We start from the raw sequence: 72089 nt of genomic DNA on the forward strand, positions 1-72089 counted from the left end.
TCTTATTTTTGCAAAATAAAGTTTGGTGTAGTTCCAGTAATTAGTTATACCACTACATGGCAAAAAAGTAATTAACTACTGAAAACACTATCAAAATTCCCATGTATTAAACTACCACCAAGCTACTGCAAAATGTAGTTAAATTACTAGTTGAACTACACTACTTCCCAACGCTGTATCATCTTCAGTTATCCTGTTTCATTAACCTTGCATGACACTTGGCACAGATGTCAAGTCAACGTCTTTTTTAAAAAAATAACATTTGTTGAGTTGTCAACTAAAGTTAATTAAATGGTGAAATCAACATAAAATGTTACCATGACATTGGATGTAGGTTAAAAGTTGTGTGAAACGCTGAAAATTGTCCCTGACGTTGATTACTTTTTTGCAAATCCAATTAGTTTTCCACGTTGATTCAATGTCATCACATTGTCATCACATTGAATTTCATCGTGATGGAAACTGTTAATTCAACCAGTTTTTTTTTGTCCGGTCGGTTGTTATCACTTGACAACTTTTAAAAACGTTGCATTATGTGTTTCCCGCCACTGCAATTCATCTTAGAGACATTTATGATTGAACAACAAGTTTATGCTTTGTTTCACCTCTCAATGGAGGATTCCAAGCTGGGTCTCCTGCTGTAACAACCCAAAGGTCACTAGTTCCCAACCCATGTATCTAAACTACTCACAATGGGTCATAGTTTAAAGAACAATTCAACTTTCCGAATATGTTATTTACTGTATATATAAATGTACAGTTGAGATTATAAATGCTACCCTTAGATAAGGCGGATGCAGTCAATATATTCTAAATGCTGAATCCAGTGAATTAAAGTGGGCTTTTTTCAGTGATAAGGGGGATATACTGCTGTGGAGGGGCGGACCATGGATATTTATGTGGGAGAAAAATGTACATGCTCAGCGGAACTGCTCCAAACCAATTATCTTCCCAGAAGCCCTCCTCTTCATAGCTTCGATGAGTTGTTCACAGTGTGTAATTTGCTGACATGGTCACATAATGGAGATTAAGAGGAGAGGCTTCTATAAACTGCATTCCTTTATGAAAGAAAAAATGGTTTTGGACAGTACTTAACATGGTGTCTTTGTCCAATCCGAGTTCATATACTTTTAAGTGAAGTGAAAGAGATAGACACAAGTAAACTGAAAGGTTATTAGCAGTTTTAGCGAAGCCTGTAACTCTATACCTATACAGAGCATGGTAAAATAAAAATACGGACCAAATAATGATAATAACAACCCATTAATTGAAATTGGGCATTGAACATGAGGAGACACTGTAACCCTTGAGGATTAGAGAGGTACACCAGTGCTCTATCCTCTGTCCAGGTCTCAGTGACAATGCTTTGGGAGGATGGGTCAGATGAAAGACAAGAGAGGGGAAGCAGGATCAAAAGCCACGTGCTTTCCTGGATGCCTGCTTGTTCTAAGGGCCATACATAGTGCATTGGATTCATATCACAAGGTCTTTGTACAGGCAGAGGCCGCCAACAATTATTCTTTACTTCAATAACAAACCCACGTCTGTCCTCCTCTCCATCAAAGACATATAGCTCTCCAGAAGTGAAAATACGCATCATATATGAGTCATTCCGTTTCTATGAAATTTAAATAACCTCTTTGAACATCATCTTTGGTACCATACTGCCCGGTATATGTCAGCATGTTTAAAGACATAGCAACACTTCCCCCTCACTTATTTTCATTTTAAACATAGTATAATAAATGTGGTTCTTTATCACACTGAGAGAAACTACAGCACATAACTTCTCATAGCTCTCACTCCCTCCATTCCCAATCAGTAAACACATCCACTCCCCCGCTCTGAGTGACAATAACTAAGTTTACCACATCCATCCAGAGCTGTTATCCGAGCGTAACCTATAAAACAGAAATAACACGGAGGTTTACTCACAGTGAGGGTGATCCGCAGACCGGACCTGAGCAGCCATTTGTAGTGACAGGACCGCCCATCATGCTACCCTAACGGGGTCAGGAGGCTGCATGGGGACTTGATCCAGAGCGAGGCCAGGGGAGAGGGACCACAGAGAGGATGGATGGAGGGAAGGACAGTCTGATTACATCATTTTTCAACACCTCAAAAAAGGCCTGTAATGACCGCTGGGCAGCTAGATTGACAGCTGGCCTCTTTGCTAATATATTTTGGAGTGATTTGTCAAAAATGAGGAAATTGTGCTTGCCGACCCATCTCGCTTAGGAATGAGTGACACAATTGGACACTTTTGACGACCAGTGGTGTAAAGTAACTAAGTAAAAATCATTTGAAGTAATACTTAAATATTTTTTTGGGTATCTGTAATTTACTTTACTATTTATATTTTTTTTACAACTTTTGCTCCACTACTTTCCTAAATAAAATATATATTTGATTACTTTCATACATTTTCCTTGGCACTCGTTACATTGACAAAGCTTAGCAGGACAGGAAAATTGTCCAATTCACGCACTTATCAAGAGAACATGTGGTCATTCCCTACTGCCGCTGAGCTGGCGGACTCACTGAACACAAATGCGTTGTTTGTAAATTTTGCCTGAGTGTTTGAGTGTGCTATACGTAAACATAAAAAATAAAAAAATGGTGCCATCTGGTTTGCTTAATATAAGGAATTTGAAAGGATGTATAAAATGTACTTTTACTTTTGATGCTTAAGTATATTTAAAACTAGATACTTTTAAACTTTTACTAGTAGTATTTTACTGGGTGACTTTCACTTGAGTCATTTTCTGTGAAGGTATCTTTACTTTTACTCAAGTATGACAATTGGATACTTTTTCCACCACTGTTGAGCGACATGCAGTACTAGTCAAAACTTGGGACACCTATAAATTAAAGGGATTTTCTTTATTTGTACTATTTTATACATTGTAGAATAATAGAGAAAACATCAAAACTATGAAATAACTCATGGAATCATGTAGTAACCAAAAAGGTGTTTTTTTTTTTTTAAGATCTTAGATTTGATAACAGCAGCTTTGAACACTCTTGGCATTTTCTCAACCAGCTTCATGCTTCATGAGGTAGTCACCTGGAATGCATTTCCATTAACAGGTGTGCTGTGATAAAAAATGTGTGAAATTTATTTCCTTCTTAATGCGTGTAAGCCAATCAGTTGTGTTGTGACAACGTAGCAAAGATAGCCCTATTTGGTAAAAGACCAAGTCCATATTATGTCAAGAACAGCTCAAATAAGCAAAGAGAAACGACGGTACATCATTACTTTAAGACATGAAGGTCAGTCAATGTCACGGCCGTCTTCCTGGAAGGAATAAGTGGACCAAAGCGCAGCCTGGTGAGCATACATTTTCATTTATTGCGTGTTGTCGGGTTAACAGTCTGTGGAATTGAAAGACTTAATGCCCGTCCAAGCTCGTTGTTCCACTCGGGCGTTGTTTTTCGCTCGTTTCGAGCACTTTGTGATTTCTTACGGACTGCGCGCAGAACACTCTCCTCCTGCCGGTCGTCTCAGATAGCCAATGTTGCCAACAAAACAAGAAAACATAGAAATGACCATGAAGCTTATTAACAGGGCATTAGTGCCACTAACAAAGTTAACTTCCCACAAACACAACAGGGGAAATGGCTGCCTAAGTATGATTTCCAGTCAGAGACAACAATAGACAGCTGTCCCTGATTGAGAACCATACCCGACCAAAACATAGAAATAACAAAACATAGAAAACGGAACACAGAATTCCCACCCAAATCACACCCTGACCAAACCAAAATAGAGACATAAAAAGGCTCTCTCAGGTCAGGGCGTGACAGTACCTCCCCCCCCCAAGGGTGCAGACTCCGGCCGCAAAACCTGAACCTATACGGGAGGGTCCGGGTGGGCTTCTATCCATGGTGGCGGCTCTGGTGCAGGACGTAGACCCTACTCCACCTCTGGCTCACCCCACTTCGGTGGAACCTCTGATGTGGGGACCCTCGCCGCCGACCCCGCACTGGGGACCCTCTCTGCGGGCCCCGGACTGGGCACTCTCGCTGCGAGCCCCGGACTGGGCACCCTCCCTGCGGGTCCCGGACTGGGCACCCTCGCTGCAGGCCCCGGACTGGGCACCCTCGTTGCGGGCCCTGGACTAGGAACCCCTCGTTGCCGGCCCCGGACTGGGAACACTCGCTGCGGGCCCCGGACTGGGAACACTCGCTGCGGGCCCCGGACTGGGGACCCTCGTTGCCAGCCCCGGACTGGGGACCCTCATTGCGGGCCCAGGACTGGGCACACTCGCTGTGGGCCCGGACTGGGGTCCGTTGCTGGAGGCCCTGGACTGGCCCGTGGAGCAGGCCACAGACTCCAGAGGCTGGGGAGACCTACTGGAGGCCTGGTCCGTGGTGGAGGCACATGATGAACCAGGCTTGGGAGACCTACTGGAGGCCTGGTCCTTGGAGGAGGCACAGGATGAACTGGGCTGTGGGGGAGCACTGGAGATCTGGTGCGTAGCCCACTTTAGCCCGACACGTGCTGGGAGCTGGAACAGGCCGCACTGGGTGCTCCTGGCGAACTGGGGATACTGTGCGTAGAGCCGGCTCAGGACTCCCCGCGCTGTGGAGGCGCACTGGAGGTCTGGAGCGCCGAGCTGGCACAAGACGTGCAGGGCTGGGGAGGCGCACAGGAGGCCTGGTGCGTGGGGCTGGCACAGTCTTCACCAGACGGATGGCATGCACCTCAGGACGAGTATGGAGAGCTGACTCAGGTGACATCAACCTAAGGACACGCTTAGTAGGGCGAATATCGTGCCTCATGCAGCAACACAGCAGCTCTCTCCTAAATCTCTCCTCTAATATCACCATCAACTCCTTCACTGTCTCTGCTTCACTCCCTTCGCTCCCCTCCAAGTTCACCCCGACTGGCTCTGGTTCCATCCTCGACCGTCCCGTGTGCCCCTAACTCCTCTCCTGGCCAACATGCTTGGTCCTTGGATGGTGGGAAGTTCTGTCACGGCCGTCTTCCTGGAAGGAATAAGTGGACCAAAGCGCAGTGTGGTGAGTGTACATTTTCTTTTATTATAGTCAATGTTGCCAACAAAACAAACAGGGGAAAAGGCTGCCTAAGTATGATTCCCAATCAGAGACAACGATAGACAGCTGTCCCAGATTGAGAACCATATCCGACTAAAACATAGAAATAACAAAACATAGAAAACAGAACATAGAATGCCAACCCAAATCACAACCCTGACCAAACAAAAATAGAGACAGAAAAATACTCTATCAGGACAGAGCGTGACAGTCAATGCGAAAAATGTCAAGAAATTTGAATTTTTCTCAAATTGCAGTCTCAAAAACCATCAAGTGCTACGATGAAACTGGCTCTCATGAGGACCATCACATTAAAGGAAGACCCAGAGTTACCTCTGCTGCAGAGGATATGTTCACTAGAGTTACCAGCCTCATAAATTGCAGCCCAAATCAATGCTTCACATAGTTCAAGTAACAGACATATCTCAACATCAACTGTTCAGCAGAGACTGCGTGAATCAGGCCTTCATGGTCTAATTGTTACAAAGAGACTTGCTTGGGCCAAGAAACACAAGCAATGAACATTAGACCGATGGAAATCTGTCCTTTGGTCTGATGAGTCCAAATTTTTGAAATTTTTGGTTCCAACCGCTGTGTCTTTTTGAGAGTAGGTGAACCGAGGATCTCCGCATGTGTGGTTCCCACCGTGAAGCATGGAGGAAGACGTGTAATGGTGTGTGGGTTCTATGCTGCTGACACTGTCAGTGATTTATTTAGAATTCAAGGCACACTTAACCAGCATGGCTGCCACAGCATTCTGCAGCAATACGCCATCCCATCTGGTTTGCGCTTAGTGGAAGTTTAATTAATTTTTCAACAGGACAATGACACAAAACATACCTACGGGCTGTCTAAGGTCTATTTGTTCAAGAAGGAGAGTGATGGAGCTGAATCAGATGACCTGGCCTCCACAATCACTTGACATCAACCCAATTGAGATGGTTTGGGATGAGTTGGACTGCACAGTGAAAGAAAAGCAGCCAACAAGTGCTCAGCATATGTGGGAACACCTTCAAGACTATTGGAAAAGCATTCCTCATGAAGCTGGTTGAGAGAATGCCAAGAGTGTGCAAAGCTGTCATCAAGGCAAAGGATGGTTACTTTGAAGAATCTCAAATATAAAACTTTTTTTTTACACTTTTGTCTTTACTACATGATTCCATGTGTGTTATTTCACTTCTTCACTATTAGTCTGCAATGTAGAAAATAGTAAAAATAAAGAAAAACACTTGAATGAGTAGGTGTGTCCAAACCTTCGACTGGTACCGTAGCTTCTTCAGCAACATTTTGAATGAACAACACGAAAGTCATAACTAAATAATAAAGAACATACCAGAGTATATATTTTCCAAACAGTAGGGCTGCAGATATGGTAAATGCTTTAAGTGAAATATTTCAGAGTGTGGGACAGATTTATTCCCATGCATTCTGTAATACTGCACTTTAGGCCTATAATTGGTTTTCGTTGGAGGGAAATGTTTTGTTTTTGTGTTTCTTGAGTATCTACAAATATTCCCTCCAGGCATGCTGTGGTACAGTATTGTACCACCTGTTTTCAAGGCAAATTTACTCCCCAGGGCCTCTCAACAAATCATCTTCTCTGTCTCTCCTGCGGGGAAAGAGACATAGTCACTCTAGGGTTTAGGGTGTCACATCAGGCTGAAAGATGCTATTTTCAACACTTTAATTTTTCCAACAGGTAAAGGAAGAATCTCTCTGGGCTATAATGGAAAATAAGCAATTATCAAATTAGTCAAGGGGACTGAAATCTAAAGGAAGATTCTTTGTCTTGTCATTAATTTAATCCATCTGTATATTGAAATAGTTATTATCTGGGGTGTTTTGCCTCCAGTATTGAAGATTAAATCCTGCTAATTCATTTTTGCTACCTGTCAAAACAGAACAGAACATCTGCTTCAGTGCAGTCAGATACATTTTGTCTCATGGTTTCAGGCTTTAAGGCGTAATGATTGATCTGGATTAATACTCCTGTTTTCAATCCTCACCTCTCTCTCCAAGGTTATTGGCCAAAATCCATAGGTTGTTCTGGGATTCTACATCATCAGCCGAGGTGGCAAAACATCATGAAAAGTTCATAATAATCTGGCCTGTGGTTTACAGATGTGGCACAATGAAAACAGTACAAACCCATATGACGCAAGGTCTTTAGAGGGTGTTAATGTAGACCCAGTTCTGTCTCTGAGTCACACTATGACAGACTAGTTCCAGCAAGATGACACAGAAGTTAATAGAATATACTCCCTAGGAGTTGAACACTGATACATGATACATCCACCATTGTGCTCTGGTGTCACAAAGGTGAATCATTTTCCACCAAGTTGCTCATCTTCATGTTGAAACCTTCACTTTATTTTTCAATAACAAAATGTACCATGCATTTAATGTGTTCTGCGGCGTGAAAGAAAGGACAGTTTGGTGTGTGGTGCCATGTCGAATTTACAGGTAACTGCCAAAATAATGGAAACACCCACATAAGGTGTCTTAATGGTACGTTGGGCCACCACGAGCCGCCAAAACAGCTTCAACACGCATTGGCATAGATTCTACAAATGTCAGGAACTCTTTCTCAGAGAATAAATTCCATAATTGGGTGTTTTGTTGATGGTGGTGGAAAATGCTGGCTTAAATGCTGCTCCAGAATCTCCCATAAGTGTTCAATTGGGTTGAGATCTAGCGACTGAGACACACACACACACCCTTTATACCTCCTATTTTCCTTTGAGACCACTCTTTCAAAGTCACCGAGATCTCTTCTACCTATGGTAGTCAAAATAATGGGCATTTTTATTCATGACCCTAAGCATTATGGGATGATAATTGCTTAAAAAACTCAGGAACCACACCTGTGTGGAAGCACCTGCTTTCAATGTACTTTGTATCCCTCATTTCCAAATCAAATCAAATGTTATTTACTCGTGTTTCCTTTATTTTGGGCAAAGCAACATCATGTCTGATGTTATGAGAATATAGGTTAGTTACACTGTGATAACTATGTTTCGAAAGCATAGCGAAACCTTGGATTTATCTAGCAAACAAACACGGTTAAAAATTGAAGGCAGAAGTGTTTTAACCACAGCCCTTTTCCTTCGAAAACTAAATCAGAGGAAACAAAGTTGACTTATTTACTGTCTGCCATACTTATCTACTAATGATGAAACTGACGTCTGTCAACAATTCCTTTTTTTCCAGGAATAATGAATATATTTACAAGTAATTCAGAGCTACAGTTCCCTCAAGACAATTGAGCTTTCCCACCTCTGTATATTATTCAAAACTGCAGTCTCACAAAAGGAAAATCTTCTATTATCCGCTCTAACATACGAGCCTGAGAAGAAAAACAGGGTAAAACAGTGACTTAATATTTCATATTGGTAAGATTATTCATCTGCACAAAGACACTTCATTTCACCCCCTTACATTGAAACGTCCTCATTAGAAAATGGGGCATGTACATTCAAACTTAAAAAACAACAACTTTGAACAGCTTATATCTAATGAACTATGATTTAATTTTGCATGGTTAAAAAAAATCTATTTGCATGGCTCATAATTACAAGCGCAGGCATGGTTATTAAAATGACGGGCTAGTTTCTGAAGTGATACACTATTAATTGGTTCCACCTTAAGAATTAATTGATTGTCTTTGCAAGAGAGTCGGTTTAATCACCTCTTAAAGGAGGAAGAATACACATAAATGCACCCACACACCTGCAGATGCACACACTCAGACACACACACACACACACACACACACACACACACACACACACACACACACACACACACACACACACACACACACACACACACACACACACACACACACACACACACACACACACACACACACACACACACACACACACACACACACACACACACAATGTCATTACCGTTCTTATTTCTCTTCAATTTGGAGCTGTTTCATTTGTCTGTCTTTCAGCCCCGAGGGAGAATCAACCTAGCTGCTAGCAGAGTTTAGCATTTGATCATGTGTGTCAATATCAAACTTTAAAGCACGACTATATACTATATACTAATGTCCGCAATAGGGGTAATAGTTTTACATGTGTTAAGGTTAATGCCAACCCTTTAATGTGTACAGTTCTGCTTTAGACAATCCCATGACAGAAGATACATCTGTAATTCACAGTTTTCCTGTGAATGATTACACAATGAGGGATTTATTTATATTTTTTATTGAATATCCAAAACATGCAATATACTTGCAGTGAAGCAGCTTAACAATTACACCACACCAGTTCATCCAACAGACTCCCATTCAGAGTGACACACAGAATCATCCAGGGTCAACGTCCTGCACAAGGGCACGTCGACAGAACTCCCACAAGGCCCCCCCAAAAAATGGGGATGCGAACCCTCCAAGATCCCCACCACAATATCCAAAGGGCTGTCCCTCAACCATCTGAGACTCCTCCCATAGTCACCCTCCACAAGAAAAAAAAAGAAAAAGAAAAGAAAATAATAAAAAAGAAAATGAATTCCATTTCGCACCCCCAAGAAACCCCCCAATGCACAAACAACTAAGAAAATGAACTCATGAGAAAAAGGAATAAGACGAAAGAAAACAGAAAACAACATTGCAAAAAATCAAAGGACATCAAGGACAACTAAAATCATAACAGCAAGGCCAACTGTATATGTTGGCACTATTTACATATGTGTGTGTCCATTTACAGTATGTGTGTATTTGAATGAGATTGTGTGTATATGCATGTGTACAAACACCTGCACGGCATCAGCCTCAGGCATACCGGCATTAGTAAAAACACTGCCCATCAGTGTCATTCAAACTTACTTTTTATTATGTTTCATTTTGACTTTATTTTGACTTATTTTTATACTTGAACTTTGACCATCATTCTATCTCCTGCCCAGCAACTCCACTCCCACTTCTCTCCAATTCCACATCCCAACCCTCAGCTTCCCTCAGGCCATCCCACCTATCTCTGCTGGCCACCCATTCCATATTTCTATGCAAAATACACTACCGTTCAAAAGTTTGAGGTCTGTTAGGCATTTCCTTGTTTTTGAAAGAAAAGCTATTTTTTTGCCCATTAAAATAACTTCAAATGGATCAGTGGAGACATTGTTAATGTTTTAAATGACTATTGTAGCTGGAAATGACAGACATTTTATGGAATATCGACATTGGCGTACAGAGGCCTATTATCAGCAACCATCACTCCTGTGTTCCAATGGCACGATGTGTTAGCTAATCCAAGTTTATCATTTTAATGGGCTAAGTGATCATTAGAAAACCCTTTCATAATTATGTTGCACAGCTGACAACTGGTGTGAGAAGCAAAAAAACTGGCCTTCTTTAGTCTAGTTGAGTATCTGGAGCATCAGCATTTGTGGGTTCGATTACAGGCTCAAAATGGCCAGAAACAAATAACTTTATTTATATAAATATAAATAATATTTATTTATATATATCTGCACAAAGGCAAAAGGGCCATTTTTAAACAGTGGATGAGCTTTTCTTAGTAACCTTCTTGGAACCATTTAGGGTTAAAGTAAAACTTTCGAATAAGTGAAGCTTTTAGAGAAGGGTTAGTGCTTTTATATTTAATAATCTCAACCCACCCAATTCATATTCATTATATAGATAGGCTCATTTATTTTGTCTGGTTTAGCATCCCTGAAATAGTTTTTGCTCATATGATTTGAGAAATGAATCATCACGAGTAGGCAGCGCCATAAGTAAATGAGTAAATTGAGATATGACTAAGGAGTAAATCAGGACAATTTCTTCATAAATAGACAGGTATTTACCTCTCCATGTTTGCAGGATTTTGTCTATTTTTACAAGTTTTCTATTGAAATTCATTGTGGAGAGCTAATTTATATATTTTGTGAAATGAATGCCAAGTATGTCTACTTCACCATCATCCCTTTCTATAGGTAAACTGCAGGGTAATGGAAAAGTTGTATTTTTTAAAGATCCAATATGTAATGTTGTACACTTATCATAATTAGGTTTTAGTCCAGAAAAGTTATCTAGATCTTTCATGAGACATTGCAGTGATCTAGCTTGCAGACTTAGTATAGAACTTGAGTCATCGGCCTACATGGACACCTTCGTTTTTAAGCCTTGGATTTCTAATCCTCTAATGTTGTTATTGGATCTGATTTTTATAGCTAGCACTTCAATGGCCATAATAGATATGGTGACAGCGGACACCCTTGTTTAACTCCTCTTGACAATTCAAAACTATCTGAGAAGTAGCAATTATTTACTATTTTACACCTGGGGTTGCTATACATTACTTTTACCCATTTTATAAGAGAATCACCGAAATTGAAAATCCAGTCTTACTTTATCAAATACCTTTTCAAAATCCGCTATAAATACCGGGCCTGTCTTCTTAGATGTTTCATTATGTTCTATTATTTCTAGTAGTTGTCGTATATTATCTCCAATGTATTGTCCATGTAAAAAAAACAGTCTGATCAGGATGAACAATACCTGGTAAAACCCTTTAAATTCTGAGTGCAATGCATTTCGCTAGTATTTTTGCATCACAACATTGAAGTGTAAGGGCCCTCCAGTTTTTTAGATAGACTGGATCTTTATATGCCATCTGGGTCTTGTTTTAATAATAGTGAAATCAGTCCTTCTTGCTGAGTACCTGACAGACTACCATTTCTGTAGGAGTAGTTAAAACAATCTAACAATGGAGCTTTTAGTTAATCAAAAAAGGCTTGATATACCTCTACTGGTATGCCATCAAGCCCTGGGGTTTTTCCAGACTGAAAGGATTTAATAGCCTCAAAGGTTTCTTCCTCTGTAATTTGGCCTACGCACTGATCATTCTGTACATTTGTTACTTTTCAATTTTTTTCTATTATTTGGAAAGAATTCCTTACCGTAATTATCATTCAGTGCAAGAGGATGAGACGGAAAAGAGAATATCCGCTAAAAATATTTAGCTTCCTCTTTTAAAATATAATTTGTAGAATCATAGATGACTCAGTCTTCAGTAACGAGTTTCTGCATTATTTTTGTTAGCGTTCCTGTGTTGGAGATCCAGGAAGAATGTTGTGCATTTTTCTCCACATTACATCCAGTTTGCTATATTTTTGTAATAGATTACATTAGATCGTTCTTGAATAAGTTCCTCAAGTTCTTTTTGTTTTTCCTCTAACTTATTTTGTATCGCTGTAGTATAATTTTTATTGCTATCTACCTGTACTATTATCTAATGTATATCCCTTGTTAGTCTTGTCTCTTTGTCTCTTGTCTCTTGTCTCAGAAACTGCTTTATTATTAATGATGAATATTGAATTGAATGACCTCTGAATATACATTTAAAGGTATCAATTTGTTGTTCCTATAATATACTGGAAAAGTTCAGTTATGAATGATTTTGTCTTAATTAAAAATACGTTGTCCTCCAGTAAACTTTGATTACATTTCCAATATCCCTGTTCACGTGGAAAATCTATAAGAGTTGTGTGAATGCCAATTAGATGATGATCCGATCGCATTCTGTCTCCAATTGAAACTTTTTAAACCTTTGATGCAAGAGAGAAAGAGACAAGGAAGTAGTCAAGACGACTAGCTTGATTCAGTCTCCTCCATGTAGACCTCACCAGGTCAGGATTTTTTAGTCTCCAAATATGCACTATTTTTAATGGGTCTAAAATATTTCTGATATCCTTAAGGGCACGGTGATGATAGTTTGTAGAGTTATTTCCTTTACAGTCCATTGAGGTACTTAACACTGTGTTATAGTCTCCTACCATAATAATTTGATAATTTGTTGTCTGTTGGTTCAATAAATTGGTATACATATTTTCAAAGAAATATGGATCTTCCTGATTTGGACCATATAGATTAATGAGCCAAATCTCTTTTTCGTCCACTTTCATATTCAAAAAGATCCACCTTCCTTGCGAATCATTCCTAACTATTTGCACATTCAGATTTACATTTTTGTTAATTAATATCATCACACCTTTTGAGTTCCTTTGTCCATGACAGAAAATTAGTTCACCTCCCCATTCCTTTTTCCACACAACTTCATCTAAGGATGTAGAGTGTGTTTCCTGTAAACAGTATATGTTATATATTCCTTTTCTTTTAGCCAGGTAAAGAATGATCTTTTTTTAATAATCTGCCAAATCATTACGATTGTAACTAGCTATACGTATTTCACCCCTTACCATAACTAGATATCAGAGATATTATGACAGTCAAAACTAGAGCTTTCAAATGTCTGATATTTAGGATTCAAGAAATAGGTTCTAGCAATATATGTTTTATTCCCTTGCCTGTTTGCCTGTGAGCCAATGCCACAGATGTTAGAAAATTGAGACAAGATTTTATGTGTGTAATAAACTTGGGTAAGTCGATGTGTATGATATGGGATGTGATTTAGTGAGAGTCTGTACGATGTCTGTATAAGAGTAAGACTATAATGTGTGCTGTTCAAATAAATAAAACAGCGCCAAAATGCATGGTTGAGTGTCTATTTGTGTTACATGTAGTGCATATTTCCTTAATGGGGAGGCAGCGTAGCCTAGTGGTTAGAGCGTTGGACTAGTAACCGGAAGGTTGCGAGTTCAAACCCCTGAGCTGACAAGGTACAAATCTGTCGTTCTGCCCCTGAACAGGCAGTTAACCCACTGTTCCCAGGCCGTCATTGAAAATGTTATATGTTCTTAACTGACTTGCCTGGTTAAATAAAGTTTAAAAAATAAAAATATTCACCTGATAATTGTAATCCATATCGTAACACCATCATAGGTGCATCATTATTACCTTTAACATCATTGAAAAACACATTCCAGAATTTCCATAGCAATTGACGTTTCACATGATCATGAAAGAGACCTTGCATTACTATAGAGACGGCTTCACTACAGTACACATGTATTCTGTACTATATGTTATTATTCCCCAATGCCCCTATTCAGATAGCTTCCCCTTGCTTGTTGTAAACATATATAAACATGTTGACAAAGAGAAAAGATAGACAAACAAGAAACAAATTAAATTATTAAACAGTTCTTGACAATAGAGAGAGGTGAGAGAGGGAAAGAAGAGAACAGAACAGAAAATAAAAGAGAGAAAGAAAGAGTGAGAGAAGAGAGCGAGATCAAGTGTGTATGTGTATGTATTAGTCTGTACAGTATGTGTACTTCATATTGTTCAGATATTTTTACAGTTCCCATACTTTCTTTTTTCGTAACCTGATGTCCCTGAAGAATTTAGTACAGCCATGGTGTTATGGAGCTGTCTCGTTGTAGCTGTCCATCTATAAAGAGTGTGTCCACAATGAGAAAGGCACACTTACCCCTCTCCCTCTGTTGCCTCTGTACAGGATACAGTCTCTTGCGAGTTTATCTCCCGTGGAAATTGGTTATTGAGCCCGAATTTGTTCCCTTTAAGCACCCTTACCCTGTTTTTGATCAACTCCTTTTTTTTGGTGGTGTTCAAATTTTTCGATGATCGGTCGGGGACCCTTGGTCTTGTTGCTCCGAGCTCCAAGTCTGTTTACACGGTGGAAAGCCACCTTGGTTACAGTCTCTAGAGGATGTTTCAAGGCAGATTGCATGATTGATTTACTGAAAGATTAATTAGTTGATACTGAGGGACTCCATATCGTAGTACAAATTCATTTTGCTATGATTTGGTGTCTTCTGGGTATGTGGGAGAGACAGAAAGAATCCCACAGCTCACTTTAATTATTTATATACATTTCATTATGTATTTGGTTAAAATATATATATATATATATATATATAATTACGTCTGGATATTTCCTTAGCATACTGTACAAAACAAGATCTTTGCTTGGATTGTGGCCATATTGTACGCACACACACATGCAGTCATCCATGTGTGTGTATTCCAAGTGTATGTATGTGCATGTGTGTGTGTTTATGTGTGTTTGTGAAAGAGCTGTGCTGCCCAACTGCTTGTGTTATATTTATTCGACAGAAGATACATATTGTACACCTCTCCTGGTGGGACTGACAGCAAACACCCCCACAATGCTGTGAATTACATGCAGGTCTGTTAGACACCAGATCACATGATGGGATTAATGGACTGGCGTCTTCAAAGCTGCTATTACAACTCCTGAGATGTGATACAGGCTCCCCCATTGCTCTCTGCAGGGGTATGTGGCTCTTCCTCTGAGAATTACCTGACACCGCCGCGTCTCCCTGTCTCTGCTCTGGGAAACAAGTGCTCTGGCTCAGAGTTGAACAGCAACATCAGTCGGAGACACTCCCTCCACGCTCTCAGTGCCAACAAACCTTATTAAGTCCCCTGTGTGAGCCACCATCATGGTTACATGAGTTGACATCAGAGAAAGGGAGAAAGGGTGGTATTATTGGAGATCATGTGGATTAGTGATGGGGAAATGCCATCATATTTGAATAAGGAGGAACACTCAGACGTTATTACTTGATGGTAGTCTGAGGTCTTATGTGATCACCCTTGTGTAATCTTAGGATTGGCAGAATTAAATTAGTGGTGGAGTAGCTGTACAGTGGTTTCCCACTGGGCCAAAACTGGTTGAATCAACGTTGTTTCCACGTAATTTCAAACCCAAAACTCTATGTGATGACGTGGAATCAACCTGGAAAACTAATTGAATTTGTAAAATGTCATCAACGTAGGCGCATTTCGTGTTTTTTTCACCCAACTTATAACCTAAATCAAATCATTTTGTTGTTGTTGTTGATTTCACATTGAGGTCCCATTATTTGACAACTCAATCAAATGTACATCAAAACTAGGCATTGAACTGATGTCTGTGCCCAGTGGGTTGTGTGCAGGGATGAATGGCCAATGCAAATGATGGACCAATATTGTACCTACTAAAGATTGTGTGAATGTTATATAGATAGTATTGTATATTGATGAAACCAAACAATAATTGTATGTTTCTGGGTGCTGGTTTACAAACCACAAACACAACTGAACTGTACTTATGATTGATTATGATATTGCCTGTATACAATATACAATTCCAGCACTTTTGCCTTACTACGGAAATATACCATGGGGTTGTGTGAGAAAATACGAAAAAAAACACTAACACAGCATCAAAAAGTGATTGCGTTCTGAACTTCAATTTACCTTTTCTAGGGCTGAACGTAGGGAATTTGGACCTCCCAGTGCAAACATTAACAGTCTGAAATGCAGCTCTGGTTGTAACAAAGAAACAATACCAGGGAAGCGAGCCAAGAAGGCAGAGCTGGCACGCCTGTTCCTGGGACCATGGGAATTTGGCTCCCAGAAATAATGGGGTTGAACAGGACCCAGCAGCCTGCACCAATGCTACAGTAGATGGGAAATGGCACACTGAAAGCCAGGCTTCATCCGGGGAGATTTACAAACAGGGAGGAGAAAATGAAATATACAGTCTCTGTGTTACCGCTCACAGTGTGTGGTGGGATGAGTAAAAATCTCAGTGAGAGAGAAAGGAAGACTCTCTTGTGTTTTTCCCAAACAATGTAAGTGTAGTAAATAAAAAATTCTGCCTTTATTAGGTACTGACATTGAGCAACAACAAAAAAACAAGTACACAACCTACTGTATGGAGAAACTAGCAGACCAACTGCTACTTCTCACTTGAGGAAAACAGTGCCCAACATATCCTGAATATGGTAGAATATAGAAGGCTATAGAATGCGAATATAGAATATGGTAGAATATAGAATGCGGTTTTCAGAGTGTACTGTATGTTCATTGGTTGAAGGTTGAGGTAAACTAATATCCCTCTGAGTGTATGTGCATAATATAGGTAGTGCTAATGCTAGCGTCTCCACTCCAGCCTAATTAGGACAATAAAGGGTTATGGGCTAATGTATGACTGCCATGCCACAGCTAATGAATGCATACTATACCTTGTTTTCTCCCTAGTGTCCTTGGACTGTCGTCTCCAACCTTTTGATGTTGTATCTGATTATCCAGGCAGCGATTAATCATGATTAAGTAAGCACCAAGACTTTGAGAGAGGGGGTGGACAGCAGGAAAGTTTCCCAGAACCAGGTCTTCATTTTGGCTAGCACCCACCACCTCTCTCATCTGCCAACTGGACTCGTCTGATGAGACAGGGAAGTCAAATTCATGGGAAGAATTTTAGTGTTACGATTAGAGACATTTCATCCTCTCAGACGGACTCTTTTCCAGCCTGGCGAGGCTTTCAAATACCCGTGGTGGTATATGGTGATCATTTTATCTGAAATCCATTGCTTCTTTATATGCGACCAACATAAACATTTGACACAATTTTCACATTTCATGAAATTTCATGAAATCCCACACCTCTCCTTCTCCCCCCCTTCAACAAATATTTTCCTGCTTTGATATCACTTGATGGAATATGAATAGGTTTGAGCAGACCTACGGTAACCACCTTTTGCCCTTCATGCATTTCTAATGTACCCTGGTCTGCCTATGCTCACAGAGAAAGCCTTGGTTCATTACTCTAAGGTGCTGAGTCTTTCACTAGAATCATGCCTTTTCAGGGAATAGGATCACCCTGGTGACCGGGGCCTGTGATACAGTATGCAGCACCTGAAATCGATAGATGTTTGCCCAGGTGCCAAAATAATCAGGTTCAGCCCGCATGGCAGGCCATGAAAGAATATTAACTGTGGGAATAACCCGGCATGACATGCGTCACCCACGTGCATGATCAAACAAGACCTCGATACCAAAGGACTTTTCCAGGTAGGCCTACTGGCAGGGAAGTTTGGATGGGCAATGACATCAACTCAATCATTATTACTTTGAAGTCAGAGGGGTCAGTATTGTAGTGGGTTTGGACAGAGGTCCAATGATTCTCTCTTTTTGCTTTCCCTCTCATTCTGCTAATGTGTTTAGCATTCAAAGATGGTAATGGTTTTCCCAGTGAAGAAGGTGGAAGCTGTTGTTGATACATGGTTAACGATGTACCAAAGGACACAGAGCAGAGGTCCAAGGCATCACTACTATCAATAATGTAAATGTTTATTAGCCAAGTTGGAATATAGTAATAATAATTCCACATTAATCACCAAACTGCCCCTTGCCATGAAAATTTCCTCCAGTAAGCTTCTCTGTTATAGTATTCCATTTCAACCCACGTAAAAAAATACTTCAGTTTACTATAGAATACTATAGTACTTACTATAGAATTCTGTAGTAAACTGTAGTATACTGTAGAATTTTTATTCACTGAGGTATTTCTCGATCATTTTGTGCAGGGATGGGAAACTTTGATGGGGTGGGGGACACAAAAAATCTGAACTCACCACGAGGGGGCCATAGTTACGTGAGTGACCATCAACGACTGATAAGAGAAAAACTGTTGATGCACAATGTCATGACGTTGGCCTGGGGGTTAGGTTTATGACTGTCATAAATACCTCTTCCCCCCTTTTTCCTCTCTCTACCCTGCTGATGTTACATTTGCAAAAACCTTGGTTAACATAGAGATTCTGGGAATATTAGATGTTGGGGGGAAATGAACTATATTCTGGTAATCCGAACAATTGAACATATGCAGTGGTGCTTAATGAATATGATGTCAGTTCGGTTGTCATCTGGAATATTCTCATCAATGATAAGATGACATAAACTCTACAGTGGAAAGTCTACACATCAGAGTTATCAGATTCACATGGAATTGTTGTTCAACTTAAATGTTTGAATATTAAATTATTTGTGATGTGATGAAATGGGATTTTATCTTCTAAAATGTGAGATTTGGGTTTTCATAAGATAGGGCTGCTAAATCTGTGGCTCGCCCCTGTGAAGGGACATGGGCTATAAAACTTTTCAAACATGGCCTCCTCTCCCTTCCTGTATAAGCCCTTGACGACAATATAACTTCCTGTTACGAAGATGTAGGACGACGGTCCTATGTCAGAATGGTTCAGATAATAACTACAGAACGAAGCCAACATATATTTTTATAATTTTGGGGGGGTGGGGGATTGATCTGATGGCCTTCAAAAGGGGCGGCCAGTTGCTCATCCCTGGAGCTGTGCTTACTATAGACTTTTGTAATATACTGTAGAATACTATACTACTGTACTATCCCTTGATCATGTGTTGTACTTATTTAGGGAAGTTGTAGTATACTGTTCAATACTATACTACAAACTGCAGTATCCCTCGATCATGTAGTGCTTACTTTAGAATGTTGTAGTATACTGGAGAATGCTATACTACACAATGTAGAGTATCCCCCTCGATCCTGTAGTGGTTACTATAGAAGTTTGTAGTATACTATAATTTTATACTACACACTGTAATATCCGACGACATGGATGTTGATTAAGGAAGCCCCCCCCATACCTCTCTGATTCAGAGACACATTTCATTGAATGCATTCAGTTGTTCCCTTTTCCTTTCACTTGAACATCTAGTGCTTACTATAGACATTTGTACTGTACTTGTACTATACTGGATAATTCTATACCTCACACTGTAGTATGGCCTCAAGTGCTTTTTTGGACTAGACCCTGTAATTCTATACTACACACTGTAGTATCCCTTGATCATGTAGTGCTTATTTACAATGTTGTAATATACTGTGTAGAATACTATACTTTTTGATCGATTGGACTGCTAGCTAGCTTTACTGTAAGCTGCTAGCTTTGTCGATGCTGTTTTAATTTGAATGTGCTGTCCTTGGGGAGCTGTCTGAGGTTCCCCCTCGATCGTGTAGTGGTTACTACAGAAAAATAGTATACTGTAGAATACTATACTCCACATTGTAGTATCCCTTGATTGATTGATTTATTTCACTATTTAAAACCACAATACACCCACAAATGTAAATACGGTACATGTGACGAACAACATTATATTTTATTTGATATTCACAATAGTGTTTTGCAGATATGACTGTAGTATACGGCATGATTTCTTGTAGTGTTTTTGCGGACATGACTGTAGTATATTGTATTAATAATAACACCTGCCAACTAGGGTTAGCTAAAATGGTACAACTGACAGACAACGCCTACTGTTTATTGAGGGGAAAACCTTAACCAGATCATAAGACGCAGGTTCATGACAGACCACCTATTGAGTTGGATCAAGAGTTCTGTACAATGCAATGGACCTTAGAAAATATAAACGTTTTATTATAATTGTAAAGAGAAACAGTACAGATGCCGATAAATAACATGTAAAGTTGATTAACTTCTTGCGACTAGCAAAACCGTATCCGGGAGTGTAATCATAGCCTCAAGCGCATTACCATAACGCACTTTTCCTATTCATGAAAATCGCAAATTAAATTAAATTAAATATATTCAAACACAAGCTTAGCCTTTTGTTAACAACACTGTCATCTCAGATTTTCAAAATATGTGTTACAGCCAACGCTAGACAAGCATTTGTGTAAGTTTATCATGGCATAATGCTATGCTAGGCTCTGCTGGCAGCAGGCAACATTTTCATGAAAATAAGAAAATCAACCAAATTAAATAATTTACCTTTGAAGAACATCAGATGCTTTCACTCAGGAGACTCCCAGTTAGATAGCAAATGTTCCTTTTTTCCAAAAATAATATTTTTGTAGGCGAAAAAGCTCCCGTTTGTTCATCATGCTTGGATGAGAAATCGACCAAAAAATACTTAAAACTATAACGCCAAACTTTTTTCAAAATTTGCTCCATAATATCGACAGAAACACAGCAAATGTTGTTTAGGATCCATCCTCAAGGTGTTTTTAACATATGTATTCAATAAAATATCTGTCGAGGCAATTGGTTTCTCATAAGAAACGATTGGAAAAATGGCTACCTCAGTAATAATAATAATAATATATGCCATTTAGCAGACGCTTTTATCCAAAGCGACTTACAGTCATGTGTGCATACATTCTACGTATGGGTGATCCCGGGGATCGAACCAACTACCCTGGCGTTACAAGCGCCATGCTCTACCAACTGAGCTACAGTCACCTTCATATTTTACGCAAGATTTTCTCCGGGAGACACCATGTGACCACTCATTATATATGGTCCCTTACAGCCATTCTCCACCTTGGGGAATGCGTGGAAAACGTAAGCTCATTCGTAGCTCATTCACAGCCATATAAGGAGTCATTGGCATAAGGCGGTTTCAAAAAATGCGGCACTTCCTGATTGGATTTTTGTCTGGGTTTCGCCTGTAACATCAGTTCTGTGGCACTCACAGACAATATCTTTGCAGTTTTGGAAACGTCGGAGTGTTTTCTTTCCAAAGCTGTCAATTATATGCATAGTTGAGCATCTTTTTCGTGACAATATATCTTATTTAAAACGGGAATGTTTTTCATCCAAAAATGTAAATAGCACCCCTATATCCAAGAGGATTAGGTTTGCTTATTTGACACAGATAAATAACACACGTTAACAAGAGTACACCAAAATGACTAGATCTGTTACTTCCACTAGATAGCTTTCTGAAATACAAAAGTGATTTCACAGAAATTCAGCTGACCAATTTCACAAGATGACCACAAACATTGACCATCAATACTGATGCACATGAGGCTGCTGAGAGAAGACGGCTCATAATAATGTTCATAATAATGTCCGGAAAGGAGCTAATGTATTTGATACCATTCCATCTCTTCATCTCCAGCCAATACCACGAGCCCGTCCTCCCAAATGAAGGTGCCATCAACCTCCTGTGGTCTGATGGTAAAAAAGAAAGAACAGTTAACCACTGAATTTACATAAACATTCAATATTTTACAAATACAAATTATTTGACAGACAGTCACATTTTTGGAGGAGGGCTCTGCCAATAAACTGCCTGGACCTCAAACCATTCAATGACGAAACAAACCAACTGGAAACAACAGGACATTATTGCAGTGACTTTACATAATGAACATCTTGAATATTATGAAAAAACTTATTATGAATGCCTGTTCGGGCAGTGCTCGGCGGTCTTCGTCGCCGGTCTACTAGCCGCCACCGATCCCTTTTTCCTTTTCTGTTCGTTTGGTCTTATTAGTTGCACCTATTCCTTAATAGGCCTGCTTTATGGCTATGCTTGCCCCTTTTTTTGCTTTGTATTTGTTTGCTTGCCATGTTATGGCAGCACACTCCTCCAATAAGGTGGCTGTCTTTAAAGTCATTTGGTATTTTTTAAATTTTTATGTTAATTTGATGGTTAACTGTTCTTTATTTTCTACCATCAGAAGTACAGCATTGTGGTGATCTTGGTCATCTTGTGAACTTTGTCAGCTGAATCTCTGTGAAACACTGTTGTATTTCAGAAAGCAATCTAGTTGATGTAACAGATCTAAGTCATGTTGGTCTACTCTTGTTAATGTGTGTTACTTATCTGTGTCAAACAAGCAAACCTCTCTTCTAAACTGTAATACACTTAGCTTCTTCTTTATATCTGACTCTGTACTGTTTATTTTTTCTTTAATAAAAATGTTATTTAACCTTCATTTAACTAGGCAAGTCAGTTAATTAAGAACAAATTCTTATTTACAATGACGGCCTACACCGGCCAAATCTGGACGACGCTGGGCCAATTGTGCGCCGCCCTATGGGACTCCCAATCAAAGCCGGTTGTGATACAGCCTGGAATCGAACCGTGGTGTCTGTACTGACATCTCAAGCACTGAGATGAAGTGACTTAGACTGACTTAATTGGCCTAGAACCTGTCTAATGTTTAGATGCCACAATTGTAATATTTGTTTTTTATTTTTGCTAAGTTGTTGTCTGGTCTGTTGCATTGCTCAGATCTTTTGACCCATCTCAATATGTGGCCTGACACAAACCTGTCTTATATTCTGGTTGAGAAGTCTAGTCGGCGGGTGTTACTACAATATACTACAGTCATGTCTGCAAAAACACTACAGTAAATATTAAAATATACTACAGTCATGTCTGCAAAAACACTACAGTAAATATTAAAATATACTGCAGTCATGTCTAAAAAAAATACTTCAGTAACTACTGAAGTATACCACAGTCATGTCCGTAAAAACAGTACAGTAACTACTGAAGTATACCACAGTCATGTCCGTAAAAACAGTACAGTAACTACTGAAGTATACCACAGTCATGTCCGTAAAAACAGTACAGTAACTACTGAAGTATACCACAGTCATGTCCGTAAAAACAGTACAGTAACTACTGAAGTATACCACAGTCATGTCCGTAAAAACAGTACAGTAACTACTGAAGTATACCTCAGTTATGTCCGTAAAAACAGTACAGTAACTACTGAAGTATACCACAGTCATGTCCGTAAAAACAGTACAGTAAATACGATAGTATTTACATGTAGTGTTTTTGAGGACTTCTCAGATCTTTTCTCCCAGAATTTCTGTCAATCGTTCTATTTTCCTTCTCAAATTTCAGACTTAAATTATAACATATAAATATAATGCAGGCTCAGGGCACTCTGTAATAAAACAAAAACAAAACTGTGACTCTATGGTAACTTGACATCTCATTCAAAACAAAACAGTCAACAGCAAAAATAAGGAAACATGAAGATATGTATCTCAACCCCACTGGATATAAGCAGAAGTCTAGTAGATCACCATAACAATTGTCTGCAGTATATGCTTCAACCCTGTCCTCCAGTTCAACACAGGGGTTGAAATCTGGATTCAGAGCTAGTGGGCTTCCTTGAATCACTGAAAACCCTCAGGACGTGGCTTGGCCTTTACGGAGGTGTAAACCAAATATGAGACTCGGAAGATGAAGCACCTTGGTAGGTCTTTCCTTGTAGGCGTTACCTCCCGATAAATATTTCATTTTGCTACAAAACAAATAACTTGACATAATTCCTCCCCCTCTCTTCAGTGTTGAAGGGCGTGTCTGATATACGCGTGGGGAGGGAGGTGTAAAATCAGGAGGCATGTCACTGAACTAGACTCACCAGTGAGCAGGCTCAACCAGAGAGGCTGACACTGAACTGGACTCACCAGTGAGCAGGTCCAACCAGAGAGGCTGACACTGAACTAGACTCACCAGTGAGCAGGTCCAACCAGAGAGGCTGACACTGAACTAGACTCACCAGTGAGCAGGTCCAACCAGAGAGGCTGACACTGAACTAGACTCACCAGTGAGCAGGTCCAACCAGAGAGGCTGACACTGAACTAGACTCACCAGTGAGCAGGTCCAACCAGAGAGGCTGACACTGAACTAGACTCACCAGTGAGCAGGTCCAACCAGAGAGGCTGACACTGAACTAGACTCACCAGTGAGCAGGTCCAACCAGAGAGGCTGACACTGAACTAGACTCACCAGTGAGCAGGTCCAACCAGAGAGGCTGACACTGAACTAGACTCACCAGTGAGCAGGTCCAACCAGAGAGGCTGACACTGAACTGGACTCACCAGTGAGCAGGTCCAACCAGAGAGGCTGACACTGAACTAGACTCACCAGTGAGCAGGTCCAACCAGAGAGGTTGACACTGAACTAGACTCACCAGTGAGCAGGTCCAACCAGAGAGGCTGACACTGAACTAGACTCACCAGTGAGCAGGTCCAACCAGAGAGGCTGACACTGAACTAGACTCACCAGTGAGCAGGTCCAACCAGAGAGGCTGACACTGAACTAGACTCACCAGTGAGCAGGTCCAACCAGAGAGGCTGACACTGAACTGGACTCACCAGTGAGCAGGTCCAACCAGAGAGGCTGACACTGAACTAGACTCACCAGTGAGCAGGTCCAACCAGAGAGGCTGACACTGAACTAGACTCACCAGTGAGCAGGTCCAACCAGAGAGGCTGACACTGAACTAGACTCACCAGTGAGCAGGTCCAACCAGAGAGGCTGACACTGAACTAGACTCACCAGTGAGCAGGTCCAACCAGAGAGGCTGACACTGAACTAGACTCACCAGTGAGCAGGTCCAACCAGAGAGGCTGACACTGAACTGGACTCACCAGTGAGCAGGTCCAACCAGAGAGGCTGACACTGAACTAGACTCACCAGTGAGCAGGTCCAACCAGAGAGGCTGACACTGAACTAGACTCACCAGTGAGCAGGTCCAACCAGAGAGGCTGACACTGAACTAGACTCACCAGTGAGCAGGTCCAACCAGAGAGGCTGACACTGAACTAGACTCACCAGTGAGCAGGTCCAACCAGAGAGGCTGACACTGAACTAGACTCACCAGTGAGCAGGTCCAACCAGAGAGGCTGACACTGAACTGGACTCACCAGTGAGCAGGTCCAACCAGAGAGGCTGACACTGAACTAGACTCACCAGTGAGCAGGTCCAACCAGAGAGGCTGACACTGAACTAGACTCACCAGTGAGCAGGTCCAACCAGAGAGGCTGACACTGAACTGGACTCACCAGTGAGCAGGTCCAACCAGAGAGGCTGACACTGAACTAGACTCACCAGTGAGCAGGTCCAACCAGAGAGGCTGACACTGAACTAGACTCACCAGTGAGCAGGTCCAACCAGAGAGGCTGACACTGAACTAGACTCACCAGTGAGCAGGTCCAACCAGAGAGGCTGACACTGAACTAGACTCACCAGTGAGCAGGTCCAACCAGAGAGGCTGACACTGAACTAGACTCACCAGTGAGCAGGTCCAACCAGAGAGGCTGACACTGAACTGGACTCACCAGTGAGCAGGTCCAACCAGAGAGGCTGACACTGAACTAGACTCACCAGTGAGCAGGTCCAACCAGAGAGGCTGACACTGAACTAGACTCACCAGTGAGCAGGTCCAACCAGAGAGGCTGACACTGAACTAGACTCACCAGTGAGCAGGTCCAACCAGAGAGGCTGACACTGAACTAGACTCACCAGTGAGCAGGTCCAACCAGAGAGGCTGACACTGAACTAGACTCACCAGTGAGCAGGTCCAACCAGAGAGGCTGACACTGAACTGGACTCACCAGTGAGCAGGTCCAACCAGAGAGGCTGACACTGAACTAGACTCACCAGTGAGCAGGTCCAACCAGAGAGGCTGACACTGAACTAGACTCACCAGTGAGCAGGTCCAACCAGAGAGGCTGACACTGAACTAGACTCACCAGTGAGCAGGTCCAACCAGAGAGGCTGACACTGAACTAGACTCACCAGTGAGCAGGTCCAACCAGAGAGGCTGACACTGAACTAGACTCACCAGTGAGCAGGTCCAACCAGAGAGGCTGACACTGAACTGGACTCACCAGTGAGCAGGTCCAACCAGAGAGGCTGACACTGAACTAGACTCACCAGTGAGCAGGTCCAACCAGAGAGGCTGACACTGAACTAGACTCACCAGTGAGCAGGTCCAACCAGAGAGGCTGACACTGAACTAGACTCACCAGTGAGCAGGTCCAACCAGAGAGGCTGACACTGAACTAGACTCACCAGTGAGCAGGTCCAACCAGAGAGGCTGACACTGAACTAGACTCACCAGTGAGCAGGTCCAACCAGAGAGGCTGACACTGAACTAGACTCACCAGTGAGCAGGTCCAACCAGAGAGGCTGACACTGAACTAGACTCACCAGTGAGCAGGTCCAACCAGAGAGGCTGACACTGTACTGTAGAGAGAAGACATGTTCTTGCATTCTTATGTTTTGTTTACAGTGCTGTGGGACTTCTAAAGCATGCCACAATAACAAACAATGACAGTTGGCTTATTGAATGTCTTTGAGCTTATCGTGAGTAGGCAGAATAAATTCCATAATGAGTCTATAACCCCACAAAATGTCTTCTTATTTTCCACATCAAATCAAATCAAATGTATTTATATAGCCCTTACATCAGCTGAGCTCATAAAGTGCTCTACAGAAACCCAGCCTAAAACCCCAAAAAGCAAGCAAGCAAAACTCCCTAGAAAGGCCTGAACCTAGTAAGAAACCTAGAGAGGATCCAGGCTATGAGGGTTGGCCAGTCCTCTTCACATAAGCAATGTGAGCCATATGTATGTTTAAGTGCCACTGTTAATAACTAACATTAAGGAAAGTTAAGTGTTGATGATGAAGCCTCTTTGGTATATTTGCTTGTCCATTAGAGGATAACAGTGGATAATTTGCCTGACCCAGCCACGGGTAAATATAGAGTCATAAAAGGACACAAATCCAGCCACCTCAAACTTTAACACTACTCATCCAGTACATTATCTAGTTAACTATCTTCTCATTTCTTTCTCTATGAGTGCTCGAGGCAGTCTCTGCTTTGTTGCGTTTGTCAATCACTGTAATTTGGGCTTCGTTTCCCAAAATAATTATCAGGTGAGTGGCAGCCCTTGCCTGGAGTGCCAACTTTCGAAGCGACGTGCCCAAGAGTATTAATTATGCCGCTCAAAATATGAAGTCTTTTAATAGAGGGGCTGATGTGACATCATTGTTTAGAGTGTTTCCTTCCCTACAAACATGACAATCATGGCTGTCCCTCTGGTCATCAGAAACGACGAGGAGGAATTATCAGAGGAAGTTATTAGCAAGCTTTGTACCATGTGATAAAGTCAGTCAGACTCACAGGTAGCATGTCTGTTGATTTTCATAGAGGAGAAGTGGAGAGCGCAGTATAAAGTCAACAACTTCAAGACAGAAGCGAGAGAGACAGACGGGGTAAAGCGTAAGAGAGAAAGAGAGGCAGAGAGGGAGATAGGGGTAGTGGGGAGTGGGAAATAGAGAAATATGCAGAGATTGAGAGAGTGAGAGAGATTGAGAGAGAGAGAGAGAGAGAGAGAGAGAGAGAGAGAGAGAGAGAGAGAGAGAGAGAGAGAGAGAGAGAGAGAGAGGGGCAGAGAGGGGCAGAGAGGGAGATAGGGGTAGTGGGAGAGAGAGATAAATGCAGAGGGAGAGAGAGATAAATGCAGAGAGAGAGAGCGAGAGAAAGAGTGAGAGACAGAGAAAGAAAGCAGCAGAAAGGGAGGATGAAAAGACATAGAGCCAAAGAAGTACGTACATCAAGAATAAATACTTTGAAAAAGGGAAAAAGCCACATCTTTCAACGTTATGTTTTATGTTAAGTGCTGTCCACAAAGAACAGTGAAGCTCAACAACATCCCTACTGCTCAGGCTTCAAGCACAATACTCTATAGGCCTAGTTGTGGTTCACAGGCAACTGTGGTGCTCCTGTAAAACGCTAAGAGGGAGAGACAGCTTCCAGGGCTCATTAGCATCCTGTAGCGGCTAATACTGCCTTCCTATTACAGTGTGAGGAGGTGAAATTCAGTTGGAGATGAGAACAGCCCAGGGGGCTTAGGGTTGCCAGTTTAATTAGAGCCTGATAATTTCAATAATGAGTGACAATTCATTGGGGCTTTTTAGGTTGGCCCAATGTTGGAGTACAAATCGATAATGCACTGTTTCTTTCCCCACACTTTCACTACCAGATAAAGGGCAGGCTGGTGTGTGCATGTGTGCATGTGTGCATGTGTGGGTGTGTGAGGGGAAGGGGGCTCTAACCTCACATGAATTAAATCAAAAGAATCAACTTGGAGAATGTCCTTTTGAAACCCACAAGGTAACAAGGTAAGCCTCTGTGGTATGTTCTGATGGTTTTGGATGAGCAGGTGGGTCTTTAGTGGCTGTTGAGGGGGTTCAGAGGAAAAACAATTTGCCTGGAGTGATATGGGTAAGTGAGTGGAGGGTGAGTGGTTTACTCCGGTTGTCCATCAGAGCCACATGCTCAATGACAAGCAGAAACACATGCAGTGAATTTTGATCAAGGTGTTATAAGAATATTTTTGAAGATAAATACACAACGCAGAGACAGAGGATGAGAAGTCAATAGAGTAATAAGATCAATGGAAATAGTGTTTTTTTCTGTAATAGGTTATTATCAATGAAAATAGTTGGTTTTCAGTTCAACATCTGTTAGGAATGTCAGTCCTGAACGCGCTACGTGTGGCACGTTCTCATTGGTCCAAGCTGAGATAGGATACTTGTTATTTGGCCATTGGCTCAGTTTTATTGCAAGGAATTCTAATTGGTCAACCACAGACTAGGGCTGGGTTATAGACTACATCCCGTTCCTTTGTTCTGTGGAAAGAGTCTCGGGAGAGCATCACTGAGGACAAGGGAGAATGACCATCTACTTCCAAGCATGATTTGTCCTATTTGAATAAACCTATTTTCCTCCCCCTGATTTGCTTTGGGGTTTGTGTTATTGAAGAATAACATCAACTGCTAACAGTGTTATAAGTGGACACTTTGACTTCATAAGGAGCGTTAATGACTATCTTCAGACCAATTGTGGCAAGTTGCATCTAAAGAGTTTCATTCCAAAACGCTATATATCCATTTTCAGTAATGTTGGTAAATGAGCTTTTATTGTTTATTAAATAATTTATGAAAGAGATTTGTGTGTTTTTCACTATTTAATCATGGCATGGGGTTAATGACAGACATGTATTTGTTTAAAATCTATCACTTGATGGTTTAACTTCAGAAGGACAAATAATCGTGTTTTTCTTTGCAAAATTATATTAATCTGCTCGGATGTACACAGTCAAATGTAACAAATAAACGCATTCTTAATAAGAACATTTTGATACATTTGAGACATTCATCTTTTTAATGAAATAAAATAATGAAATAAACAGATATGATATTTCCATTTTAGCAGACACTCTTATCCAGAGTGACTAGGGTTACATGCCTTGCTCAACGACAAGTTGACACATGTTTCACCTAGTAAGCTTGGGGATTCAAACCAGCGACCTTTCAGTTATCAGCAGAGCACTCCTAACCCAGAGGCTACCTGCAGCCGAGATATGTATGTAAGACAATAACACATGACATTTTAGTCATTTAGAAGATGCTCTTATAAAGAGAGACGTACAGTAAGTGTATTCATCTTAAAATAGGTAGGTGAGATCACAGTACAAACAAACAGTATACGAACATTCCATTCCAGCTAAACAATAGATGTACATTGAGTATACAAAACATTAAGAACATCTGCTCTCTCCATGACACAGACTGATCAAGTAAATTCAGGTAAAAGCTATGATCCCTTATTGATGACACTTGTTAAATCCACTTCAATCAGTGTAGATGAAGGGAAGGAGGCAGATTAAAGAAGGATTTTTAAGCCTTGAGACAATTGAGAAATGAATTGTATATGTGTGCCATTTAGAGGGTGAACGGGCAAGACAAAAGGCGCCTCGGTTTGTGTAAAGGACTGCAACTCTGCTGGGTTTTTCATGCTCAACAGTTTTCCGGAATGGTCTACCACCCAAAGGACATCCAGCCAACTTGACACAACTGTGGGAAACACTAGTCAACATGGGCCAGCATCCCTGTGGAACGCTTTCGACTCCTTGTAGAGTCCATACCCGGGCAAATTGAGGCTGTTCTATGGGCAAAAGGGGGTGATACTCAAGATAAGGAAGATGTTCCTAATGTTTGGTCTATCAGTGTACAGCATTTAGCACCAAAAAACATCTAAAACCTAAAACCATTGATATTTTACAAACACAAAAAGGTTCCCAATAAGCAATACTTTCAGATGATTGTGATTTGTTTTGTTGTTTGAATATTTCATTAAATTAACCAATGTTTTCCCTTAATCCCTAAAGCCAAATGGAGAGGTCTACCCTAAATAACATTTTGTCAAAATGATGATGACTTAATACTAGCTATACTAAATATGAATGGGTTTAATAAACAATCAAAAAAGGAAAAGACTAAACAACATGCTTTATATATATATATATATATATATATATATATATATATATATATATATATATATATATATATATATATATATATATATATATATAGTATATATATATAGTATGTTTTATATTAATCTCCCTCTGATATAGTGACATGGCCTAAGGCATAATATTTCACAAGATATGTCAGAATTCCTCTGGATTATTCCCGGGAGCTTTGTAGCTCGCTGCAAGAGGTTGATCTTTCACAGGAATGTAAAGAATAGGTGAGGGCACGTACGTTAAAACACACATTCTCATGTTCATTGGCAGAACTATATGAGATCGCATGCTGCTTCACATTATTCTTCGATATGAAACATGTATTTAAGGTGATAAGGGTTAAGCATAAAATATGAATGAGCATATAGCACCACACGTGTATGCCGCACATTTCCTATATACTGTTAAAGGAACCTCATAATTGATTTCTTCAATATTGAAAACATATGCTATATGTTACATGAATAAATTCATTCATGTAACCAATGCGGTGTGAAAATCTAAGTCTAGTATGTAAAGCTGGTATCCCGTTACTGGCGTCTTTTGCGGGGGCTTGTCTGCACATTAAGCCTATTTTATTTGTTGTTACAGATGAGGTACAGAAACGTATTCATCTCTTCCTGCACTGTAGCGTGAGATTGTGAAGGACAGTAGCCTAATTACCCTCTCGCCGTAGCATAGACCTGCCAGTCCTTCAGACTGAACTGAACCTTATAGTCTGAGTCCTTGTATGAGTCAGTTACAGTATCACTCCCACCTGGGACGTCATTTGTAAATTCACCGGAGTAAGACTACGCCACTCCTTATGACTTTAGCCCCGCCATTACCCCAACCTCAGTCTCCCTACATTACAGAGGTGAGAAAGCATTCATGCATCGTGCTAAAACAGAGAAGATCAAGAGATTATTGATTGGTTGTTACTTGCATTATATCCCTTCCATGACATGCAGTTCACGGCCCCTTTCGTGCTTTTCGGTGTCAAGTCTTTTTAAAATATTCATGAGGGGGTTGCCTTATGGGTCTACTGCTGAATGTCTAATAGGGGCGTTAGTAGAGATACAATATTGCCCTAAGCAGGACCATCACAGTGGTCAGCTCATACAGAGCTAGCCTGATTCGGCCTGAGGGCTAATTAGCGGTTAGCATGCACTGTTTACAGGGGGTTTACCTGTGGGCCAAAGGATGGCTGAATTCATCTTAAAACACTGTATCCAGCCTTTGAAGCTTCAAGAGCTCCCTGTCTATAGCATAATGACTGGGAGGAGAGAGTGAAGCGCTTCCACTGTGTAACATGATAATCATCAATTAAGGCAGAGGAAATGGCAAGACTTGGGGATTTCAGCTCATTAAAAAAAGCCCACAAGAAAAATAAATATCTCTGGATTTTGCTCTCCTGACAATGTCTGACGTCGTTAGAATTGGAATGATTTTAAAGATGAGCGTAAATCTTCGGATTTAACGTTGAAACCGAGAAGCAGACATACAGTAATAATGCAATTTGGCTAAAATATGAATGACATTTGCTGTAAGAGGAGAGGCTTGTCATAGTTTTTGTCACACTCATTACATCCTTAAATGATGCCTACTGTCATGTTACTGCAGCAGCTAACGTCTCTGTCTGTCTTATTAATTCCTTAATGATCCCAGGATATACTGTACGTATCACAATCTGACTCCATGGGCACTAGTGGAAATCTGGATCTGCTAATCCACAGATCATCATACCATTCAGATTTTATAGACTTGACTCAAGTGACCCACCCAGTTACAGTATTGCAGAACTGGTTAGAGTAACATGTTTAGCCTTCACCAGTGCACACTACTGTTAACCGAGACCTGCTAATACAATCTACAGTATAGCCCAATATAGTCCAATAATTAAGCCTCTATAATGCTAGCATTAGTCAATGGCTAACGCTGATCCAGGTCATTTGTTAGCATGGTGAGGCGGCTATAAGGACATTTGGCTCATAGCTTCTCTGGATATCCAGACATTAAAAAGAATTCCAGATTCCCCAGACTTCTTTGAGGATGCGCTTCCTTTGAGAAAGGATTTCTTTTGAGCATATCCAAACATGTATTTTCGTCATCGTATATCGGGACCAATTCAACAGTTACGTCTGATGTACCGAGGATCATCTCCTGATACACCACATAAATGGTTGGTTAAAGAGTTGTCAAGGTGTTACTCGACTGTGTTTCAATACCTTTTTTGATATGATTCCTCTGGAATCCAGTATACAACGAACATAACGCTAACAACATAAAGTATGAGACCTGCAGTCAATCTAAAACCTGTAGTCAATCTAAAAGATCTAAAAAGGAATTAGATAGCTTAACCTTTAACATGAGTCAAACTACTATAATGGTATTATGTGGTTAGACAATGCAAGCGCTATGTGAACCTGACATTTGATCACATGGGTGGAAGGATTTCGGACTTCAGTCCAGGGAGTCAGCAGTAATTATTGTATACTGTATAGGGAATGGGCGAAGTGAACCAGTTTCAAACGCACAAAGCATGCACGCACACACACACACACACACACACACACACACACACACACACACACACACACACGCGCACACGCGCACACGCGCACACGCGCACACGCACGCACGCACGCACGCACGCACGCACGCACGCACGCACACACACACACACACACACACACACACACACACACACACACACACGCACACACACATCCCGAGCGATTCATCAAAGACTGGTCCTTTAGTATGGAGATTATGGTTGTGCAATTCTTATTTTTTTCTTGAAAGACCTTTCCCTAATTTGCTCATTAATGAGATGGAAATATATTTCTGTTGTGGCCCAAAGTTTGAAAGAGATGCGCCCATTGAGAAAGCTATACATGTAAACATATGAAAAGGAATTAGTAAAGGGACGTTTCCATTTTTTCTGTAAAAACTGTATCCAGTGCATGTTATATTTATTACAAGGCTGTCTATCATTTTCCCAGGACTAACAGAAATTAAAAGTGACAGCAGCCTCATCAAGAATTAATGCCATTGTATTCTACGTAAAGCAATAACAATGGGGAAAATCAACAAATGAAATGTATACTTTCACAAGTTATTTTAACAATTCAAACTGAAGGATAGGCAACTGACTTGAATGAAGGTTTAAGGACAACTACGAACTCTTGAAAACAGAGTACTAAAAAACAATAGATATTCTACTTCATAATGTCTTAATTACAGTATATAGGTATCATTGTTACAAATCTCACATTCAGATGTTTTTTTTTAACATTATTAATAAATTTAATATTTGTTAAATTGTATTGCAATATTTTCTAGTATTACTCATTACAGTGTAGTTCTGATCTGCAAATGCTGATGCTAAATGGTCAGGTTCCCATGTGAGCCAAATAAATGAAATATTAGTTTATTACATATTTAAATCTCTCTCCCCAGGCAGTTTTTCCCTCTCTTTCTGGAGTTTTGCATTATAATGTTCACCAAACAGTTTCCTAGCTAATGGCTTGCAACAACGTGGTCCTGCTTTTCCCCTTGCTTTTGGTCTAGATTTTCATAACAAATTACCGTGGTACTCTGAGGGGAGGGAGAATACTCAGACTTCCTGAAGAGTCAAGAGGGAAAAGTATGTCTTTAAGCAGTACAAAGTCGAGCATCGCCTTTGGAACATTTTCACAGTGTGTGTCAGCTTAACATTGAGTAGACAGTCAACTGGAGAAAAGTCCTCTTTGTCAAGAGCCCTGAAGCACCATTTCAAAAGGGAAAATCTATATTTTGCTTATCAGTATTAGGAGGATAATTCATAATACTTGTTTTTCTTGTGTTGAAACAGTTTGATTCCAGTAATGAAATAACAATGGAACATGTTTCAAAATGAACCATGCAAATATCATCCTTCAGATAGCAATACATGACAACAGAGACCCTAAAAAGAGAGACATGATCTTTGACGGGTCTTTGAATAATCATTAAGGGCCAGCCCCCTCATTCTCCTCATCTCAGGTGTGTGATTAAAATCAATTACGTCACTCCTCCAGTGTCAACCGGCAATGTCTCCTGACAAATGAAACGGTGCTTTAGGAGGAGGATGTTCCTGCTCGTCCCTGGTCCTGTCGGAGCTTCTCTCACATTCACAAATGAGATTAAGACTAGGCTGCTCAGGGATTTCAAACGGCTTTCCATAAGAGCATGAAATTCCCCGAGAGGCCGTGTAGGCTACATTAAGTCGACCTTAAATTGTCTGCTGAAGTGATCAGCCATTGGCCCACAGGGAGAGGAACAGCATGGCTGAAAATATGTTATTTACCTGCTCCTGTTAGGCATACATTATACTTGAAATGGTCCACACAGACAGTGTGCTGAAGAAGGTGCAACAGGAGGCTGAAGAAAGACCCTCATAAACTTCTACAGATGAGAGTATCCTGTTGGCTGAATCACTGCCTGGTACGGCAATTGCACCGTCCGCAACCGCAGGGTTCTCCAGAGGGCGGTGCGGTCAGCCCAACGCATCACTAGGGGCACACTGCCTGCCCTCCAGGACATCTACAGCACCCGGTGTCACAGGAAGGCCAAGATGATCCTCAATGACCCCAGTCACCCGAGCCACGGCTTGTTCACCCCGCTACCATCTAGAAGGCGGAGACAATACAGGTGCCTCAAAGCTGGGACCATGAGACTTGCAAACAGCTTTTATCACCAGGCCATCAGAATGTTAAACAGTCAGCACTAGCCTGCCTCCCAATACCCTGCCCTGAACCTCAGACACTGTCTCTAGCCGGCTACCACTTGGTACGCTACCCTGCACCTTTGAGACCCCTGGCCTATGTACATAGAGTCATTGAACACCGGGCACTTTAAATAATGTTTACATACTGTTTAACCCACTTTTTGAGTATATACTGTATATATATATATATCCTGTTCAGGATACCACGGTTTACTGCCCCTTCTGGAGGATTTGGGTACCCATATAAAACAGGATACATTTTTTTCAAAAGTTGCTAATATATGCATATAAAAAATATTATCGAATAGAAAACACTCTAACGCTTCTAAAATCGTTTAAATTTTGTCTCTATGTAAAGCAGAAGTGTCAGGGCATGCATTCTCCCAAAGTCTCTCTTGTAATGGAAAAAGTTGGCACCATTTTGACGTCATCGTATACGCACTTACCAAGCAGTTACAAGCCTGGGAAGAGTCTGTATGTGTTCAGCGGGAAGCCTGCTTCCAATGATGCGTGTAACTGTGAGAATCGCGCGCTCACGAGACTTTGAGCGTGCCGAAAGGTCTCGGTCAGGCCAAAAAACAGTGCACCTATTTGCGCGCTCTGCACAATTTCTCTCTTTCCCTCAGGATCGATTAAAAGACGTGTGTGTTTCGCTTCGTCCTCACAATTGTTGTAGACCTTTATAACATGTTAAAGCTTAATTATGAACATAGTTTGACAAGTTTACTCGACATATGATATATATTTTCGACGTTTTGGTGCGCACCCACTTCAATTTTTACCAAAATCAGGCTATTTTGAGAACCGAAAGACGCAGACTTGAAAACTGAACGCTAATTTGGTGAGTATAATCCCTTACGGGTCTTCTGATGGAAGAACAGCAAAGGTAAGGGAATATTTATGTGTTAATTTTGGGTTTCTGTCGACTCCAAGATAGAGGAGTCATTATGCTAATGTGGGAGCGCCGACTCCCTATTATAGCCTAGTAAACGCAAAATGTAATGTTATAAATAAAAGTAACACAGCGTTTGCATTTAGAAGAAGTGTATCTTCCTATACATATGTAAAACATGCATATTTAGTCAAAGTTTATGATGTGTATTCCTTGTTAGCTGACGTTATCTGCCGGAGCTATTTAATTTCTCCGGACATTTTAGTAGCATTTTTTGAACGATGCATCATTGTAAACAGAGATTTATGGATATATATAGCATATTATTGAAAAAAAAATGAATGTACTGTGTAACATGTTATATTACTGTCATCTGATGAAGATTTCAAAAGGTTAGTGAAATTATATTTCTTTTAATCCTGCGTTTGTTGATTGCATATTTTTTCCTACTTGGCTATGCTAATGAGCTATGTCTGCGGTGGTGGTTTGACATAAATATGTGCTATGTTTTCGCCGTAAAACATTTTAGAAATCTGACTTGCTGGCTAGATAAACAACTTGTTTATCTTTCATTTGAGCTATTTTACTTGTTAATGTGTGGAGGTTAAATATTTTTAGGAATATTTTTGCGCATTGTGCGTTATGGTAATGAGCTTGAGCTGTAGTCACGCTACCCGCACAGGAATATAACCTCCTAACAAGATATACTGTATATACTGTTTCCCAGACTCCCCCCCCTTGCAATTGTATTCATTTTGCTATGGGGTTTTGCACTGTGTATTTATATACTGTATTCTCAACATAGCTCATTCAAATATTTATACTACTGTACATTGCATTTTAGTTAAACTGTTTATACACACTGCATATTTATTTATATAGTGGATTCTTGACATACCTCACTCTATATCTCCTGCTGTACATATCATTACTTGTGTAAATTCATCTGGTGTAGATAGCTATAGATTGCATTAGGATTACCGTTACAGTGCTATTTGGGTTGTTAATTGGATTCGTTCTGACATTTCTTGATTTCTTGTCGTTCTTTCACTTTGTTTACATTTTTTATTGATTATTTGTGTACTTGTTTGACATTTTACTCTATTGTTAAGGAGCTAGTAGCATAAGCATTTCCCTGCACCCGCTATAACATCTGCTAAATTGTGATATTTTGAAGAGCCATATTTAATAGCCTGTACCATGACTTTGTTTGACATTATACATTTTATGTTCATCTGTTCTTTGTCAGATAATCTACTTCTATTGTGTCTGGCTTTTCAATGATATCAAGACGATGAGAGAATATGAGGATAGCAATTAGATGAAAATAAATATCTGGTAGATAGGGCACCATTTTCTATATTTAATGTACAAGAGAGTAATTCTCTCTCCCTCTCTTTATCTCTGTCTCAGACCTACAGTATGATGATCTAGATGGGAGGCGAGGAGCAAGGTCTCCCCCTGCACCGGCCTCTTTCTGATGAGAGGGCAGAGGAGTGAGATCTGCTGATCCCATCTCCAGTGGTCCACTGTAGTAAACTGTCTTTGTAGCCGCCTCTTCAACATTACGCAAAGGCGCTAAATCAAAGTGTGAAGTCAGCCCAGTGTGTGCTTAACGTCCCCCTGCTCTTGTCACCAACGACGAGGGGCGGGCTGCTACATGTCCTTGCCTTATCCCCTGGTGTCCTATCACTCCTTTATCTGTCCACAGGGCATGGCCCCTCTACCAAACACAGCCACACTTGCATGCTTAAGGAGGAGAGGTTTCTTAATCTCTACAACTAGGGAGGAAATCAAAAATTCTATATTTTATAGATGAAGAAAACAATTGAGCAAAGCTGATTAAAATAGAAAATATATTTTCTCCAAACGATTTGATGGAGCACGCACATGTGGCTATTCTGTGTTGAGCAGTTAACAAATACATAGGTATTGCTATATGCTTCATTTAGTTATTAATGTAACTTTAGTTGTTCTACAAATATTTGCAATTTCCTTTGATTTTTAATACATTGTTAGGCTGGATGATGCGACTCTAATGATGATTTGAAAACAGTCGCTTGAAAGGCATGAGCTCTGGTTTGTTTTTTTGCGCAGGCTGTACACACTTCATCAGTCACTCATTCATAATTTTACAAGAACTTGATAATGCCTCGAATTTCACGGCAGCCGCAGTGCACCCTAAGAATATCCATGCTTTTAAGGCCAGTGGCCGTTGTGCCCTTCTCTCTGAGTGCTGCACTCTCGGAAGCACTTTTCACTCACATGGCTGTCCATCATGTGATTGGGTCTTTCTCACAGGCTACAAGTGAAGACAGACACATCGGGGACGCAACTGCGAGTGTCCATATCCAATTCCGAGGTGCATATTGAAGATATAGGCCTAGCCTGCAGAAAGCTGATGGGACCTCCTCCTTTTAGTAGAGACCATCACTCTGTTTTCTTGCGCAATTGCATAGCGTATAGAAATGTTGCGCAACATGAGATCATGGGCTGTCATGAAGTGTTTGATTTGATTTTCGAACACATTTGCATTGATGCCAGAGTGATTAGAGGGACAATAGAGTGCTGAGTACCAGGCAATTAGCAAGTTTGGTAGGCTACTAATGACCAGAAGCGTCATCAGAGCTTGGAGAAGTCTAATTACCGTGACTAAACGGTCAAGTGGAATTTGACTGCCTTCATGACTCGTGACTGCCGGTGTGGCAGTAATATGGTCACAGCAAAATCCCTACCTATGACAACAATAACTAAAAGTGTACTTTATGACAGAGCCATAGACTGTTTTGCCAACATGAAAGAGAGGAGGATGGCATTGGTGTTCAACCAGTCGACAAGTAGGGTGAGTAAAACATTTTTTTTACTTTTACACACACACACAGAGACAGAAATCAGTACCATGGACAGCCATGTGATATTTAGCAACATTGACTGGTTTAAATTGTTTTTGGCATCTTTAAGTTTGTTTTCAGTGTATTAAGCTAAGTATACAGCCTTGTTGATTTGATTATGTTACATGTTTAAGTTGAAATGGTGCTGGAATAGCGAAGGCAGTGCTCCTGTAGTCTTTGTGCTGACTTGCGGTAACTCTGTGGTTCTAAATCAGTAGTTGTTATATCACCATGCTTCAGATGATATCATTTTTTGTTACATCACATGCTTATTTGCTCACCGGACAGATGTTGCTCTCCGATTTTGTGATGAAACATATGTGTAGTTGAATTTATTCCAACACTGTGTAACTGTTGTCTTTTTGTTGTCACTTCCTTGTTGTACATCATGGTTGCATATGAACAAATGCAGTGCTTTCAGGTGTGCTTGTCCAAGGTTACAATAAAAATGTGTTGGGGTACTCGATGACCAGAGTTGGGAAACTCTGAACTAATGGGTTATTGCAACATAGGTTGTAATATGGCTTATTTTACAGGCTTGGCTTGGCTTCCTCATTGATTTTGAAGTAAAACAAATATAAACTACTTTTTATACTCTGGGGTTCTATGGGAAAAACAATCACAGACAGAATGTTTATTCTCAGTGATGCAACACAGCACAAAGAAAGAGCATCCATGCCAAGGGATTTCAGTTATTCCCGAAAAGTGTGCAACACAACCAATATTCACAAAACTTGTGAGACTGTTTTTATGAAAAGAGGAATCAAATTGAGCGGGAAAGTACATGTTATCTCTTCTTGCCTTTCTTTGCTTCGTGTGGAGGATTCAAAATAATCCCTTAAGTAAAGACACATTTTATGCATTTATTTGTCGTGAGGAGGATTCAAAATAATCCCTTAAGTAAAGACACATTTTATGCATTTATTAATCTTTTTTTGTCAACTAAGTTAGTCACCTGAAGATACCTAATAAAATGTAAAAATATCTCAATTAGATAATATCCATGTTGTTATTTCAATATATTGGTCAGCAAATTAGGTCATTTTTGGACAAATTAGATGATGAAACAATTAGAACACTGGAATCAGGCAAAACTGTTGGAATGATACAATTCTGTAAGGAGAATTGATTTACAATATACTATAACAATAGAATGGCCCTAGCGGGGATGAGAATGTTCTTCCATTTTTAATAAGGCCTTATTTCCCATGGGGCACCTGGGATTTGGGGTTCAGGAGTGTCCAAGAGGCCACAGATTGTTCACCACAATTTATACCCTCTAATTGCTTGAGGTTCTGTGTGTTACTTTATGAATTTGTCATGGCGGGGAGGGACTTAATTAATTGTCCCATTCTCAAAACCAAAAAACACTTGCATTACCTTAGTTACTTATCTATAGAGCATGTTTTGCATTGACTATCTGCCATGTGGAATTTGAAATAGGACTAATGATGTATTTCAGACTTGTTATGAATTCTTGTTCTCATTTTATCCTGGGGTGTCCCCCTCCTTTTTTCCATAGTGGTAATGTTACAGATGTAACATTAATATTTGCAGTGATCCCCTGAGTGCGTGGTCTAACTCCATCGTAATAACCCAAGGCAGTGTCTGTCTGACTCTCACCCATTCTCATTCCTGATTGCAGCTGATGCTCTAACCGCAGCTCCTTTCCTGGAGGCAGTGCTGACGGCTAGCTCAGAGCAGGCACGTGCACACACACACACGCATACACACACACACACGCATACACACACACACACACACAAGTTAGCTGGTCACACACACACACACACACACACACACACACACACACACACACACACACACACACACACACACACACACACACACACACACACACACACACACACACACACACACACACACACACACACACCCAAGGGATGGTGAGGCCTCTGTTACAGTTCTTCTCACATGAATCAAGAGGAGCAGATAAAAGTGTTCCACAGTGGCCAGTGGCCACTTTCAACCATGGAGCAAGTGATGATGTCCAGGTGTGTGTGTGCGTGTGTGTGCGTGTGTGTGTGTGTGTGTGTGTGTGTGTGTGTGTGTGTGTGTGTGTGTGTGTGTGTGTGTGTGTGCGTGTGCGTGTGCGTGCTTTACTGGATTAAAGTGCGTGTGTGTGTGTGTGTGTGTGTGTGTGTGTGTGTGTGTGTGTGTGTGTGTGTGTGTGTGTGTGTGTGTGTGTGTGTGTGTGCGTGCGTGTGTGCGTGTGCGTTCACACAATCTTTCATTTTCCACCTTTCTCTATGTTTTCAACAATGTTACTCTTACTCACTAAAGAAACACAGGAATTACTCACTGGAAAGAGGCACTTGCAGAGGTTTTGTGAGTTTAAAAAGGTGCTACCTGAAAGTAGCAAAGTTGTTGTTGTGGCGAAGTTGCGTGGAGAGCCCACTTCAGCTCTATAAAACCAAGTGGCTTTCATTGAACTCCAAAGAGTTCTTACTTGCAGGCAAACATGTTTTCTCTTTGAAACACCTCACAGTACAGCGCTGTAATGTCATAAGGGGATTTGATCGCTTTCACCTGCTCTAAAAGTTTCCTATTTCTGCACAAAGGGAGAGAGCAGATCATTGATCAATATAAATGTGGGTGTTTGAAGAGAAGCCGTGAGTTGATCAGTAATGGTTCCTCACACTGGAAAAAGAAAAATCACAGGAATTAAAGTGAAAAGTTAAGTAGGACACTGTCAGGCACTCCCTGGGCTCGAGTCTCAGAAAAACTGCACAGCACAAATGGAAAAAGAACATAGGGAGCTGGTTGGGGAATTTAAAAAAGAATAATTAAAAGCTCAAATCTGGATCTTAACTGTGAGAAGAATGGGTTTTTACATCCACCAACAAGATACACTGGGACTGAGGAGTGTGTCTGCCGTAGGCTATTAAAATATTAACCACCGCTGTCTGTCCGAGCTGAGCCTTTTCCTCATGGTACAGTGCAGTATCCTCGGTGGCACAGGGCTGGGGAGAGAGTGGGTTTGCTCCTGCTCGCTACTGCCCGGTGGGAGCCTGGTTTCCATGAGGAAGTGTTATAATGTTTTTCAGATGCTTGGCTCACTCAGCTATCCACTGACTGATTCAAAGGTATGCACACAGGGAGCTAGCTAGGTTCTATAGCTATAGCTGTGGGTTTGTTACAGTACTGGGCTTGTGTCACAAGGACAGGATTTCTGAGGAAGTGAATTTATTCCACACCTCTGTTTTGGAAATCTAGCATAAATAAATGACACATCATTGTTCTGACTTAAGTTCCAACACTGTGTGTTTAGTGCCATTAAAATACATGTACAAGATAGCTAATAGTTATATGTAGTCCTTGGTTTTAATTATTTTACAATAATAGCCTGCATGATCAAGAGGTTACTACCAACACATCTAATGTAATATAATTGGGATTTTCTAAAGCATTTGGCAGAATGTCACACATGGTGGACTGCATATCATTTTATTTCAAATGGCTATGTTTTATAGGCTTTTATTAGCTTTAACAGATAACAGCAATTATTTTCAGTGAGTGTGTGTTTTAGACTCTGCCAAATGCAAGTTGGCAGTTTACAAAAAGACAAATGATTCTCTTTGATACAGACAAAATGCAAGGGAGTATTTTTAGAATAATAGGTTGCCAGCTTTGTTCAGGTTGATGTTTCAATAAAAGCTGAATACACAGAGAGTACTGTATATCGAGCGATAAACTGTAAATTAAACGGTAAACAATAACCGTTCTTTGCCATTAACTGTATGGAATTAAATATATATACTGTATATATATATATATATATTAAAACCAATGAAACATTAAAACCAATGAAAAATAGTAATTGGAGCAAAGAATCACCATACAGCAAACTGCCAATCAATAAACGTGCTGAGTATAGGCCTGGTTACAGACTAACATGTTTTTTAGTTGTGCGAATGACCCATGCCGATAAAATAGCCAGTTGGTCAGACACCATAATCACTTTCTCTGCATGCAGTCACATACATTAGACTGACCCACACCTACTTGACCCAACTCCCTTACTTCTCATCTTATCCTTTTGCTTGTATGGGTAGCCTAGCAGGATGATGTGGCAGTTGAGGATAACAGGGATTGGCTAATCCCTATTCTGGTCTCTCCTTGCCACTCTGGACCACTGAAAGAGAGAGGTAGAGAGATAGAGAGAGGGAGAGAGAGAGAGCGATGGAAAGATGGAGAGAGGAGATAGAGGAGATGGAGCCAGCTGTCAGATGGAGGAGAGGAGAGTCTTTCATGGTCCTGCGCACACAACAGCTGCCGACGACTCGCCTGCCCAGCTCTGCATTATTAAGCATCTTTTTAGTTGGTTCCAGATGCAGGCCTAGCTGTGTTTACCCAGCCTTTGTGCATTTCTCATTGCCCCCCCTCCTCTTCTTTTCCTTCGTTCACTCGTCCTCACTTTCTTGGGTTGCCGTGCTGCTTGGCGTAGTCATCCTCATATGGTCATCCTCAAATGGAAAAGCCAAATACATTATCATTCACCTCAGCTCTCTGGACATGAGGGGATTCCGTGCTAAATGGGAGTTGTGGTGGTCCAATGTTGGGCAGGGTGGGGCAGCATAGAAAATATGATGACATGAATGTATGTCCATCTTAGGCCTGTAGCTCCCCATAAATGTTCTAGCCTGGGTATAGGCAGTGTTGCGTTTTCCAAGTTAGGTTATTGGATGATTGTCAAAGGGTGTAACTACCTGTGATTACATATCCTTGAATTGCGTAGACAATTCCGACTCACTTGGACACAGTCACACACACAGGCATGCGTGCATGCACAGACACACACACTAACCTTTTGTGAAAGCTGGGCTTTGAAGGGCTAATCTGAGCTCCAGCCTCGTCTCCTGTCAAGTTCAAGAGGGTTAACACATCTTTACCTCCAGAACAGCCCTCCTCTTCCCCCTTTCATGTCCACATTTGTTCGCTGGATGTCCAAAAATCTACAGAGGCTCGTCCCGACTCAGTTGGGATTGGTTAGCTGGAGCGCTGGAGGCTTTTCAGTGGCTGGCATCTGTTGTTCCTCATCCCAGAGCTGAGCTGCTGGCAGTGAGTTAATGGCCAAAGCTTGGGACGCAGAGAGAGAACAGTGGCTGATTTCCCTAAAGCCAGCGCACCAATCCCAGCTCACCACCATCTCCAGATGAGCCACCAGCAGCTAGACCATTCCAGCTAATGCTCCACTTCTCAGAGGAGCTGAGGGCAGATGTTGCTCACTACATTGTTGTCTTCTCCATGGCTTCTCCAAATGTTCAGCTCTGTCTTTTGGTGTTTGTGTTGTTTGAATGGTTTGATTTAAGACGTTCCCCCCATGAGAAAAATGAAGTTATTCTAATCTAAATTGCCAGAAAATGCGCACTAATATGGATGAAAAAAGTAATTTTTTAACGAGTACCAGATTCTTTTCAGTGGTGTGTTGATACTTCCATGGGTTGTTATTGCTTCCACTGCTGTACACTCCTCCCCATCTCCATAATAGTGAAGGAGGTTGCTACGGTTTATTCAGTATCGTGTGACCCTAGAGAGTAAGGCTAGATATGTTATCACAGAGGAAGAAGTTCATATGAAGCCCAATAAATCAATTCATGCCTTGATGATTAGCTGTCACATAAGCAATTACATTGAGTAAAACATATTCATTTTCGTGAAAGGTACAGCAAAAAGGAGAGTATAATTGCTTCTAAATGTCTTAAACTTAAGGTGAAAATGTTATATACTTGATATTTTCAGTATTCAAATTCATATTGTATTACTGTTCATTCATAATATTTTAGACACATCTCTCCTGAACTTCAGTAGTTTAGTAATATACTTTTAATGAATACAATTGACAGTCACAAAAACATTGCTAACACAACTATGGAAATTACACAATTCTTGTCTTCTTTGGAATTGTATTCTGGTCCTCAGATGAACATAGTCATTACTCATCATTGGTGTGCAGCTTAACTGCTCTGTTCTTTGGTCAAATAAACATCAAAACTCTATTTAGGGCTCAATCTTCATTTCTGAACAAGTTTTTAATTGTGACCGGCATAGTCAAATCATTCTTAGAACATTTTCCTTTCTGACAGCCACAGCATCACACACTTGACAGCTCAGGACCTCAAATCCCAGAATGAATCCGTCCCTGACACATCCCTAATGACAGTCATCTTGATGATAATAAATATATTATCATATCAGATCACGTCTGTGTCGCAATCATCACCTCCATTTCCTTTTAATTAAACTGCAAAGCTGACGCCACATCTGTGAGAAGGAATGTGAGACTTTTTTGAAATCGGTGTGTACCTCAACTTCCCTTGCTTCTTCACTCCTCTCTTACCATGAACAATAGTGAAGAAAATGCCTTTGAAAGTTGCAAGCTTTCTCAATGCTTCTCTGTCTCCTGTCGAGGTCTTTCTTTCTTTTCTCTCTCTTTCTCTTATCTCCTACTTTGAAAGTCAGTGTAATGAGACAGCTGAGTGAGGAGGAAGTCTGACTGTCCAAAACAGAGCACCACTTCTCTGCGGAAGAAGTGAAGATTTACTGCAAACGAGACGACTCCATTAAATACATTTTTATTTCGATTACTGTCATCATACATTACCGCCTTCCTTGTATACATTTGGCCTCAGCCTTTGTGGCGAGGTGCCATTATTTGCCAGATTAGGTTATTAAGCTATTAACACGTCAAGTACAGAAGCAAACAATGAGGGGCCACACTTAAACAAACAGAGGAGAATGGAGGACGTGTCACTGACTTGACATATGAAGGCAGTTAATAGCTACAGCGCCGAGGACTGTGGAGTGAAATTAAACAGACAGCTTTCAAAGGGAAAGAGAGCAAGTACTCTGCAGTGACAGAGCTGCTCTGTTTTACTGGGGGGTTATTTTCTGCATCGACATGTTTTCTTTACCAAGACAATAAGAAACATATTTCATCTTTGCCTGTATGTTTATTGCAGCATGTATTAAGATTTTATTGGCATCATTATTAAAGTGGGGACAGGTCTCATTTTTAATATCTTGCCAACAGAGCAGTCTATATTTAACGGAACACTTCAAATAAAATAGGCATCGAAGACATCGACCATCGTGTTCTAACTGGTAAAAAGGACATTATAGACATCCATGCCATGGGTTTATTTTGATATTACTTGAAATAAGCACCTGAACTTTTTGTTGTTGGTCTGTTTTCTTTCTTTCCTTTTTCTTTTTTTTTATGAAAACATCATGAAATAGACAGAAGTCCCTATGGTCACATGAAGAGACAGTATACATGGACAGCCAAGTCAGCGATTTCCAGTGGAAAATCCTTGGTAACCTATTGAAGCGGTTCAACTTCAGCCAAAATCAGGAACAACAACAGCTACTTGAGCCAGCAACCTAGTTCAGCCAACCCAACAGCTTAGCAGTCTTAACATACAATCCACCACTTATCATCATCGGCATCCAACAGCATGCAGCACACTCGTCCATGAAGAGGCTTGAGTTAAGCTGGTTAAAATAACACAAGACAACACAAGCACAACAGCTTCTGCTCTCCCTTTTGATTCCTGCTTAATTTGAATGGCACAATGGGCTGGATCCTGTTCTGATGCTCGACCAGAGGACCACAGAGCTCTGTCCATCTCCCCTCCACATCATGAGTTGTTGGAGGAGACCGGGGCCCCATGGTACTGTGTGAGCTTGGCTGATAAAGGCTTATTGCAAGGCCTTCTAGTCAGGCCGGATCCCACTCCCCACAAGGGACACAGGACAGACATTAAGACAGGCTGTCACTAGAAACTGGAGAAAGGGAAGAGGAGGGGGGGGGTCAGACACAGAGTTTGCAATGCATATCACACCTTAGATTGATTTCCTTTTCTTCTTGTTTTGGAGGGGTATGTTGTTAGATTTTTCTTTTAGGTCCTGACACATGATTGAGGTCCTATTACTGCCACCCTGTTAGTTATTGCGGCAACTGATACTCACAGACTGGTTCTGCCCCTGTGAAACATTTTACCTTGGGCTCATCGAGGATCTGACATGAACTTTGAACCAGAGGAGCACAGCTGTCAAATTGGTCCCCCCGTCTTTCCTTTCACTGATCCCTCACAGGCACTAAGCCCAACCCCTCCCCCTCCCCCCAACCCCCACCCCACACACACACACACGCACCCACACTGTCTCCAAACTATATGACAAAACACAGAATTTTTCATTCTTGTGGTTTTGTTTAACATGCATGTTACGTAGGAGACATACATTGATCCACTTTGGTAGAGAACAGTGGATGTAGTTTTATGAATAACCCCACAACCCGTAAAGTTGGAGGAAGAGAACAAGGAGAGGAGGCGTTACAGATAGCGAGCTTTAAATTTCAATCACGCTGTAACGCAGAATATTCGCTACCTGCATTGAATAGAGCCATAGCATAAAAGCCCTGTGTTGGTGATGTTAACACATATTCTTTGTAATGATTGGAAATGTTTTGAGAGAGAAAGTATTGATCCTTCATATTAAAATCTAAACGTGCATGGTTACTCCACATTTTGTCAGGCCAGTTTGCTGTAGCCAAGCTTCCACTGATTCTGAGCACACAACACAGGCAATCACTGTAACTGCAGCACCACCAACTGGCCAAATTACGTCTCACCATTACGAGCTGACTGTTTCTTCTTATGAGATTCACTAAACGATTACTCACATGTATCCCATTGTCATTTCTACATTTAAACAGTCTTGATGTATGATTTGTGTGATCCTAGAAACAAAAAGATGGAAAAAACAGGTTTTTCCCCACCTCCAACCACCTCCGTGTGCTTGACTTCATTGCATCCATCATCATGCATCTTTAATGACGTCAGGCCAGGAGCACAGGGTAAAATCACAGTAGTGCCCCGGGGCTAAAACCAGCAAAAATGAGGTTCCTCTTCCCCATCCCACGTGGAGGGAGGCACACACACATACACACACACGGGCCAAGAGGGAGCGAACATCACACCCATCGATCGCTGGGGCTATAGCCGGCTGGCGGCCACTCGCTGGTTTTGATGGATAAGTTTGGACCCAAAAAACTCTGGGTTGGATCGTGGTTGGCCTCAGCTGAGAAACGGAGAGGGGGGGGGGGGGGTGACAAACGATAGACGCCTTGATTTATGTGTCCTTCTGCCTGACTGGGGAGAGGACAAGCTCCCACCCAATTTGGTTTCATTGTAAAAGGCCTATAGAGAATTATCCAACAGCCCTGAAAAAGTAAAGAAACTTTACTTTACTCCACCCCCATTCAAAACATAGAGCAAGAGAGTAACATAACGTGCTTTTGTCTATCTAATTACCTAGTGCAAGGTATAGTTTGCCTTACAGTTTCTTTTGACATTGTCTCCTTCTTTTCAAAGTTTGCATAATCAGGTATTGCAGTATTTCTATTAGTGAATGGATAGAAGTGCAATTAACTATAATGCAATTTGAAGGACATTCAATACACAGTTATATTAAATATAGCTCTGATGTTAAGACGTTCTGATAACACAGAGCAAAACAAAAGAAAGAAGCAATAAAAGATCTCCCACATTTCCCAGCAAATTCCCAGCCTCTCTCCTGTGAAACTATACGATAGTTAGTGTGGCTTGGAAACATCTTTCATTTGCTGAACCCCCAGCCTTGACCCCAGGGGTCAAAGTCAGTCAGCCCCTTCCTGTCTGTGGCTTTTCCCAGGATCCCCTGCCTGTCGGCGTGTCAGCACCTCTCCTGTCTCCTCACCAACTCAGGATGTTGCTTTTGCCTTCCAAGAGTTTCCTGAAACCCGAGAAAAATAGATCTGTTTCCATGCAGGGGTCAGCTAATGTAAAAAAAACAACATCATAAAATGGTACTTTTTGTATTTGTTTTACTTACGTTACAAATGTACGCTGTACTGTACTATGCTCTGACTCGTTCCTATTTGTAGATACAAGGATGCAGAAACCTTAGGGACCATAGCTGCACAAAAATAACTATTCCTTCATTGGGCGTTTACAATATCCACCCACCTCCTTTTCAATACAATTCAGAAATAATCTTTGGCATATTTCAGTCGACATTCAAATCAACTGTGGCTCACTATTTTACCTCCAGCTTCATGTCTAGACATTATACAATAAGTACTAACGCTGAAGGCGTTGAACGACTACAGTGAGCATATTCCTACGTACTTTCACCCAACTTTAACTTACTGTACCATACAGTAAACATTATAGGAATTACACGAAATCTTGCTGAAATCCATTGCAGATTTTCCATTACTCGCCAGCCAGATAATTAAGCGGAACATTAAAATGAGGTCATGTTCCTAATGATCAGATTAGAGGACAGGATGGACCATTAAGGATGACGCTGCTAAAATAGCATAGAGGGTTTATGCAGAGGTGAGTGGAAATGGGGCACATAATTAAACTATGCAGGTGCCTCTCCAGGTAGAATGAATGGCGATAACAAGGTCGCATTCGCGGCTATACGCGTCCTGATTAATTTGTCTCACAATCACTTCATTCTGGCGATCCCCTCAAATTCATTTAGGGCATAATTCAATTCACAGTAATAAATAAACAATTACTCGCCCAAAACATAATGTAGTTTCTCATAACTGTTCTTTTGAAAATATTTTTTACCCTGGCCTCTATTCCCTTTTTGGAAGAGTGTGAATATAAATGGAAGGCCTGTCATTTCACATTCATTAAAAGTGAAGCTCCAACATTAATAATGTAAAAATATGGGGTTTAATTAGTCTTTTATTCTGCCCAATGTACTTAAATTAGATAATTCACCCCATAATGCCCTTTCACGAAATAAAGAATTAGCCTGTGACGTTGGGAGCTTGACAGGTGGGATAAAGTGGAGGAAATTGCTTTGGTTAAACTAAGGATATATCCATTTATAAGTCATTTGCAGCTTAGTACATTTGACAGGGGGGAGGGGCTCAGGTTTGGATTCCGTGCATGGTATCCTGTTTAATGCGTTTCTATCATGTGATGCCATCCCCATGCCATTGCTTTGCGTAGCTCATTTCTACTATGAATTAGACTAATCCAATTTGACTGGATGTTTGGTTCACTGTAAACACTATATTCTGTGAGCATAGCGGATTCATGATGAGTGCACATTGGATAAGTGCTGTTAAAGTGATGTTCCGTTCACGTGACATATTACTTTCTAAAATCAATTTGCAGTTTATTGGTCACGTATACAGATTTGCAGATGATATCACAGGTAAAGCAAAATGCTTGTGTTTCTAGCTCCAACAATTCAGAAATACCTAGCTATACACATAAAAAAACACACACATAATCAATTTTTTTAACAAACAAATAAATAAATATCAAAAGAGCAATGCCAGAGACCTGCGTATATACAGTGCATTCGGAAAAGTAGTCCGAACCCTTGACTTTTCCACATTTTGTTACATTCCAGTCTTATTCTAAAATGTATTAAATAAAAAACATTCCTCAACAATCTACACACGTTACCCCATAATGTCAAAGCAGAAACAGGTTTAAAGACATTTTTGTAATACATTTTAAAAACGTATTTACATAAGTATTCAGACCATTTGCTATGAGACTTGAAACTGAGCTCAGGGGCATCCTGTTTACATTGATCAAATCAAATTGTATTAGTCACATGGGCCAAATACACCAGGTGTAGACTTTACAGTGAAATGCTTACTGACAAGCCCCTAACCAACAATGCAGTTTAAACAAATACGGATGAGAACAAGAAATAAAAGTAACAAATAATGAAAGAAGCAGCAGTAAAATAACAATAGTGAGACTATATACAGGGGGTACAGGTACAGAGTCAATGTGCGGGGGCACCGGTAAGTTGAGGTAATATGTACATGAAGGTAGAGTTATTAAAGTGACTATGCATAGATGATAACAACAGAGAGATGCAGCGGTGTAAAAGATAGGTGGTGTTGGGGTCAGCTAATTGGTCCTCTTTTTCCTGTAGTCCACAACCATCTATTTTGTCTGGATCACACTGAGGGAGAGTTTGTTATCCTGGCACCACAAGGCCAGGTCTCTGACCTCCTCCCGTCAGGTTGTCTCATCATTGTCATGATCAGGCCTACCACTGTTGTGTCATCTGCAGACTTAATGATGGTGTTGGAGTCGTGCCTGGCCGTGCAGTCATGTGTGAACAGGGAGTACAGGAGGGGACTGAGCACGCACCCCTGAGGGGCCCCTCTGTTGAGGATCAACATGGAGGATGTGTTGTTACCTACCCTTACCACCCGGGGCTGCCCATCAGGAAGTCCAGCATCCAGTTGCAGAGGGAGGTGTTTAGTCCCAGGGTCCTTAGCTTATTGATGAGCTTTGAGGGCACTATGGTGTTAAACGCTGAGCTGTAGTCAATGAATAGCATTCTCACATAGGTGTTCCTTTTGTCCAAGTGGGAAAGGCAGCATGGAGTGCAATAGAGATGGCATCATATGTGGATCTGTTGGGGCAGTATTCAAATTGGAGTGGGTCTAGGGTTTCTGGGATAATGTTGTTGATATGAGCCATGACCAGCCTTTCAAAGCACTTCATGACTACCGACGTGAGTGCTATGGGTCAGTAGTCATTTAGGCAGGTTACCTTGGTGTTCTTGGGCACAGGCACTATGGTGGTTTGCTTAAAACATGTTGGTTTTACAGACTCGGACAGGGAGACGTTGAAAATGTCAGTGAAGACACTTGCCAGTTGGTCAGCGCATGCTCACAGCACACGTCCTGGCAATCCATCTGGCCCTGCGGCCTTGTGAATGTTAACCTGTTTCAAGTTCTTACATCGGCTGCGGAGAGCGTGATCACACAGTCTTCCAGAGCAGCTGGTGGTCTCATGCATGTTTCAGTGTTATTTGCCTCAAAGCGAGCATAGTAGTAGGTTAGGTCGTCTGGTAGGCTTGTGTCACTGGACAGCTCTCGACTGATGTGACTGTGACTGATGTCGTGTCCTCCTCCATGACATAGGAAGAATCCAGTCTGTACTAGCAAACATTTTTTAGTGATCTAGTCACTGGTGCTTCCTGCTTTAATTTTTAGCTTGTAAGCAGGAAACAGGAAGATAGAATTATGGTCAGATTTGCCAAATGGTGGGCGATGGAGAGCGTTGTATGCATCTCTGTGTGTGGAGTAAAGGTTGTCCATAGGTTTTTTTCCCCTCTGGTTGCACATTTAACATGCTGATAGAAATTTGGTAAAACGGATTTAAGTTCCCCTTAATTAAACTCCCCGGCAACTAGGAGCGTCGCCTCTGGGTGAGCGTTTTCTTGTTTGCTTATGGTGGAACACAGCTCATTCAATGCTGTCTTAGTGCCAGCCTTTGACTGTGGAGGTAGGTAGATAGTGTGGTCTACAGCCTAACATGAGATACTCTACCTCAGGCGAGCAATAGCTCGAGACTTCCTTAGATATCGTGAACGAGACATTATTTACAAAAATACATAGCCCGCCGCCCCTTGTCTTACCAGACGCCGCTGTTCTACCCTTCCGGTACAGCGTATAACCAGCCAGCTGTATGTTGATAGTGTCGTCGTTCAGCTACGACACTGTGAAGCATAAGATATTACACTTCTGAATGACCCGTTGGTAGTTTAATCTTCAACGTAGGTCAGAATGGAAGGAAGTGGGAGTTTATTCGATCACCAACAAATTCTCAGAAGGCCCGCCTCCGGCCCCTTTTTCTCCGCCTGTTCCTGAGAAAGCAGAATATCGTTCGAGTTGGGCTTGTCAGACCTGCTAAAGGGAAAAAAAGATTCTGTCAGCAACATTATGTACAAAATAAGTTAACAAATCAGTTACAAACAATGCAAATAAACAAACAAAAAAACCACAATCGGTTGGGGGCACGTAAACCGTCTACTACGGCACGATTTTCATCCTTGAGATGTTTCTTCAACTTGATTGGAGTTCACCTGTGGTACATTCAAATGATTGGACATGATTTGGAAAGGCACACACCTGTCTATGTAAGGTCCCACAGTTAACAATGCATATCGGAGCCAAAACCAAGCCATTGTGGTCGAAGGAATTGTCCGTAGAGCTCCGAAACAGGATTGTGTCGAAGCACAGATTCTGGAGAAGGGTACCAAAACATTTCTGCAGCATTGAAGGTCCCGAAAAACACAGTGGCCTCCATCATTATTAAATGGAAGAATTTTGGAACCACGAAGACTAATCTAGAGCTGGCCCCCAGCCAAACTGAGTACTCGGGGGAGATGGGCCTTGGTCAGGGAGGTGACCAAGAACCCGATGGTCACTCTGACAGAGCTCCAGAGATCCTCTGTGGAGATGGGAAAACCTTCCAGAAGGCAACTATCTCTGCAGCAGTCCACCAAACAGGCATTTATGGTAGAGTGGCCAGGCGGCAGCCAATCTTCAGTAAAAGACACATAACAACCCGCTTGGAGTTTGCCAAAAGGCACCCAAAGACTCTCAGACCATGAGAAACACAATTCTCTGGTCTGATGAAACCAAGATTGAACTCTTTGGCCTGAATGCCAAGCATCACGTCAGGAGGAAACCTGGCACCATCCCTATGGTGAAGCATGATGGTTGCATCATGTTGTGGGGATGTTTTTCAGGGGCAGGGACTGGGAGACTGGTCAGGATCAAGGGAAAGATGAACGGAACAAATTTCAGAGAGATCCTAGATGAAAGCCTGGTCCAGAGCGCTCAGGACCTCCGACTGGGACGAAGGTTCACCTTCCAACAGGAAAATGACCCTAAGCACACAGCCAAGACAACGCAGGAGTGGCTTTGGGACAAGTCTCTGAATGTCCTTGAGTGGCAGCGCCAGAACCCGGACTTGAACCCAATGGAACATCTCTGAAGAGACCTGAAAATAGCTGTGCAGCAACGCTCTCCATCCAACCTGACAGAGCTTGAATGGATCTGCAGAGATGAATGGGAGAAACTCCCCAAATACAGGTGTGCCGAGGTTGTAGTGTAATACACAAGAAGACTCAATTCTGTAATTGCTGCCAAAGGTGCTTCAACAAAGTACTGAGTAAAGTGTCTGAATTCTTACGTAAACGTGATTTTTCCTTTTTTTATTTTTAATCTAGCCTTAGTCCATATAATATTCTTTAATGAAATCTTTCAGACAATCCATATATGAACCATGGGTTAGATCTATATTGTATCCTTCATCTCTTATGTGGGGCATGCTTATCTGCAAGAGAATTAAACAGAGGTAAAACATTTAAGGTCCTGGTTCAAATCAGAGATTGAGGACACATCCTCCCAATCATACAATCCCAGGTCATACAGCAAATGTTGCTCATTGAATGTTCTGAAATTTCTTTATTTGTGATAATGCAATTATCCGATTATGGTAGCTTAGTATCTCTAATGCGGACAATGGGACAATCGTCACTGAGCTTGTAAGCAAAGATTCCATATCCAAAATAGTAGATTTTTTCAGGGTGTTTTAGGTTAGGGCGGGTTGGTTAAGTTGAGTTTTCTCACTGTAAGTATCTTTCAGTCTATCAGATTCTTGCATCAACCAATCCAGGTTAAGATCACCCAATATTAATATTTAAAATTTAGCATAGTTAGACAGCAAGACAGACAATATGCTAAGAGCATTTGGGAGGGCCGAGGGAAGGCGATAAACCCCCACTAACGTTAGTTGGGCATTATTACCAAGACCCAAATTTAGGACAAGACATTCAAATTGCATGTGCACAGCAGTGGTAATACACACAGCAACATTCAAGTTGTTCTTTATGAATATGGCGACACCCTCACCTCTGCCAGATCTGTCAGATCTAAATCAAACAAAAAAAACTAAATATATATATATATTTAGAGACACATCAGATTCTGGCACAAACTTTTTTTAATCAAGTCTCAGTAATTATCAAAATGTCCAGAATTACGTTAACCACTTAAGGCTTAACCTTAAGATCCATTTTCGAAATCAAACTTCTGACATTTACATGAATCAGTCCAAGGCTCTAAAACAAACATGCTATGTTCAGTAGGTAACCCTCTATATGAAATAGCCATTGGGTTGGCTTGAAATGCAATTGCTACAAGAAGTCTTAGAACTGTGCCGTTTGGCCAATGCCTCGAACAAGGACGTAGATTAATACAATACTCATTGAGGGTTACCGGTTTCGGGTGAGGACTGATATCTGTTCACTTTTTTAGTAACTTTTCAATGCTAGCACTCAGCATCCGAACTCCTCTCCTGTTTGGGTGTAGGCCGCCCCTTTTTATGAACTGTGGTCACTCCCAAAATGGATTGAAATTGTCAATAAAATCCCAGGCTTTTTTCAGAGCAGAGTCCTTGACCCTCTCCACCGTGGACCCATCGATATGGACGGGGGCGTGCTCTCTCTGCTGTCTCCTGTAGTCCACGATCAACTCAATCGTTTTGTTGACGTTGTGGGAGAGGTTATCTATTTGGCACCACTCCACCAGGGCTCTCACCTCCTCCCTGTAAGTTGTATCATCGTCGTTGGTAATCAGCCCTACCACTGTTGTGTTGTCAGCAATCTTGATGATTGAGTTAGAGACGCGCGTGGCCATGCAGTCATGGGTGAACAGGGAGTACAGGAGGGGGCTGAGCATGCACCATGGTGGGTCCCCCTGTTGAGGATCAGCCTGGAGGATGTGTTGTTGCCTACTTTCACCACTTGGTGTCGACCTGCCAGGAAGTCCAGGAACTAGTAGCACAGGGAAGGGTTCAGACCCAGGGCCCTGAGCTTAGTGATGAGCTTGGAGGGCACTGTGGTGTTGAAGGCTGAGCTTGAGTCAATGAACAGCATTCTTACATACTGTGGGTATTTCTCTTGTCCAGGTGGGATAGGTCAGTGTGCAGTGCACACATTTAACGCAGTCACAAAATTGTGCATACTGTTTGTCTGGAGAAAGCATAAATGTATGTTTCGATTAACATAGCATGATTGCAACCTTTACTTTGCATTAAGCTATGGGTACAGGTCCTGCCTACACGTTAGACAAATGTTTGAGTTGATAGCATATGATATGGCACCTATGAATGATCCTTTACACTACGACCATGGCGTTGTTTGTGTGTGGTTGAGCACGTGACAACGTTGTGGTACAGAGGAGCAAAGAGCCCAGACAGCCCCTTGCCTTCTCTCTTTCTCCCCTCGCATGGGACAGGCACAGCTGTCAGATCAAAATCAATCGCATTAAAGCACGTGCAAGCTAAATATTTCATTCTTGCCTTGGGAACCAATTAAGTGCTACACATGAAGTCGGAGGGACTGGTTGAGCTGGAGTCGTACTGGTGCATACCAGCTGCTCCGCAGCCTACAACCCCATGCAAATGTGTCAGTCGGAACATTCGGCTTCAATTACCTAGTGATGTTTTAAAAATGCACCAAAGCCAGACTGGCAGGCCTGAATTGGAGGAGATCCACCCCAGGTATGTTGTTTATTTTGTTGTTGTCTGTTCCACTGGCTGTAACGCATTTGCCCTTATTGCAGATGTGAGACTTTGTCATGAGGAGGGGCCCGGGGCCTTCGAGAAAACAGAGAGAGAGAGTGAGAGAGAGAGAGAGAGAGTGAAAGTGTAAGTGAGTGAGAGCATTATAGGGACAGAGAGAAAGCAAGAAAGAGAGAGAGAAACAGAAGGACAGAGAGAAAGTGAGCGAGTGAAAGCAAGAGAAGGAGAGAGGGTATGATTGATAATGGTGCTGACAGAGCCCCTCTGGCCATGCTCTCTGTGGCAGAATGGGGAGACATGGCCTCCCTGCATGAGACTGAGACGTCCCTCTACTCCGTCCCAGCACACACTCCACATCTGGTGGGATCGCCCACGCTAGGTCAGGGGTCAAGGCACCACGGGGCTACCCCAGGACTCACATCCAAGGACTCACACCTCAGGATGCTCAGAAAACACAAGAGCTGCTGGATCTATGCGATAATCTAGATCCACTGTGTTCAGGCCCAATTGTCCTCAATATATTATTCTTTGTACAGACCTCATGCATTCAGAAATCAAGTTATATTTTAGTAGATTAAACACGTTGACAAATTTGTGATAAAATCATGCTAAAAGAAAACTAATGGAAACAAATTCTAATAGTCACATGCGCCGAATACAACAGGTATTCACCTTACAGTGGAATCCTTACTTACAAGCCCCTAACCAACAGTACAGTTTAAAAAATACAGATAAGAATAAGAGAAAAGTAACACGTAATTAAAGAGCAGCAGTAAAACATAACAATATATAAAGGCGGGTGCCGGTACAGAGTCAATGTTCGGGGGCACCAGTAAATTGAGGTAATATGTATATGTAGGTAGAGTTAATTAAAGTGACTATGCATAGTTGACAACAGAGAGTGGCAGTGGTGTGGAGAGGGGAGGGGGGACAATGCAAATAGTCTGGGTGGCCATTTGACTAGATGTTCAGGAGTCTTATGGCTTGGGGGTAGAAGCTGTTTAGAAGCCTCTTGGACCTAGATTTGGCTCTCCGGTACCGCTTGCTGTGTGGTAGCAGGGAGAACAGTCTATGACTAGGGTGTCTGGAGTCTGACATTTTTTGGGGGCCTTCCTCTGACACCACCTGGCATAGAGGTCCTGGATGGCAGGAAGCTTGCATTACATATAAACAAAGGCTAAGATGTAGATTTCAGGGGTGCTTGCTTGTGGTGCGTTGGTGGGTGTGTGTGCGTGTGGCTGTGTGTACATGTGTTAGTTCCTGCGTGCGTGCAAGTAGACAGCACTGATGAATTAGACATAAATTATGAAGTAGCTCAGGGACTGATTTGTGATAGCAAGAGCGCTCATCAACAGGGAACACTAATACTTTTGAATGCTATGCTGTTTGATGTTGATCAAGTTCAACTTGCTTGACAGGGCTGAGAAGACTTTGGGGACCATACCAGGGAGCACACTCAGACAGGTGAAAGAAGAGAGGGACAATAACACGCACACACACACACACACACACACACACACACACACACACACACACACACACACACACACACACACACACACACACACACACACACACACACACACACACACACACACACACACACACACACACACACACACACACACAGACACACAGACACACACATACATTCCCTAATGCAATACAATTTTCAGGTAAACCAGAGAAACAGGTTATTTAAAATTGGATCTTGGTTTCTTAATTGTACCTTCTAATAACAGCATGTGGAGATGTTATGCTCCATATACATTTTTCACGAAAAATGTCTTAGAAAAATTGCTTAGATGGGAACAGCTCTGACTGACTGGTGCCTGTAAGTCTTTGTAACCATGCATAATAGTATTCATGGCATTCTATTGTAATTTAGTTGCATGGGAGGCAGGTCATTTGATGCTGTCACCATTTAACCGGAGAGAGGGTTGGCCTGTCCACACCTCCTTCCTTAGCCCTTCTGGGCTGAGTTAGGGTGGGTTTGTGGAGACTGGAGAGCATGGCCTCATTATGAAGGAGATAAAGACTGTTAAGGCTGTTTGGTCTTGGGCTGGGTCCAGCCCCTATGGTGAAACACACCTGCTCCCCTCTTTAAAGAGCCCTGCTCCAGTTTAGCTCTTGGCCATGGTTGGGTAATGACCTATCCAGGGGGCAGTAGCGCCCGCTTCGTTTAGCCTGTCGTTAAGACCCAGAGTCACCAACATACTGAGGCACAGGGCCCTGCCAACAAGACAGCACACCGCGTCTCTGCCAAACATCTAACATCCAAACCTATTCTGTTACACTGTAAAACCATGAAACGTTTTTACAACTTTAACGTCAACGTTTAACACATAAACATTAGGCATTTAGATTTGCCAATAAGTGTTCTCGTCTTAATCACAGGCATTTAGAATGTACGATTACTTGTATTTGTATACAAACTGCACTTACATTACATTCAAAAACTAAATATAGAACAGTACATCATATAGAATTAGTACACCACTACATATTTACAATATGTATAATACCACCATACAACAATATTACAATGTACGTGTGTGTGCTAGCGCTTGTGTGCGTATGCGTGTTTCTGTATCTTTGTGTGTGTCTCTTCACAGTCCCCGCTGTTCCATAAGATACATTTGTATCTGTTTCTTAAATCTGATTCTACTGCTTGCATCAGTTACCTGATGTGGAACAGAGTTCCATGTAGTCATGATAGTCATGTAAACATGATAGTCAGCTTTTTCCAGTCCATTTCCAATCAGGAGAACACCTATATCTCCTAAGTGTTCAAATGTTAAACACTAGTGTTTACTTCCCATCATCCTGTTTAGAGTGCATTTATTCATTAATAATGGATGTGACTTTCCATTTCTTTTACTCAGATCAGTGTTAGGCAGCGGCAGAACTAGGGTTTTCTACATGGGGTGGCCAGGGGGTGGCCAAGGCTACTTCGGGGGGTCCATAGACCATGACAGAAAATTAGTGTGTATCTCTGAGATCTGAGAGACCTGGGTCACTCTGTTTTCATTAATATATCATCTGGGTCTATAAGTGTTGAACATCCTAAATATTTTCAGAACATAAAGCTCACGCACCATAAATTGCATAGGTTATTTACAAAAGAAATGAAATTTACAGACTAAAAACACGCAGTATCGAGCAGAAATGGACTTGAAAAATAAAAATAATTTTGGTGCCCATCAATATTACAAACTTACAGTATGATATTTATGCTCATATATATCATAATAGCAAAGTAAAGTTTGGGAATTGACCTAATCAAGACCAAATTAAATCTGTGTGACATGATACCCCTTGGATTTATCATTTTAGAATGTACTCGCTAGTACACAGTGCAGGTTTTTAATCATGACCAGAGGGACTGCCTAAGTGACAAATTATCCTAGGTAGATTTAAAACAGCATAATTCTGCGGTTCTGGTGAGAACTGGCTAAATGTTTTACAAACTAATCCATGTTGCGGGAGCGTGCCCTCCTTGACTCAACACTGAGAATTCCTGAGGTGACTTAACCTGTCATCAACCACTGTTGTCCTAAGGTGGGATTTAATCAGTTTTAAAGCTGAGAAGCTTCTCTCGCAAGAAGCACTGCTGACTGGAACCAAGCTTCCTGCCATCCAGGACCTCTATACCAGGCAGTGTCAGAGGAAGGCCTTACAAATTGTCAAAGACTCCAGCCTCCTAGACATAGACTGTTCTCCCTGCTACCACACGGCAAGCGGTACCGGAGCACCAAGTCTAGGTCCAAGAGGCTTCTAAACAGCTTCGACCCCCAAGCCATAAGACTCCTGAACATCTAGTCAAATGGCTACCCAGACTATTCACTTTGCCACCCTCTCCCCTCTCCACACCACTGCCACTCTCTGTTATCATCTATGCATAGTCACTTAATTAACTCTACCTACATCTACATACTACCTCAAATAACCAGTGCCCCCGCACATTGTCTCTGTACCGGCACCCTCCAGTATATATTGTTATTTTTTACTGCTGCTCTTTAATTACTTGTTACTTTTATCTCTTATTCTTATCCGTATTTTTTTAAACTGCATTACCGCTTAGGGGCTCGTAAGTAAGCATTTTACTGTAAGGCAAAATGCTGTTGTACCTGTTGTATTCGGCACATGTGACTAATAACATTTGATTTGATTTGATTTTGACTGGTGTAACAACGTAAATCTTACAAAGTCGAAATAGCTCATGGAAGACCTCTTTATAAGGTTCTAGAAACACAGCAAAGTCAAGGAGAGTAGACAGTCTGTCCCTTCCACTTTTCATTCTCCTATCAAGAAGCCGCTTGGTTTGGTGAACCTCATGTTTGAGGTCCTCTAAATCTGACTCAAAGATCTGAGCAAAGGCAAACAGAGGCGCCTCATTCACGAATGTTGTCCTCTTTGGGTTGAGAGACTGGACCCCTTGCATTATCTCACAATTCTTCTTTGAATAATGCCTCTGCAGCTCAGCTATGAGACTGTCAAGCACAAAGCACTTGGTAAAAGATAGATAGTGTGCATCAACAATGAGTCGTGAAATCTTAAGCTTGTTTTAGGGTGTCTTTTACACACTGTTTGTACACTTGTTTTTGCAGTGCTTTGCAATCTCTTCAACCTCTTTCCATAGTTCTCCAAAGTAACCCTCACTTCTATAGTCCTGTAATGGGTCTGTAAGGGCACCTTCTAGATCCACAGCCCTTGCTAGGTCAAGAGAGCTTGATTGGAGCATGTCAGAAAGACATTTGGCATCACCAAACGCTTTACAAAAGGTAACCAAAAGCCCTATGAACTGTACATCTATCAGAGAAAGAAGGCCCCTTGCCTCCACTGATCTATCACCAATATTTTCAAGCGTGATATCCTGTAGCACTCTCAGAACTGCTGGAAGCCTGTCCCTCAGATTACGGCATGCCATGTTTCTGCATGCCCACCATACATTCGTAAGTCTCTGTTGTTCCCTGGGCTACTGCTGGGGACACAAGCTTCTTCTGCAGGAGAGCAAAAAAGTTAACTGACTCAGGCACCAATTTTACAGCATCGCCCAAAGTACAGGAAATGGTACAAAAACCAACACACACTGGCCAAACACAGACCCGGTGCTAACCAGGCAAATACGGGCTACACGTAACAAACAAACAATTTCACACAAAGACATGAGGGGGAACAGAGGAATAAATACATGATGTGTGATTGGGAATGAAAACCAGGTGTGCAGGGAACAAGACAAAACAAATGGATAAATGAAAAATGGAGCGGCGATGGCTAGAAAGCCGGTGACATTGACGGCCGAACGCCGCCCGAACAAGGAGAGGAGCCGACTTCGGCGGAAGTCGTGACATCTTGCACTGTTTTTAATCCGTGCAGACACACCAGAATGCTTTGCGCTCATGACGGATGCACCGTCATAGCCTTGTCCCGGAAAATTATTTCTGTAGTCCAGACCATGTTTTTCAAGGCAATCAATGATCATTTTTGTGAGACCTGCTGCATCTAATCTTTCAGCTGACTGAAAGTGTAAAAAGCTTTTGTGGATGGCCCCATATGCAATAGTACCTCACAACTGAATACATTTGTTATTTTTCTTTAAATCTTTGGTTTCATCTGCAATTACACTACAAACTTCACTTTCTTTTACTTCTCTTATTATTTCACTTTGTACCATCTTAGCTAAGCCCTGAAGAACTTTGTTCTGTATTTGGTGGCTTGTGTACTTAGCATTGTCACATGCATGCATCCTTTTCTCTATGAGAGGGTGCTTTGCTATTTCTTCTAAGATTGTCAAAACATTACCCTTGTTGTGAGAATCATCAGACTCTCGATGACATCTCTGCGCTATATTTTGAGTGGCAGTTAATATGAGCACATCTGCAATTGTTTTAATGTAAGTACAGTTTTCCTCCACTTTCTTGTTCCGGTCTTCATTTATGACATCTAACATTGATGAGTTGCTGTCAATAGCCCTTTTATGCTGATTCCAAGCATACCTAGCATTGATATGATGCTCTGCCTTCAAATGGAGCTTAAACCCAGGATCTTTTAACAGCGCATTTTCCAGTTACAAAACCCTGACTGTGATGTATTGAGCAGAGAAAAATGCCTACAGGCGAAACAATAAGTCGAATCTTGATTTACAGAATATTCATGCAGCCAAGAATTGTCCTTATACTAGGAGCTGTTAAAGCCCTTTTCCTAGTACCATGCTGAGTTCTGGGAAATGTTTTCAAACACGACTGTACAGGAGGGACCCTCTTCTCTGAATCTTGAAATGTCTGAAATACACTTTATAATAATGTTTCATATCTCTATGTAAATGTATAATTAATTAAGGGATCCACAATATTAGATACTAACAGTAGCTAACTAAAATGTGTAGTTTAATGTATAGGCCTGGCCGACCATCGGGTCCTTTTGGAACAGCACATCTGGTGCTTGATGCAGTTGGGAGGGGCTCGATGACACCTCCTGGCAGCTCTGGCTCACTGTCCTGCTCAGAGTCAGAGGTCAATGTGTCATCCCTTGATACATCTATTACATCAAAATAACATAATAATCATTAGTGTATAAACACAGTAAAAATGCCACAGCCATCAAAACAAGAACACACATGAATCAACAACCAACATTTTAAAGTGAGGCTCAATCTGACAAAATCATCTATTACAAGCTGAAGCAAAACTTAAATTCAGAACTGGGCATGTGACTGGCTGCCTGGTAGATGCTCTGACCTGGTGTTGGTAGACTGGGTCCTTGTGAAGTCTGACCACGCTGACTCTGACTAGCCTCAGGTAGGGAGCTGCTCTGGGGTCTGTTTGCACCTGATCTGCCTGTTTGTGATTCCTTAAAAATAAGTCTGATATCTCTCCCTTTCTTTTCATGTTTATTTGACCCTATGCAAAAAAATAAGACCGTCTATGGTTACATCTAAGCATCCAATTACCCACATTTTAGACCAATCTCAATCTTAATTACAAATCCCCATTATCATGACTGTAGTTTAAGATCATGTCCCAGCCTACATTACTAGTTAGATCATGGCTAGCCCTACTCTGCAGTAAGTAACTTAGCTAACTATAATTCCTTACACATGTACGATAGGAAACAGGTATTCTGCAAATTGTGGTAATCGTTTGCGTAACGTTAACAGATTGATAATAACAATTGTTTGTTTTGAGTTCAAGTATGAAAATCTAACTGAGTTAATGGATTTGAAGTTACTGAATGCTAACTTGCTGAACACTGACAGCTGTAGCCTACTAGTTACCCCACATTAGCTAAACATTTGTATACTGTAACTTAAGACACCGCACGGCATATTTGTTTATTACTAGCACAGATGTAAACATAATGTTAGGTTAAATTGGAACCAATCTCTCTTATCTGAGTAACTGTCTGTTAATCAAATCAAATCAAATCAAATCATCAGCTGATATCTCAAAGTGCTGTACAGAAACCCAGCCTAAAACCCCAAACAGCAAGCAATGCAGGTGTAGAAGCATGGAGCCAAAGGTCTAACATTAACTTACACAGCGACTCTACTGTTGTAAAAGTTGTTCAGGAAACCTAAACCCGATGCCAAACCTTAAAACTTACTTCAAATATGATGCTTTCGCCGATCCCAAAAAGAGCTTGTGGAGCTGTGGAAATATTCTCTCTTCTTCTGTATGTTCTTCTCAATCCTATTCTTCTGCATCTTGCAACCAACGTTAATCTTCTCTCTTCCTCGTCCTCAATTGGAAAAATGCGCCGCCAAACATCAAAATGAATTCTTCTTTCAACAAGAGGTGAAATGAGATGTCAATCAGCATCAAACTGCCAGTAACAAATTCAATTTTGGGATGGCCAAACAGATGCCAGTGCCACCCCGGACACCCCTCTGGCTCTGCCCCTGGTGTTAGGAATGTCTGTCACTTTACTTACGTTTAAGCACAACTGAACATGACATTTGATTCAAGAAATATTTTCAATCTCATAGTGTTGTTATTACTCAACTGTGTTGAGGTCATTTCTGCTAACGCTCTGGTGAAAAATATGTGCGGTGGGCCTCATTATCATTTCTTCCAGCATACGTTGTTGCTGGTTGACTTTTAGAATAGTTTGTTTTAAAATCTATGTTTCCTCATGCACATTGATTGGTTATTTGATCGTATACTAAACTCAGCAAAAAAAGAAATGTCCTCTCACTGTCAGCTGCGTTTATTTTCAGCAAACTTAACATGTGTAAATATTTGTATGAACATATCAAGATTCAACAACTGAGACATAAACTGAACAAGTTCCACAGACATGTGACTAACAGAAATGGAATAAAACAAAGGGGGGGTTCAAAATCAAAAGTAACATTCAGTATCTGGTGAGGTCACCAGCTGCATTAGGTACTGCAGTGCATCTCCTCCTCATGGACTGTACCAGTTTTGCCAGATGTTTCTGTGAGATGTTACCCTACTCATCCACCAAGGCACTTGCAAGTTCCCAAACATTTCTGGGGGGGAATGGCCCTAGCCTTCACCCTCAGATCCAACACAGCCCAGACCTGCTCAATGGGATTGAGATCCGGGCTCTTCGCTGGCCATGGCAGAACACTTACATTACTGTCTCACAAGAAATCATGCACAGAATGAGCAGTATGGCTGGTGGCATTGTCATACTGGAGGGTCATGTCCACCTCCAAATCGATCCCGCTCCAGAGTACAGGCCTCGGTGTAGCGCTCATTCCTTCGACGATAAACGTGAATCCGACCATCACCCCTGGTGAGACAAAACCGTGACTCGTCAGTGAAGAGCACGGTTGGCTTGTGCCCATAGGCGACGATGTTGCCGGTGATGTCTGGTGAGGACATGCCTTACAACAGGCCTACAAGCTCTCAGTCCAGCCTCTCTCAGCCTATTGTGGACAGTCTGAACACTGATGGAGGGATTGTGCATTCCTGGTGTAACTCGAGCAGTTGTTGTTGCCATACTGTACCTGTCCCACAGGTGGGATGTTCGGATGTACCGATCCTGTGCAGGTGTTGTTACACATGGTCTGCAACTGCGAGGACGATCAGCTGTCGGTCCTGTCTCCCAGTACCGCTGTCTTAGGTGTCTCACAGTATGAACATTGCAATTTATTGCCCTGGCCACATCTGCAGTCTTCATGCCTCCTTGCAGCATACCTAAGGCATGTTCACGCAGATCAGCAGGGACCCTGGGCATCTTTCTTTTGGTGTTTTTCAGAGTCAGTAGAAAGGCCTCTTTAGTGTCCTAAGTTTTCATAACTGTGACCTTAATTCCCTACCGTCTGTAAGCTGTTAGTGTCTTAACGAACGTTCCACAGGTGCATGTTCATTAATTGTTTTGGTTTATTGAACAAGCATGGTAAACAGTGTTTAAACCCTTTACCATGAAGATCTGTGAAGTTATTTAGATTTGAATGAATTATCTTTGAAATACAGGGTCCTGAAAAGGGAAGTTGCTTTTTTTTCTGAGTTTATACAAAAAGAAATAACGTACATTTTTCTAAACTAATCCAATCTGTAAGGGGTTGGACTTTTTCCAATATGTAAGGGGTTGGGTATATTGCACCTGATACTGAGATGGTTGTTCCAGTTTCTTATTTATTTAGTATTTTAACATAGCACTCATTCTGAGTGCAGGTTGTGGGTGATAATATATTCCAGTTGTTGGATATCCTCCCTTTGGCTGAATTCCGATGGGAATTACTAATCAATTCACAAACCAATGTATTGTGACTTGCAGGTCTGATGTGGCCCATGAGCCAGGAATTTCAGACCACAATGTTGAGGACAACTAGGCCATAACTAAATGTCATATGAATGTTTTAATATGTGGTCATGAAGGGTTTAGTTTTAATTGAAACACATTCACTCAAGCAGTCACTTGGTGATGTATTCAGGAATGCAAGTTATTGAAAGCAACAATTAAGTCTCTGTCACTAACAAACACAGTCATGTCTGGGTGTCTCTCATCTTCACCCGAAAGGCATGCTGGGAAATATGCAAATATGGCTTTACACCCTATAATGTTAAAACAACACCTCCAGTGTTTCGTGTTTAAAACATGTTCATGTGTTTAGAAAGTGTTACAGCGAATAAACATGTTCTGGTGTTTGCAATCTAAACACTGTGACAGGTTTCCGTAAATTAACACCTTTAGAAAGGGTTACAGAAAAGTGTTTAGTTATGAGTTCAGGTCCTAGTCACTTGGTTTTATAGTGTACAGTAGACAGAATATAGGATCTAATATTGTATCATGGTGTTTAATATCTGTCTCCTTTTGGAACTAAATCAATGATTTAAACTATGGCTTGTTAGGTGTGTGTCTACTCCGATGGTAATTCAAAAAGAAAGACATTGCTAAACGGTATACTATGTGGGTGAGTGCAAGACTAGGAGAACATTCAAGTGCATATCGACACTGTAATTAAAGAACAGAAAGCTGCAGCTTGACACTGCCTGGTTTTCCATTGTCGTTTGGTCTTTGTTGTTCGATGGAAGAAAAGGAGATTTCCCAGTTTCCCAGTTATGTTTTCATCAAAGCTTTTCTTTGGCACTTCAGAGCAAAGTCAGTATGGAAATGTGTTGTGCTGCCTGGAAAGCTGTCAAAAAGCTCCCACCTTGGATGAGAGACCGCGGTAATTCAACTGGGCTCCTGTCTTCTGTGTGTTCAGGTCTCCTCATTATTCAGCTTTGCAGGGTAATGGCGTCTTGCTCTGTTTTATCTGTCAGCTCACAGAAAACTATAGTTTTTTAGCCCTGTATATTAGATGCCAACATCAAAGGCAGCTGTCTTGACACAAGAGGGGAATTTTTTTTATAACAAAAAAAAAGAGGAAACCCTCCCGGTAGGCGAAAATTGAATCTCTTTACGTCTAGGGTGATGTGTGTATTGAGAATAGATTTGTTGGTTGGCATCTATGTGTTTGTTCTGAAGTAAACAGCATGGCTTGTTTGGGTGTAACTGTCAGGTATCTGTGTGTGTCCCGTGTGAAAATGGGTTTGTTCGCAAAGTGGGAAATTCACACTTGCTGTCTGATCAATGGGGATTTAAGTTACCAGTGACAAATGCATAAGTGGAGTCAGGAAAGATGCACCCCTGGCATAACAGCAACAGCAGCCACAAATTCCATGAGCAAGTTTTGGGATGTTTTTTTCTTAGTTTTTACCAACTGAATGCCACAAAAAGTATTTTACAACAAGAACATGGATTTGGGCCAGTAACTTTGTTTTGAGTTTGATTCATCTTAGAATGGTAAGTTATTCTCTGAGCCCCCTCACAACTTTTCCCTAGCTATCCCATCCAATCCCTTCCGCTATATGTGTTCATATGGAACCACTGCGCCCTTGGGTGGCCCCCGCTACAGCTGCAGTGGTACTAGCAAGGTGTATGTGAGCGTGTGTGTGTGTGTGTGTGTGTGTGTGTGTGTGTGTGTGTGTGTGTGTGTGTGTGTGTGTGTGTGTGTGTGTGTGTGTGTGTGTGTGTGTGTGTGTGTGTGTGTGTGTGTGTGTGTGTGTGTGTGTGTGTGTGTGTGTGTGTGTGTGTGTGTGTGAGGGAGGTTGGGAGGGCTCTTCAGAAGATGGGTAGAGCAAATTAAAACTCACCGCAGGAAACATGCGCTCTTGGCACTCTTCATCCCTAGCAGCTGCACACACCCCAACCATCATCTGCCATTTTGACACATCCACAGGGCGTAGCAGGGGTGCCAACTTGACACCCCACAGCTCCTAGAGTCTCCAGGCCCCTGCCTCCAGCCAAACAGGTGTGTGACATCATGCCACTGGTTCCTCTTTGGGGCCAGGGGAACGGGCACAGTGACTGGAGAAGAAAGGTGGGAGGTGGAGGGAACAAAAGGAGGTTAGGCCGTTACCTGACAAGCTCATTGATAACGTTTGGGAGCAGAGCCCTTAAGTTGGTGGCAAATTGCCTATGAATTCCCATGCAGATTGCTGGCCAGAGTCCGGTGCTGGGCGCTAAATGGACTCATTAGTTATGATTTTTTTTTAGTTAGTAGAGAGTTTCACACTCCATAACAGAGCACGTTACTGTAAATCCAGAGACATTATCAATCTGTGAAGGGTTATTGACGTCCAACTGTTGTTTCAAATCTGAACATTACAAAATAGTACATTTATTCAATTGGAGATAGTGATATAATTCAAACACAAATATTTTTCTTTGTCTCTCTTAAATGATTGAATCAAGAACTTATAAAAAAGAAAATAAGTAAAACAATTTGGACACACCTACTCATTCAAGGGTTTTTCTTTATTTTTTTTGCTTATTTGGGCTGTTACTGCCATAATATGGACTTGGTCTTTTACCAACAAGGGCCATCTTCTGTATACTACCCCTACCTTGTCACAACACAACTGCTTGTCTCAAATTCCACAATCTTACTTTTAGCAAGGCACACCTGTTAATTGAAATGCATTCCACCTTATGAAGCTGGTTGAGATAATGCCAAGAGTGTGCAAAGCTGTCATCAAGGCAAAGGGTAGCTACTTGGAAGAATCACAAATATAAAATATCAAATGTAAAAATGTTTTTATTTTTTAAACACTTTTTGGGTTATACATGGTTCCATATGTGTTATTTTATAGTTTGGATATCTTCTCTATTATTATAAAATGTAGAAAATAGTCTAAATAAATTAAATAATTATTTGAATGAGTAGGTATGTCAAACTTTTGACTGGCACTGTACATATTTAGAATGTATCTTCCAGATACACTTCTCTGCTTTCCATACTTCAGTAAAATCCCAAGTGACAGATAGCGTAGCAGAGGATAGGGAGGCTGTGAGTGGCCTGGGGGGTTCCTGAAGGCACCCGTCTGGGACCTGTTCATAATCACTGGACAGACATAGTGACGCACAGACAAACACAGTCAGGGTTGTGGTACAGTGGTACAGCCTCTCTCCCCCGGCTTCCCCAGCCCGAGTCAGCACCCCAAGGCTACCTGTTATGGTGATCGTCTGGTCTGGTCTCTCATCCTGGTCAAGAATCTCACATGTTGTCAGTTATCTCCAGCGCATGTTGAATAAGACCAGGATGTTGATGAGATGAAGGGGACAGGTTGGGGAGGGCTCTCTCATGTTGTCAAGAATCCACAAAAACCAAACTATGAAGGTAGAATATAACTCACATAGACCTACTGTTGGACCAAATGGAAAGATACAGTATATTGAAGCTAACAATGATGATTACATTCACAGATTCTATACTCTATCTGTTAATGTCTCATATTGTTGTGATTCAATTATATTAAAAAACATTATAAGGAAATAAAAAGGGTTGGATTTAGAAATGTGACAACATTGATGCCTTTATCAAGACTTTAATATGAATGTGTTTATAATAAAGTATGGCACATCAGTGACTGAATTCTGTTTGTTGGTCTAAGCATATACAGTAGCATCCATTGATGTGTTTCTGTCAGTCCACAGACAGCTTTTCTCTTGGCTTCACCTAAGGGTTTTTCTCCTCTTTTTGCTGTTCAACAACACTTTCCACCCTGATGAGCTGCTACTGTTGATGCAGTAACCTTTTTTTAAATGTTTTATTTATTTAACTAGGCAAGCCAGTTAAGAACTAATTCTTATTTTCAATGACGGCCTAGGAACAGTGAGTTAACTGCCTTGTTCAGGGGCAGAACGACAGATTTGTACCTTGTCAGCTCGGACATTAGATCTTGCAACCTTTCGGTTGCCAACTCTTTACATTTTGAGTGCTTAGCAGGACAGGAAAATGGTCCAATTCTCTCACTTATCAATAGAACGTCCCTGGTTAACCCTATTGCTTCTGATCTGGCGGACTCATAGCACACATGCTTTGTTTGTTAATTATGTTTGAATGTTGGAGAATGAATTATAAAAAAACAAGAAAATGGTGCTGTCTGGTTGACTTAATATAAGGAATTTTAAATGATTTATATTTAAATTTACTTTTGATACTTTTGAATATTTCAAATCAAATACTTTTAGACTTTTCTCAAGTAGAATTTTACTGGTCCTTCAACTTTTACTTGAGTCATTTTCTATTAAAATATCTTTACTTTTACTCAAGTATGACGATTGGGTACTTTTTCTACTACTGGCTGTCACCAGTTTGGTTTGGTTGCGGTTCTGAGCCAGCTGGCCTGATCAGACCATGGGAACCAATGCAGGCTTGAGATATGCTGCATGCCAATGTGTGTGTAAACAAATGTGAATGCAAGTAATGCATGTCCATGAAAGAAGTTTGAGTTACTCATGCAAGGAGTTGTACATCCTTGTCTCTGTGAATTCATGTGTTTATATTCTGTCTTACTTGCTTTATCTGAGAGAGCTTACCTGGGGAAAAAGAGGTGTGGGGTTGTAGAATATTATGTGGGGTGGGCTTACCACCAGAGACGTCCACTGACCTACAGTCTTAGGGCTGTTGGACTGGAACCAGGGCCTTGTTCTGACAAAGCAAGCTTTGCGTGAGCTGTGACGGATGGCGCCGGTCCATTTGAGAGCCCCTAAGCAGGTGTGTCTCGTTCACATCTGCAGGGGAGCACAGTGAACCGAGACAAAATGGCAGACGCACTGGGCCCCATCCGCTACCTGTGCACTGAGACACACTAATGATTATGGATGCAAGCATATTAACGGTCACATCTGTAAGGGAGCACAACATCCAGCACACTGGGACTGAGTCAGCACTTTCAACTCCCCACTGGAAAATAGGCATACTGGTGTCAATGTGGAAAATGGTGCATCGGTCTCCCTCGTAGGGCATAAGATAACTTGACCATTGTTCTAGCTTTCAGTATCTGTCGACAGGACATATTCCTCCTCTGTGCTATAGAGTTCAGAACTTTGCCAGTATAACTTGAATATCCACTTCAACTGGATTTCCCCAAGAAGGGCAGACATTCAGGACCTTGAGGCAAAACAAGAAACACAAAATGATCTAATGAATTCATCAGCTTGAAAACAGCTTTAAATATTCATTCTAAGAGTATAGGTAATAAATTAGTTATTACTCATTGACTCATTATTTAAAAATGCATAATGTCATTTGCATAGTTTTTTTTTCCAGATAGGAAATAATAATGGGTATAGTTGTCTTGTAGTGTCTTTCATGACGGATGAAGCTCGTGTCTTTTTGTTCCCCCATCCTCCCTCTCTCCTACTTGCTTCTCATTAAAGTTTTAACGGAGGCTGTTTTAATTGTCAATCCTTTGACAGGTTGATAAAAGCAACTTGACAATTAAGTTCATGGGTGCCGTTATGCATATTAACGAGGTCTTATTTGGTTTTCTATTGTTATTGCAGGGAGCACTCCTGGTGGAGATAAATGTCAACCATGAACTTTTTCTCTGCTAGAAACTAAGCGTAATTAAGCCTGCTATTGTAAGACTGCCAGTGGAGACTCTAGAGAG

This window comes from Oncorhynchus gorbuscha, unplaced genomic scaffold (assembly GCF_021184085.1).
Source record: "Oncorhynchus gorbuscha isolate QuinsamMale2020 ecotype Even-year unplaced genomic scaffold, OgorEven_v1.0 Un_scaffold_939, whole genome shotgun sequence".
NCBI lineage: Eukaryota > Metazoa > Chordata > Actinopteri > Salmoniformes > Salmonidae > Oncorhynchus > Oncorhynchus gorbuscha.